General features: G+C 28.5%; 1 protein-coding gene across 2 annotated transcripts; it reads right to left on the bottom strand.

The window, feature by feature from the left end:
* Positions 1-16,512: 16,512 nt before the first annotated feature.
* Positions 16,513-47,644, bottom strand: LOC145841747 (sodium- and chloride-dependent neutral and basic amino acid transporter B(0+)-like). Of its 2 annotated transcripts, XM_082949101.1 has the most exons (16): positions 47,573-47,644; positions 47,159-47,233; positions 46,211-46,328; positions 43,538-43,669; positions 39,270-39,428; positions 36,194-36,371; positions 34,711-34,843; positions 30,668-30,802; positions 27,227-27,330; positions 26,616-26,740; positions 25,545-25,657; positions 22,707-22,835; positions 20,930-21,029; positions 20,361-20,467; positions 18,263-18,442; positions 16,513-17,083 (listed from the first exon to the last, which is right to left on the bottom strand). In XM_082949101.1, the coding sequence occupies exons 1-16, from the start codon at positions 47,597-47,599 to the stop codon at positions 16,880-16,882; spliced, it is 2,019 nt and encodes a 672-aa protein (XP_082805227.1). In that variant the 5' UTR covers positions 47,600-47,644; the 3' UTR covers positions 16,513-16,879. The 2 variants fall into 2 exon arrangements, with proteins under 2 accessions (XP_082805227.1, XP_082805228.1); XM_082949102.1 differs by lacking the exons at positions 46,211-46,328; positions 47,159-47,233; positions 47,573-47,644 and adding an exon at positions 45,455-45,516.
* Between the last annotated feature and the right edge of the window lie 24,445 nt (positions 47,645-72,089).

Here is a 72,089-nt window from a genome sequence, read left to right as displayed (position 1 = left end):
AAGAGAAAAAGACCAAGTGCTTATTTGGAATTGAATTCTTATTAATCTGGGGTCAAATTCATACCGGAAAAAAAATGTCAATGATTTAGAAAAATTATAATTTGAACGCTTCCGGAATTTAATTTAAAACAAACAGAAGAATCATTTATTCTCTTTTTTTTATCGTACAGCTGCGCGAGAAAAAAAAAATAAATTTGTAAAATTGCAAGAACAGATAATTTAATTATTAAATTGTAAACTTGCAGTATTTAGTTTGGTTATTGTGTAAGCGAAAAAAAAATTGTTAGAAAGAGGGAAAAAAAGTGTGTTTTGTTTTAAGTCTCATGTTAGTAAAGAATAAAATTAGTATATACACATGTATACATTACATATATAAATATATAAAATATATAAAAATAAATAGAATGAGTTTATAGCTCGTTATTCACTGATAAAAGAAACTTAAAAAAATGAACGTAGATGTGACAGAATTAAGAAACTATTCCAGTTGACAGAACTTATGTTGTCTTAATATCGTTAAGTGACGAGATGCGTGTAGTCTTTAAGGTCATTTTTTTGTTGGAGATAAAAGTTGTCTCTTGTAATTTTCTTTGTTTCTATTAAACAACTAAGAGATCGATTACTATGTAAAGAAATTACTTTCTGAGTACTGTTCCACTTTTTAGAAAACAAAATTACAGCTTTAGTTAATTTAATTGTTTTGTTTACACACTTTTTGACGGTTGGTAAAAATGATATTGGGAGGTTGTTTTTATCATTATCAATTGTTTTTGGAATGCTTCCTTTTGACAACTTGTTGAAGATGTTTTCTTTTGTTTTTGATATTATTGCAATCGGTGCTATAGCTTTTTTATGACGAGGCAAGACTTCGTTTTTGAGTTTCATATCAAGAACATGGTTATGTTGTGGTTTTTCTCTGTTACTTGATTCTTTTGCGATTACGGGAAAAGTTTCTAAATAATTTTTTACTTCTTTTCTAATGGTTTTTTTACGAGAAGGATCTGACAGTTCGAGTTTAAGTTTAACTCCTGTTTCTGTTTGTGTTATCGTTTTTTCCTTTGCATTGATTGTTAAATTTCTCTTTACTATAAAATTTGAGCCAAGAATAGCAAAAGGGTTGTTTGATTCTATTACATAAAACTTGTGAGGTAAACTTTGTTGTAAACCAATGTTGACCTTTAGAGTTGTATATCCTAGAGCTTTCATATCATTTCCCCAGACGTTCCAAATTTCAGGTACTAAATCATCTTCTTCATATGAACTAATTAATCCCTTAGAAATAATCAAATGTTGTGCATTGATATCAAACAAATAAGGTATTTTATTATATTTATCTGTAATAAATAGTAGTTTGGTACTTATATTTGACTTTGTTTCACAGAGTACTTCATTTTCTCGAAATTTGCTATATTTTCTTTTTGGTTCAATTGACTTTTGTTTAAGTTTTTCGTTAAGTGTTTTATAGGTTGAGCACGAACTTGCTTCTTTGATTCTTATTGATTTATTTTCACATGTGCACTTCAATTTTCCTCTTTTCAACCTTTCTTCGATAAATAGTTCTTTTTTTACCATTGTTGATTTTTGCTTAAAATATTTTATTTTATTTTCTACAAATTTTTTGTACATTTTACATTGCGAGCCTTCACAATTTTTAGCTTTCTCACCAAAACGAACATGATAGCGACATCTGTTAAGTTTTTTATTACTAAAATTACTTTGATGTTGTCTATAGTCTTTTGAGTAGTTGTTTATGTTTTGATTAGGTTGCGAATAATTTTCATTTCGGTTTTGATGAAATGTCCTTTTAGATTTATTATTCAACTTATATTGGTTATTTGATTTTTTACTATAATAACTCATTTTCAAATCAGTTGGGCCTTGTTCGAGAATCCACATAAGACGGTTCTTAAACTTCTTGATAGGAAGTTCAAGGTCTTTTATTAGAATTTTACTCGCCCATTTGGGACTATAACTAATAGTAAGATGTTTGTAGAGGTCATCTGGCGAGCAAGTAAGACTTTTCGATACCAACTGATGAATGTCTTTAAAAGTTGGGGTATGACTCCAAATAGGTGGAGGTTTGTGTATATCCGGTAAGCATGGTGTCATGCTTAAGATTTCTTGTTTGAAACAGACATAGCTAGATGGTTTACCAATTTTTACATAGTAAAGTATATCATTAATTGGCCATATTCTAATTATGATTTCAAACTGAGTTGTATCATCGAAAATGCCCTGGCTTTTACACTGAAGCTCAAACAATTTGAACTCCTCTCTCGGATTTTTTCCTTTAATTTTCCTAAACATTCGCTCTGGAAAACGCCTTGTATTTGTTGCTTTGTGGAAGTTTTGATTCTCGGGCGAAGATTCTTGATTGAAAGAGATATGATTGCCATTAGTCTGATTCGAATCTGTATAACAATTGGGAGTTTTGTTCACTTTATTTTGTAGAATATCGATCTGTCGTTTAAGCTGCTCGATATTTGAACTACTGCCGTAAAAGTGACTTAATTTTTTTTCATTTGATTGATCAAACTTTAGGTTAGAATTTAGTTTTTTTTGATGGGAATATGGTCGTGAAAAACTGTCTAACGATGAATTTGTTGAACTCATTGATGTAGTAGGGAGTGTTTGTGTTACAGCTGTGACTTGATAACTGGATATTTGTGATGTTCTTGTGTTTAGGGAGTCTTGAAGGAACGTAGGATTGTTGGCAGCCGTTGTTTTGGTCATCATATATATACTGGCTGAGGGCGAGTCTGTCAAGTTTATATGTGAATTAAAACAATTAACTGAACTTACCACACTTCTTGCAGGGGTGTTGATTGATTGAGAATTCTGTAAAGAAATTGTTTTTAAAATAGTATTAAATCTATCTTCTATTAGTTTGTTACTATTTTCTACTAGTTTAGTTAATTCGTTTATTTTTTTAGTGTTGTCTTCAGTGGTTGGCAGATGGTTGCTGCGGAGGACGCCATTATTGTTACCCGGACTTGTAGCCTCACTGATTTCCTTCGAAATTGCCTCGGTCTCAGGCTCGACAATCTCATCAGATTCCAGGTTAGCAGTAGTCTCGGAACAACTCATTTCGGTGCACGTTTGTGTGCGTGGCACTTTCAAGACTAATGCCTTTTTTAGGGGTTTTAAGGACATAACTATATAATTTATATAACTAAATATAATAAAACTAAGTAATGTTGTTTTATTATGTACAAATAAACGCAATGACAGCTCACAATAAGTCTAAACACTTAAAGTTAACAATTAGAAGGAAAACGTGCTCTGGATTCCCTCCTTGACGTGTCACTGGAGACGTGTCACTGGTCTCCGGTCGCTCAGTTTCTGGCACTCGACGTTGGTCCGTCTCGTTTACAGAATCTTGATGTACGTGGCTTGATCTTCTTCCGTTTCCTTCCCGTAATCGGAGCGTGGCGATAAAATACAATATAAATAGGCACGATGATATAAATATGTATAAATATTACAATACAAGTACAATAGTAAATAGATACGATAATATAAATATGTATAAATATTACGACAGAATTATTTAAAAGTACGAAAACAACTTGTTCGTAGAAGTGTAGCTAAGGTTGACGCCACAATCTGTGTGGGCTTGCTCAATAAGATGAATGTTCAAGTTTCTTTCTTTGAACGCTGTGGACTCAATCGTGGAATTCAGTGTTCAAATTGATCCAAAGAAGTTGTCTGCTACAGTATGCGTAGGCTTATGATTATGGCACGTTAACAACTCAAATCGAGTTGTTCGCCCCGTCGACGTTGTTGTATAAGAAGGTTTTCTCGGGTGTCATCTAGCTTTTCCAAGATGGCGGCTAACGCTTAAATTTTCGAGCAGCAGAGTGTCGCTTCGTGCTTGTTTCGAGGTAAATGCCCTGCTTCACGCTCTGATTGGGCGTATTTATAGTTTTTCGATTCTTTTTCTAGAATTTTCAATAATCACGCGATCTCTCATTTGATTCTCTCATTTTCCTGGACTTTGAACTGTAGATCACTTGATCTATCATTTGATTCTCTCATTTTCCCTTAGCCACACCCATAAACAAGCTATTTCCAGTTCAATCAAGAAATCAAAGACAAAAATCATTTTAACTAGCACTTATTTTGTTTGTGAAAAATAGTTTTTTTTGGGAATTAGTTTTACTATATTTATTTGTTGTTTTTTTTAAAGGAAAAATATAATATCAAGTGATTAACATTAATTTCTTTAAGTTATCAAAATTTGGACACAAGGCAAAATAAGATATTGCATAAGTGTCCTACACCTTCCCTCCCGTTGAAATCGGCTTTAAAGCCAAGTGATCTCGTTCCGGGTGTCATTGTTATTTTCAGGACCGCACTGTTTTTAGGACAATTGACGACATTATTGTTTACATTTTTTTACAGTTATTCTTAGTGTTATTGCATTGTAGATACGATTGTGATTTCATTTGTTTTGATTTTTCTGCTTGCTGGTGTTTGGATCCTAGTTTTTGGAGTAGATTTTGAGTTCGCTTTTGTGAAATTCCTTCACTTTGTGATTGATATCGTTGGTTTTGTGATGTATATCATTGTTTTAATCCTTGTATTTGTAGTTGTTTCGTTTATGGTTTTGATGTTCTTACTCCTGGTTTTTGTTGATTTTATACTTCTGGTCTCCTTGATTTCCGTTATTTCCAGCTTCCTTCTGCTTCTTTCCCCTGTAGAACGTCCAGTTCTCGTTGATTTCCCTCAGCGTTTGCCTCTTCTTCGGCTTCAGGTAATCGTTTACCACCTTCCAGCTGTCCGAGAACTCATCGAACTTCTGCTGGACGCAATCGATCTCTTGAAAAACTCGAAGACTTTCGCGCCGCTTTGCCTAAGGTTATTAGAGTCGACAAATCCTTTTAGGTCGTAAAACTCCCGTTTCTTCTACCTTCCGACCTTTCTGTCGTTTTAAGGTTTCGTATTTGCCACTGGAAATACCCGGTAGAATTTTGCCGGGTTCGTGAAAAATATTTGTTGAAGTTTGACAAAAAAAAAAGAGTTTAAAAAATTAAGTTGGGCGTTGTTTGCTTGCTGACAAGGCTCGGACTCTCTTTACAACTTGCGGCTTGTTAGGTGTGAGAATGTAAACTTTGTTGAGCTCGAAAGCGAGCCTGCGCTGCAGGGTAATACTAGCAAGTTCAAAAATGGCAAGTTGAAAGCGTCAGGCCGTTTCATTTTGGTCGACTGCAGAGTTTTCTTCGGTTCGCCATCAACGGTGTCATTCTAGTGCTTTCACCATTTTAAAGTATTTTTTTTATAAGTGTGGCTTCTTACATATTTCTGAACTCAAAACTGTCTTTTCACTTGATTTTAATCTCAGTCCAACGAACGGTGAAAAGCGTTTTACAAGTGTTACAGGTTACTTGATTGATTGCAATAAACAGGAAAGTTAAAAAAAATGCTTGGTGAAAAAAAAAAGTGTTATTACTATTAAAGTATTGTATTGTATTTTATAATCGACTTTTAAGTTTATGCACTTTTTTTTAGAAAAAAAAAAAAGTGGTTTAAGTTAATTTTCAGAAAAAATTTAAAGAAAGAGCTAAATAACAAACTTTTATAATCTTTATTTTATTTAATTTCTACGATCTTTAAGGGTATTGAAAATTAACTTGTTTTCTGTAAATACAATTATATTAGTATTAAATGACATTTTAGTTTGTCCATTTTCTTAATCTTTTAATAACAAATAGATGTTCCAAAAATTAATTTTAGATTAATGGTTTTCAAACTTAAATTATAAATTTTTATTTATTTATTCTATTTTAGAAGCCCCTTTGCTAGCTGGTTGCCCATTTACTTTTACGTCTCACTAAGACCCCTAGTGGTGAAAACTGCCATCAAGGGGCTATGTTGCCCACTTTACCCTGCTCTACGCAAACACCCCAGATGTGTCAGGTCAGTCTTAAAAGAATTTTCGTAAGCTGGTCGTAGAATTATATACTAAATGAGCAAAACTTATTTTACAAAAAAAACTCCTTAAAGCGCACTACTGGAGTTGGTTTCACGAAACTTATCAAACGAGCGTAAGTTGCTCTGTAAAGTATAAACGAATGCAAAAGCCGCAAACGACCTTAGATCGATTCAATCAAATCTTGAAACTAAAAAGCTTAAATCATAATTTTTTTTGCTTAAAAAACATGCTTAGGTCTGAATTTTATTTGAAGCATGTTATAATGAAAATAATTTATTGTGATGAACATTTTTTCATTGATCTCATCTGAATTTTTACCATTGATAACAATCCCTTGTTTCGGATTTAACTGATGATTTAAGACGTTAATTTTACTTTTTTTAATATCACCTTAAATGAAGAGCAGAGGCTGCAATGTTTTATTCCTGCAGCATAAACAAATGGTTAAATGAATTGAAAATAATATACAAAAACTTGTCATGGTTGTTTAAAAAAAAAAGAGCTAAATTTTAAAATGGCTGTCGTATATCTATAATAAAAATTACTAATATAAATGATTTTTGTTAAGTAAATTATTTTTTCAATTAAAACATACGTTTATTAAACTGATCAAAAAAAAAAAATTCTGGTATAATGGTTTTCCAGCTTAAAATTTGTAATTTGTCAACTTAAAACGTCAAACGAAACAACATAAACTTTATATTGAATAACTTTTGCACATCTAAAGCTTTGATTTACTTTTTAAATCACACCATGAAACAAAGTTGAAAAATAATAATTTAATTAAAACAAAAAAAAAAAAGTGACAGTTGATAAATCTATCTCGAAGTTATCATAACAAACTGTTATTAAAGAAAAGTTAGTTGATGTTTATATGAAGTTGTAAACAAGGTACCTTATTAACAACAAAAGAAAAATGCTCGCTAAAAGTTTGAATCTGTACGCTAAAAGCACAAAAGTTCTTCTTTGAAAACAGCAGTGTTTGAGTTAAATAAAAACATTTTTACACAGCTTAAAGTCAGCATTATAGTTTGAACTATGCTAAGCTACGACTTACGAAGGGTAGAGTTTGAAACTGATGTTTTTACCATAACAAATATAAACAAAAAAAAATGTTTAATTTTTAAAACATCAAAACAACATCTGTTAGCTACGGGTAGGTATCACGAGCGGACAAAATTGCACGAGGGGACAAAGATGCACGAAGACACTTTTGCACGAAGAGTAACTTTTGCACGTGGGAACATTTTTGCACTGGTTGAAGTTTTTTAATTTTTTTGTTAATTTAATTATATTTATTTTACTTTTACTATCACTGTTACCCTAACCCTTCCCTCGGTTGGTAGCTTTATATATTTATATATTTTTTGTACTTATTTACCATTTAGTTTTTTTCTTTCAAATTTTTATCTTTTTTTTTTCTCTCGTGCAAAAATGACCCTTTTTGCAAAATTGACCCCCCCTGGCAATTTGTCATTGTGCAAAATTGACCTTTCGTACAAGTTTGTCTTCGTGCAGTTTTGACCCGTTCTAGTTAACTTCAACCTTACTTTATATAAAACAAAAAAAAAACAAGATCTAAAAGTTTTAAATTCGCTTTATTGCTGGAGTATACAAAATCACACAAAACTTTGCAGGTAAAATGACATTTGGTGCTTTCACATTAAGGCGGCGTTAATTTTCTGTTATGCTTACACTTATCTCCCCACCTTCGTCATTGCCGTCATTATCGGATTGCACTTCTTGTGTTAGCGCAGGGATGGCTGTATCGAGACCTGCACCTTCGGCGCTTCTGTTCCCGTTGTCGTCTGACAAGCTCCCGAGAACATTTACCTGTTCGATCGTGGTTGCAGCGGTTTCGTTGGCGGTCTCGAGAATTTTTCCAGCATCGTCTCGGCTCTGGCTTCCCGCATTGCCGATCTCATTGCCTCGCATTGCCGACAGCTGTTCTTGTTGTTGTAGTTCTGGTTGTTTTTGTTGTTGTTGTTGTTGTTGTTGTTGTTGTTGTTGTTGTTGTTGTTGTTGTTGTTGTTGTTGTTGTAATCCTGATTGTTGTTGCTGTTGTTGTTGTTGTAATCCTGATTGTTTTTGTTGTTGTAATCCTGATTGTTTTTGTTGTTGTTGTTGTTTTAACGGTTTTTGTTGCTCTTCTGATCCTAGTTTTGGTGGTTGGCCTTGATTTGTTGTTCCTTTTTGTTGTTCAGATGGTCCTTGCTGTTGTTGGTTTGATCCTTGTGTTTGTAGTTGTTGTTGACCCTGGTTGTTATTTGCTGTTGCTCCCGCATTCTTCTTCTGCTCTTTTTCTTTTTCTTTTTTTTCTGCTTTTTCTTTTTCTTTTTTTTCTGCTTTTTCTTTTTCTTTTTCCGCTTCCTTCAGCTTCTCTTCCCTGTAGAACGTCCAGTTCTCGTTGATTTCCCTCAGCGTTTGCCTCTTCTTCGGCTTCAGGTAATCGTTTACCACCTTCCAGCTGTCCGAGAATTCTTCGAACTCCTGCTGGACGCAATCGATCTCGTTCTCGAAAAACTTGAAAACCTTCGCGACACGTTTTTTTTTGTCTTTAATTTTCAGCAATTCTTCAAGGACGTGAAAGTTACTTTGATCAGTTTTATTCCAGTTTTGCAGTTTGGACTTCATCTGTGCTTTTCCACCTGGAGTTTTCATCGCAGGCAAAAACACTGGCTTCAGCCTGCAATTTTAAAAGTGGTTGAAGCAAACTCGATTAAAAAATTTGCTTGCGAAAACTGACGACGGTAAAGAAAAGTTTTTGAAAAAAACTTCAAGTTTTTTGTTTTGTGCCAAGATTTGGTCAAACTTTGTGATTATTAAGCGTTTATGACTACTTCTTAGGTATAAAAATGTATTAAAATAAAGCCTGCACTTATTTAAAACTGCAAGATGAAAGCATACAGCTGCCTCTCATTACAAAGAAAAAAATATTTCAACTATCTAACTCACTGCAGTTTGTCATTGCCGTCTATTTTCTTGAACCTCACGGGCGCTCTGTGCCCTTTCGCGCTATTGTACTCCTCCGATAGTTCCACTTGATCTTTATTTTTTTTTTTATTCTTTCCATTACTTTTTCCTTTTGTTGCTCCTTGCGCGTTGCTACTTCCTTGCTGCGCTGTTGTTGTCACCGTTTTGCTGGTGCTCGCCACATCATTGCCTTCATTTGCTCCTTGCGCGTTGCTACTTCCTTGCTGCGCTGCTGCTGTCACAGTTTTGCTGGTGCTCGCCACATCATTGCCTTCATTTGCTCCTTGCGCGTTGCTACTTCCTTGCTGCGCTGCTGCTGTCACAGTTTTGCTGGTGCTCGCCACATCATTGCCTTCATTTGCTCCTTGCGCGTTGCTACTTCCTTGCTGCGCTGTTGTTGTCACCGTTTTGCTGGTGCTCGCCACATCATTGCCTTCATTTGCTCCTTGCGCGTTGCTACTTCCTTGCTGCGCTGCTCTTGGCACAGTTTTGCTGGTGCTCGCCACATCATTGCCTTCATTTGCTCCTTGCGCGTTGCTACTTCCTTGCTGCGCTTCTCTTGTCACAGTTTTGCTGGTGCTCGCCACATCATTGCCTTCATTTGCTCCTTGCGCGTTGCTACTTCCTTGCTGCGCTTCTCTTGTCACAGTTTTGCTGGTGCTCGCCACATCATTGCCTTCATTTGCTCCTTGCGCGTTGCTACTTCCTTGCTGCGCTTCTGCTGACACAGTTTTGCTGGTGCTCGCCACACCATTGCCTTCATTTGCTCCTTGCGCGTTGCTACTTCCTTGCTGCGCTGCTGCTGTCACACTTTTGCTTCCTCCCCTACCACCTCCGCTCGAGCCCGCCCCGCCCTCCTTCTTTTTCTTTTTGTTCAGGTAGAGGTTGAGAGTGGACCTGGTCACCTCACCCTCGAACAGAAGCCTCACGTCCGCCGTCTCCACGAACCTCAGGCTCTTCGTCACCTCCGCGTAGATCCTCATCTGCGCCTTTTTTTTTTCTCGCTCTTTTCGTCTTACCTCACTTTCGGTTTTACCGTTAACATTTTTGCCGACAACGGCGGTTTGTATTGTACTTGCACCGTTCCCGCCTCTACCGCTACCACCATCGTCACTGTCGTCATCATTGCCATTCCCGCCTTTGCGGTCTCTCCCGCCATCATTGCCTTTCCTGCTATTACTGCTTTCCGCGCCATCATTGCCATTCCCGCCGTTATTTTCGTCGTTCCCGCCTCCATTACCATTTTTCTCGTACATTTCAAAAAACCTATTCTCCCGCAAGTGTCGAACAAAGCTGTGCAATACGTAGAAGCAAGCGGTTTTCAGTTCGCTTTTCGTCCTAAACGTTTTGTAAAAATTTTGCTTTAACAATTAGACAATTAGAAAGTAGGAAAGAGTGTCGGAAACAACGGGATGGTACAGAAGTTTGAACGACAAAAAAAGATGTTCTAACTTTTATTTTTAAGTTATAAATAGAAAACAAAATGTAAACAAATTAAAATATAAAACAAATTACGAAAACACTACAATAAAAAAAAAGCAGTAATATACAACGTAAAAATATATTTAAATAAAATAAATCATATATATTTACATATCTAAATTCCAACCTGTCAGTTGCGCTGTGGAGAATTTTGTTTCTCACATCCTTTACCATCTTCACCCAGAAGTTAAAAGTCTTCTCTTCTGGCTTGTCCGTCTTCTTCGGATCGGCCGACTCCTGCAGAGTCTTGTACTTGTCGTTGAAAAGGAAATCCTTGCGCACGGACACCGCCATCTTCGCCAACGGGGTCATGTCGTAACAACCGACACTGTCGCCTCTGAACTTGACGTACTCCTGGCCCCAGCCCATGAAAACTATGGCGACCCTGAGCTTGTAGCCCGTGCTGCCGCTGTCCGCCTCTAACCCTTCCTGGTTGCCTGCGCCTTTTCTTTTCCAGTTCTCGCAGTTTAAAAACCGGAACACGGACAAGGCGATGAGAAAGTATTCTTCTCTGGTGGTATCTGCATTTATTTCTTTTTTCTCGTGAGTGGACGTTTTGTCCAGCCTTTTTAAAAACCACCTCAGAATTTGAGTGACATTTTTATATTTGTTTATAAAATCATCTCCTAACATTGGTTTTGTTTTTTTGGTAACAGTTTTACCGCTTCTTTTTAAATCTTCTCGTTGTTGTTCAGTGTACTCAAATTCGAATCTATTGTTATTCAAGGAACCCTCTAACTTTTCAGATACGTTATCAATGAAAAATTCCTTGCATGCGTTTTTGGCGTCTGTTCTATTTCTCTTCGCTCTTCTGTACTCGTTGTATATGCCGTCGATGAGTTCTATTTCGTCGCCATCGAGGCTGTCAAAAGCATTCGTGCAACATATAACCTCATTTGCTTTTTTTCCACCACTTCCGCCTGCACTTCCACCACCCTTCACGTTCGCACCAACTTTTGCCACAGCTCCTCCATCGTTCGCGTTCGCGTCTTTTTTTCTCGCGAACTCCTCGTACAGCCGGTCGGCGGCCTTTTGCAGGTTCCTCCGCAGCAGATCCAGCACCACCTCCAGCCCGAGCAGCACTCTGAGCCAGCTGTGAAAGCCGTGGTCCTTCAGGGAGTCGAAGAGCGCGTTGTCGTTCTTGTCACACTCCAGCCTCCCCGCGAGCTCCTCGAACTTGCGTTTGGCTTGTTCTTCGGTCGGTTCGGCTTCGTTTTCCAGCTTGAGCTCGCTGAAGTACGTCTTGTAGCTCCTCATCAGCTCCTCCCAGTTGTCCACGGAGCACGTCCTTTCGATGATCTCGGAATCGTTGCCACCGTTCGCAGGATTATTGGCATTAACAGTAGCATTTTCACTGGCAGAAACATTTTCACTAGCATTAACATTGTCATTCTCATTGTTATTAATAGCAGGCACGTCTTCGTTATTACCGTGAGCGTTGTTATTACTAGCAGGAACTATGACATCACCAGCATTGTCACTGCTATTTTGAGCTCGATCCGACATTATTTTTGATGTTGGACAAAAAAAAACAAAAACGGAAAACGAAAAGTATTGGTTTGGTTTTCTTTGGTTTTTTATGAAAAGCATCCAAAAACAGAAGCCTACGTCATAATTAAAAGTTTTTGGAAAAATTTTGTTTAATGTTTTGATTTTGTGACATTTTTGCACAGTTTAGAATTTTTTACTTGTTTTTTTTTTGTTTGGTGGTTAGGATAGCAGAAATAAAATTATACCGGTTTGCTAAAGCAAGTCCTGGACAAGACCTTAAAAGGTACCCGTGGTGTGCGACTCGATAACCGAAGGTTCTTCATGCGTAAGGTCCTAGAACCAAATATTTTGAGCGTCTTTTTTTGTCGTTCAATAAACTATAACACCTGAGCATATTATGGGTGCGAGTTAAAAACTTTTAAAAAGGAAAGCAATGATTAAAAGTCGACAAAGTTTAAAATTTTTAAGAATAGATATGAACAAAAATTAAAAAAAGCTGTTCATAACTTTAAACCTAACCTATGGTGTTTATTTTATGCATTAATCTAAACTACTTTTATTTGAGAGAGTTCTATTTGTACTTTTAAAGTGAACAGTTTACTATCAAAAAAACGCAAGTAAAAAAGTGTAACTTTGACCTTGAAATTGGTAATTTTAAAACAAATTTTAATTTTCTTTTATAACAGAAACCTTTGAAACTTCATAAAGTATAAAAAATAAAGTCTTAAAGTTAAGTTTAAAATGCACCTGCTTGTTAGCATAACATAAGATAATAGATAAATTATAATACTTTTTAATGTTGATATAGCAATATTTACAAAAAACATATTTACAAACAAGTTTTTAATGCTTCTAAGATCATAGTGCGTGAATCAAATAAATATGGTTAAAACTAGTGATCTACCGAGTCCAAAAATTTCGGATTCGGCCGAATCCGAGTACGAGTCCAAATATTTTGGTAATTTTTATAAACCTTAATTGCTTTTAAATCCTTAATGTCCCAGAGTTTCATAGATCTATAATCATCAAGGCTAGTTTGCTTGATAATTTCAAGCTTTCTTTTCTTCGTAGGTTCGGGTGCAGTACAACTTCTATCTTTGTCTAAAGATTAACTTTGAGACTTTTGTAACTCTCGATGTGTTGAGTTTTCAAATGCTCGTGCATGGAAAAGGTAGTATAGACTTAGGCTTGCTACTTCCTCTTTTTATCTTAGCTCCGCAGATATTGCACATTGCGATGGAGCTATCTTCCTAACTTATAGTAAAATATTGCCAGACTATTGAAGACATTACTAATAAAAAAAACAATAGAATGATAACATGATAGTATTACAAAATTAAAATGCACTAAATCTTAATTCCAAATAGCAATTTAACTTCTACGTTGTGTAAACTATACTTTGCTAAAGCTGTTAACATAGGTCGTAATAGTTTTGTTCTTAAATTTTGTTTTCATTTAAATAAAACATTTTGTGAATACAAAAAAACTGTATTTCAAACTACTATGCAAAACATGATAATACAAAATTCAAACCAACATATCTTCAAATATTTATTAAGCTTATGCTATTAAAAAGCTCAAGCTTTATTTATACTGACCTAGTGAGTCAAACTTATTTCATGAAATTAACAATTTAATTACATTGTATTTTAGCGTTTGTGTGAATTTACAATCCTAACACAATAAATATATAAATAAATATAAGCATAATAATATAGAGCTAAAATTTTGCAAACATCTGCTTCAATATACATACTTTTATTATTTTAACGATTAAATTTATTTAGTTTTCTTGGCATAAATGTTTGAGTTAGGGCCTGAGTGACCTTAAACTGTTCTGAGTCACCTCGAGATTTTTCAAATCCTTAGTACAAAAAAACAATTTTTCGACATCAATAGAAATCAAGTTTTAAACAAAATTGGTTATAAAACAAAGTATTCAAACTAATTCAATTAAATCTCATTCAATATATATGAATACTAACCTAAAATTTTGAAAGTCTTAAAACTATCCTAATATATTTATTGAAAATAAAACTACCCTGAGTTTCCCAGAGCCTCTAAGAGATTTTCTAAACTTTTAGAATACCCTATGTTTCTCTGAGTACCCTGAGTGTTTGACAACCTTTGATTGCTATAATTAATAAAATATAACAAACAAATTATTTGAAAATATATAGTTTTTGTGAACTATACTTCTGCACTAAAAACAGTTTAAAATTAGCCAAATCATTTATTTAAAGCTGTTGTCTTTAAAGATATATAACAAATAAAGGTCACCACTTGTTGCTAAAGACAGGGTTGCTAAATGTTTTAAGCAAATTTTCTCCAAGTTTTCAAAAATTTCTGCAGGTTTTTAAAATTACGCATTTTTGGGTCTATTTTTAGTTTAAAGTTTATTATGAGTTAAAAACTGTGTTGTATTGTATGAAAAACATTCAAAAGATACTGTAAAGCTCCTTTAGAACTGTAATTTTTAGAAAAAAAAAATTTGATGATGCTAGAGAAAAAAAGAGAACGGGTCTAAATTGCACGAGGGAACTAAATTGCACGAGTGCGCAAAATTGCACGAGTGCACAAAATTGCACGAAAACGATTTTGCACAAATGGCCAATTTTGCACGAAAGTAAAAAAACACAGAAAAATATTAAAATAAAAAGAACAAAAAAATGAAAAATGATTAAGTTAAAAAAACAAAAAATAAATACTGACCGAGGGTAAGGGGCAGGGGTAACAGTAATAGTAAAATAAAAATACAAATAATAACTAATAAAAACTATTATAAAAAAAAAGTTACCTACCAACAAGTAGGGTTAGGGGTTACAGTGACAGTTAAAATAAATAATAACTAATAAAAAAATTGATAAATAAGTCATCAACCGAGGGAAGGGTTAGGGTAACAGTGATAGTAAAATAAATATGTATTTCAAATTAAAAAAAAATAGATTAACAAAATAATTTAAAAACTTCAACTTGTGCAAAATTGTCACTTGATCAAAAATGACCCTTTGTGCAAAAATGTCCCCACGAGCAAAAGTGTCTTCGTGCAATTTTGTCCCTTTATGCAATTTTGTCCGCTCGTAACACCTACCCGTAGCTAACTGATGTTGTTTTGATCTTTTTATTATTAACCAGTTCTTTTTGTTTATATTTGTTATGGCAAAAACATCAGTTTCAAACTCTACCCTTCGTAAGTCGTAGCTTAGCATAGTGCAAACTATAATGCTGACTTTAAGCTGTGTAAAAATGTTTTTAATTAACTCAAACACTGCTGTTTTCAAAGAAGAACTTTTGTGCTTTTAGCGTACAGATTCAAAATATTAGCAAGCATTTTTCTTTTGTTGTTAATAAGGTACCTTGTTTACAATTTCATATAAACATCAACTTTTCTTTAATAACAGTTTGTTATGATTAATTTCGAGATAGATTTATCAACTGTCACGTTTTTGTTTTGGTTAAATTATTTTTTTTCAACTGTATTTCAGGGTGTAATTTCAAAAGTATATCAAAGCTTAAGATGTGCAAAAGTTGTTCTAACTTTATGATGTTTCGTTAGACGTTTTAAGTTGACAAATTACAAATTTTAAGCTTTGAAAACCATTATACCAGAGAAATTCTTATTTTGATCAGTTTAATAAACGTATGTTTCAATTAAAAAGTAATTTACTTAACAACAAAAACTTATTTTAGTAATTTTTATTTTAGATATACGACAGCCATTTTAAATTTTTTTCTTAAACAACCACGACAAGATTTTGTATATTATTTTTCATTCATTTAATCATTTGTTTATGCGGCAGGATTAAAACATTGCAACCTCTGCTCTTCATTTAAGGTGGTTTTAAAAAAAGTAAAGTTAACGTCTTAAATCATCATTAAAATCCAAAACAAGGGATTGTTATCAATGGTAAAAATTCAGATGAGATCAATGAAAAAAGTGTTTATCACACTAAATTGTTTTTCAAAAATTAGTTGAGGACGAGCTATTCTCAGCTTTGCAGTCATCTGTTGATTGAAACTGACATTTTTTGGGATTAGTTTCTCGGATTGAGCTGTTGTACAGTTTGGTGGTGGCGTGGAGCAGAGTTCCCTAAAGTAGGCAACATCGCCCCTTGATGGAAATTTTCACCGCTAGGGGTAATAGTGAGACGTAAAAATAAATGGGTAACTAGCTAACAAAGGGGCGGTATGTAAATAATGGTGGCGATTTTATTTAAATTTTTGCGAAGCGAGCGTTTGCGAAACACTAGCATGGTGAGTAACACCGAAAGTTTACTTTTTTTTCTTACTATTTAAGTTTAAAATAATACACAAATTATATTTTCACGCATGTGGTCGTTTGATTAGATAGCTCTTGTGCTTTGCCGTTGCAATAAAAATCTGGATTTTTTTTATATGAATGTTTAGTTCGCTACAGGTTTTATAGTAACCAAACTTAGAAAAATCAAAAAAAAATATTTAGATCCATTTTTATCTTTTCTCAAAGCCAATTTAGGTAGTACTAATAAAAATTTACTTAAGCAAAAATAAAAGATTAACTACCGTCATACTTAAAATTGATAAAAAAATTTATTTTACATATTAATTTTAAAAAAATTTGAAAATGAGAAAAAATATATAAAAACAACAAACGGAATCCAATAATTTATCTAGAAATTCTTTTGACACAATGATAAAAAAGAAGACTTAATTTTTTGAAGAAACTTTATAGTATGAGAAATAAAACTGAAATGTACTTGACAAAAATCGACTTAAATAACGTAAAAATGTTATGCTTTTAATAAAAATTTGGGTTTTTCAAACTAAAAATATTATTTTTTTTCTTTTGAGAGGTTAAACAAAAAATTTCAAGCCGAAACGAAAAACTATTTGTTCAAACCTTGCAACTCTATAAGAACCGCTTTCAAAATAATAACCTAGAAAAAAAAGTTACCAACAAACTCTTTTTTTTCGCAAAACGGGAAAAATCATAAAAAAAATAAACAATAATTCCTTCAGCTACCGGTAGAGGGGCGGGCTGGAATTTCCGGACCCCACACTCTCCCCCGCCCTGGGGCAGCACAGGTTGCCATGGGAACCGACCTTTTTGGCGGGAAGCATCTCCAGCTTCTCCCCGTTGTCGCCATGGCGACGGTACTTGTAGTCGATTTCCGGGTCGGTGGGGCCCCATGACGGGTCGCACCTGAGAAGTTCGCGCACCCTCTGGTAAAAAATATAATTTTTTATTTATAAGTTATTTTTAATATATTTTCTATTTATTAATTGGTTTTTGAAAAGTATATATTTAGGCTGAGTTTATGGGCCTTCTGATTGAAATAATATACAAATTTAATTTTTCAACTCTGTTATGTTTGTTGAAGTGCTACAAAGAATCTAAACTTGAACTGAAGTTCCCTATACTAAAAAAATATATTTATGTTATTTTTATTGTTTTTTAATTAGATTTAGATAAGCTTATCAGTTTTCTAATAAAATTTATGAACAAGCTAATTTTTTGTCAACTGTGTTTGTCAGAGTATTATAAAGAATAGAAACTTGGGTAGTAAAAAATAGACTTTTTCAGTTTAAAGCTTAACATTATGGGACAATATGTTCTCTAAATTCGAGTCTGTGTACAAATGTCGTAATTATCAGTAAAAGTTAATGGACCTACAAGCCATTTTTTATTATTTGCAGAATTTTAAATATTAAAAAAAAAAATTTAAAATTACTAAAATAACTGTATTTTATAACATATTTTAGCCATACCTCAAAAGATAATAAATGGCTTGTAGTTTTTAATAACACCTACACACCTATTTTTATTTTTTTTAAATAAATTTTTTGAGATAATGTCCCTCAAACATTTTTCTATGAATATAAATTGTCTATACCTGAATTGCCGTGCACCCGGCACATAATGCGATGCCTAAAAAAATATTCAAAAACTTTTTTTTTGCACATTGACTTAAGTTATTTTTAAAGTAAAGAAAAAGTTGAATAAATACGAAAAGCATACAGGCTGAACCTTGCCTTAAACTACTAATTGAAAAACCTTATTTTTAAGCTTAGGCAACAGCTCACTAATTTCAACTAATAGCTTTATTTAAACTTCAAGCTCGATGTAAAGGCAGCTAAAGCAAGTGTAAGGAGAATGTAACAGATAATCGACTATACAGGAAGTTCTAGCTTATTGTACACACACACATAGCTCTGTTTTATTGTTTTATATAAAGTGGTTTGCCCACGGTTAGTACATTGTGTGAAGCCTTGTGGCTTCTGGTTTAAAATATAATGTAGTTTGCATTGATTAGCTGTTTAACTTTTTCAGTCCCTTAAAAAAGTTTTTACAAGTTTTTATTGAAAACAAATCAAACATGAAAATAACATGCGGTTACGAACCTGTGCGAACGATAACCCTTGCGCCCTCTCGTGGTAGTAAACCTGGTAGAAGGCGGTGGCGGGTATGAGGACGATGGAGCTGAAACAGGACATCCACCCAATCACTTCAGCCCACGACGGGTAGATCACGCCGTCGTACACCACTGGCGTGTAAAACGCCATGTAGCAGATGACCAGGCCCTGTGACGTAATAATTAGTTTGGACTGTGACAAAATAATTAGTTTGTATTGTGACGAAATGATAATAAGTTGTGCACCACTGGCGTGTAAAACACCATGTAGCAGATCACCAGGCCCTGTGACGTAATAATTAGTTTGTATTGTGAATTTTATATTAATATAACATATTGTAGTAAAATATGCAGTACTACAAACAACACGGTCACATGGCAAAAAGTTTTTTTGAAATATTGTTTAACTGTTTTTGTCTTTTGACTAGAACCTGCGATATGCAAAATTTTGTTACATAATTCTTTTTAAACTCTAACTTGATTAAGCAAGTTAGTATTAACTAGTATTTGTTGATTGAAAACTCTGGTTGTATTTTGTTTTATTCTAAATGTTTTCACTCGCCCCTATATTATTACGTCATAGTAGTAAGTGGTTGCGTGTGATGGAGAAGTTGTCGTGAACTATTGTGTTCACATGAAACTTTCAATTACCCTTGAACAGTTGTTGTACAAACTTTGTTAGCATACAAGTATTTAGTTTTATCAAATATTGATTAAATTTATCTGACATTCAGCAACTTAACTTTAACATTAGCATACAGTTGTGAAAAAATAAAAAGATAAAAAAGAGTGTTGTTAAATCGGAATATAAAAGTAAGAACCTTAAAAATATGTTATATTAAGCGATTAAGTATGCTTATTTTTTTAGAAAAGAAGACCTTAACATGTAAGTACTCAACTTATTAGGCAAGTGGTATATCAAACTAAAACTTTTTGCCTTAAATCTCACCATTTTTTATACATTTTAAGTTTTTATAGTAATTAAATAGTTTTTATACAAACAAAAAGAAAATTGACGATACTTTAAAAGATAAAATTGTTGTTATACTTTTTATCACTAACAAAAATTAAAACTACTCGAAAAAACTGTTTGTAAAAATATTTTCAAAGCTACATAAACATTTTATACTGTCAGAAAGACATTGTGGAGATAAATACTCCCTACATAAGTATGTTTAGGTCTACTCAACAAAACTTTGTACAAAAGCTCAACTTAAAAACTAATAATGGCGTTAGTACCATTTAAGAAAACATGTAACATTCTGAAGTCTTGTTTTGTGCTGCAAGACAGATTATAAACCTTATAGACCAACATTCAATAAACAATTCTAATATTGCTACGAAGCACAATCTCTAATCGCTGGGAACGTGTGTATTGAGCTTATCTGGTTGTGACGGCAACTGTTTGAACAACGATATCAAGTTTGTAGCATACAAGTGATATCAAACTCATGTGACCGCATACATTGCAACATGTGCAGATTACAGCGGATTTGTAACATATTAAAAACATCCGGGTTTCGTTACATGTTGTTTTATCAATTGCTAGTATAATATGTTTGAATACATATAAAGCGTAAATTGGTGACATTGTTTCACCGAGGTATAAATACAACTTAAATAAACCAAGTTTGCTATTTCATAAGTTGATATATTATCATGATTTAAAATAGGAGAGAAAAAAAGTCAGCTGTTGAAAATAAAACTGTTGATAAGATAAACGTGTAGATTTTTTTTTTCAACTTAGCTGGTAGATAAGCTTTTGTCAAAAAAGCTTTTATGTTGAAAATATCTGCTAAAGGATAAATGAATAAAATTATTTATGCTCTTTATATAAAAATTTCTTAATACTGTTTTATTACAAAAATATAAGTAGTTCTTCTTTTATTTTTTTGTTTAAAAACTTTGATAACAATCATGATCGTGGTAAATAAAGTTAATTAGCATACTAAAGTACTTGTAACTATTATTTTTACTAAGCGAATACTCGGTATGATATACGACCACACAATTCTCCACCAGGGGGCAGTATTAGGGTGTAACGAAATGTAACCAGTTAACCAATAATATTGTTACAAATTACTAACCACAATGATGCTCGGTGTAATGTACAGCCACGCGATTCTCCACCAGGGGGCAGTGTTTGGGGTGTAACCGATCATAACTTTCAAGTCGTACATGAACCTGTCAACTCCTGTTTGAAATGTATTAAATATAATATTAATTCAAAACTACCTACAACAAATTTATGAAAACTCCGGGAACAATAAATGTACAAGTGGTTGTGAAATGTAAACGGCGTTTCATTACAATGCAAAACTCTTGTGAGGTAAAAATAAACTAAAGTTTGTGCTGTTTAATAAGTATGTTCAAAGTGGAACTAATAAAAAAATATTGCAATGACGCTTTGAATTGCAGCTTTTTTTTTTGTTAGTTTGGTTTACAAATTCGGTAACGAACAGATCTTTTGCATTAGATTTTATCATTGTTTTTTGTACACAGTACGACTATATAAACACTTTACAGAAACTCCTGCTTCTGTAGGAGTTTTTAGGAGTATTGGTTCAATAGAAAAAAAAGGGTTTAAGTCTTAAAGAACGCTAACAAAATAAATAAATATTTACCGTACTTTCTGAAATAAATTAATATTATTTACCGTAGATCCAGGCAATGCAGAATATTTCACACCCGGCGGCCACCATCAGAGGCAGTCCGGAGCAGTACCAATCCACAAGTGTTACCCAGTAAATTCCACTCTGAAAAGTACAATAGTTTATATTAAATTCTACACCCATTTAGCTACACTCTGTATAATAATATACATTTGTTGCTTTAACAACTCTTAAAAAAAAACTGTTTATTTTTAAACACTTTTACGGTTTTATTTCGTTCCAACACTGATAAAAAAATAAAGTACGAGTTCGATGTCTTCGATACAAAATGATGAAGAAAAATATTTTTTACTATATATACGTACATTATAGTGCAAAAAGTAAATGTTGTAAAATATCTATCTAATTTTAAAACTTGAACAAAATCAAGAAATTCACAATTAAAATGTAAATACAAGCTTAAAAAAAAAGATTAAAATCTGCATTACATTTCAACTAATGCAGCAGTAAACCAATAAAACAAAGCAATCGGGTTTAAAATCTTGCGCAACCTTTGAAATCTCATTTCACGCTTGAGTTAACATCTGGGGTGACGATTGATTGTCTTAAAACAACTGGATCGTTTGAAGCGGTTTGATTGGTTTAAATACTACACATTGTCAGTGGAAATATTTAACTGGTGAGTAGAATTTAAGATTGTTGAGTTTAAAAGTGTTTGCTAATTTTATTCCATAAAGGTCACCGCAAAGGACTGGTAAGGTCGTACTTAATATACAAGCAGTTTGACTGGACACTTTTAATAGTTAAGCAATACAATAGAAAGTTTACAGGATAAAATTTTACACAATTAAACTATGTTTCAGTTTTTTTTTTTAACTGCTTAAACACTGAAAAATTTGTTTTGGTCAGCATTGTAGTTGGTAAGCGAAAACAATTAAAAAAGAAAATATTTGTTGCTAAAGTAAATTGTAAAAGATTGAAGTACTGCTGGAGCAGGTAAGTTTTTGAAATGATACAAAAAAAAAACTTGAAAAATGTTAAAGCTTAAAAGTTAAAACACCGATTGTATTTGGGTTAATGCAATCAGTCAGCTAATATTAAAATACAAATTAACTTAATACTTTAGGCGTTAAACTTTGCACGAAACTTAAAAGTTTTACTAGAATTTCATTTCCACCAAGCATTATTTGGGCAAGACGGTTGAAGGCTTACAACAAACATTTTAGTAGGGCAAATTTTTAAAATTAACTACCAACTTTAAGGAGTCTACTGAAATATAGGTGTAGTACAGATGAGCTGTACTACCATTAAACACACTTTAACAAAACAGTGCACACAGGCGTGAACTAAAGTACCCGTACTTTTTGTAATTAACTCGACTTTTTGATAATTTATGAGGTTGTAAACGACATAACTCCCTCTACTTGAACCGTCGTTCTTCTGATATTAAGGGCTTAAATACAACAAACAATGTAATTTTAATAAGGCCTTGATAAAGGTTCATTCGCAGGGGCTAGACTTTGAAAACAAACTTCATTTGGCCACAAAACTGGGGCTAAAATAACAACTATTAAAAAATGGCCTATTACCGATAATTTCTCCTAAAACCATTTAATTCCATTTAATTGCATAAGAGCTTACAGGTACAACTGCTAAAACAGATTCAAAAATGAGAATTTCCCAAAACGAACCCGCATAATCATATTGGGATAACGAATAAAAACTGAGCCAAGCACAACTTAAAATAACTAACCCTTGGTATACACTAATACAACTTCAAAACTACTAAAACAATTTAAAAACTGGAAGTTTCCCTCTAACCTGCATTACCATGGGGAGGGCGCACAGGAACTGGACGAGGCACAACCCGATGAGGAACTTCACCTTGTTCCTCCTCAGCCACGGGAACTGCTCCTTCAACCCGGCGCTCACGCACTCGATCATCCCGAACTGAATGTTGGGGTGTTGTTAAACGGGGTTCGAAACGGGTTGTCGTGGCAACGCCGCGCCCCCTCGCAAATTTTTTCAGCGCTCGAGCGCGCTTCAAAGGGGCGCAGCGTCACGTGTTTAATTACTACATATATATATAAATTATTTACTTAATATGATTGCTTTAAACTGGCAGTTTTAGTTTGTGACGTCAGCATGCGTCAGTTTGTTGAGTAATTAAAAGTAACGGTTTGGTACTGAAGAAACAAACGTTTACTTTTAGAAATTAATTTTTTGAATTTATTTTGTTTTGTAAATAAATAAAGCTGTAAAAAGCCCAGTAAAAGGTTATAATAGTTTTGCTAATGCACGCTAACAAAACAAACTAAAACTAACTTAAATTAGTACTTAAGATATTAAAATTTTCTTAAGTTTAACCTGCAATGTTTTAGTTAATGGGGAAATAAAGCAAAGTTTGCAGCAGTTGAAAAAACGTTTTTTTCATAAAACAATTATTTAAATTGTTTGGCATTAAATTTAATAGTTTATTAAAAGTTCAGTTGCAGAAAAAGTTATAAAAGTTCGTACAATGTATACTTACTTCTAATTTATACAAAGTAGGTGTTAGAAGAAACTAAAACAATAACTTCAACTGCCACAACAAGCTGTACAAGTTTACTCTAAATATATATTATGTTAACTGGCTCTTTTTAGAAGGTGGCAAAACAACCTTGAAATGAAAACTGCAAAACAAAAGGGTACTTTTAAAATTTTTAAAGTTTATTTAATTGAAACACATACAAAACATTCAAGATTTTATTTTACCACACCTCATCTGCTGCGTTAGACCAGTTTTGTGTTCGAAAAAAAAAACTTTCTGAAAAGAAAGCCTCAGCTTTTGCAGGGGTGCGGCAATCAAAAACACCTAAAATCAGACTTTTGTAAAAAAATAAAACTATTTGAAAAACAAATTTTTTTTAGCAATTAAAAAATAAAACCGTCTCCCAGCAAAAGCTAAAATAAAAAGGACAGAAAAAAAAAACGCAAAAACCGGCCTTAAAAGCAGCAGGCCCTAAAGTACGGACCCTTAAAAATAATAAATAATAAAAAGATAACGTAATGTACTGTTACGTCATATTACCACGAGTTACTGCTGGTTGCTACAGTGACGATCTGGTTGCTACTGACGACCGACGGTTGCCAAGCACAAAGTTCCCCGCCCCTAGTTGCCCTTTGCTCAGGACTTTCAGGTGGCGGGAGTCTAGGCCCTTTACATGGGAAAAAGAAAGAAAAATTCCGTTAATATTTGTCAGTTTTTTTTTTTGTTAATTATTTTATATACAAACAGTTATAACAAAACATAAAGTACAAGCACAGTTTTCATGTAGTTTTTTTTTTGAAAAAAAAAATTCTTCACAGCTGCAAAGGCTTTAAAAATAAAAAATTAAAATCAATTCAGTTCTAGAAAAAAATTTAAAAAGGTGTAAAAGTAAATTATTTTAATTTTTTTAATTACGGTTCGTAATTTAAGCTAAGTGCTAAAAAATTTAACTATGCAGCATTTTAAATTTTAACTAATTACAATAGTAAAAACCTTGTTATCAAAAACATTAAAACACTTAATTTCGTTATGAAAATTTTAAATTCACTTTACTTTAATTTAAAACTTTATTTTCTTTTTAAAATCAAACTGTTATGTAAAAATTTTGAAAAAAAGGTTTAAGCGCACTTTACATGCTTAAAACAAATGTAAGCTTTTAAATATTTTTTTTCAAGTCTCTACTTGCTTTATAAAATTAAACTAAAAAACCTTTAAATCGATTTAAAACAGATTTGTTTTGAATTGAGATCTCTTTTAAAGTGAAGCTCAAGTAAAAGTTTATTGATTATTTGAACTCTTGTGTTTTAGTTTCGTTTTGTTTTTGGAACAATCATTACAATATATATGTGTATTCAAAAACAGTTTTAGTAAATAAAAATTAAACAAACTTTGTTTTTAATTTCAACGCCTGTTGATTAATTAAAGGTTATAATTGTTAGCACAAAATATAAACTTCTAATTGCTATTTCATTTAAATAAAATTAAAACTACTAGATTGTTTTTTCAAAAGAACATTTTTAAACATAAAAATAATTAGTTTTGATTAAACTTTAAACAAATTTGTCAACTACTGTAAAAACTACAAAACGTTGTTCTTTTAAATTCTTAAAAAAACATTTTCTAAATTAAAAAAAAGTATCTTGTCTTTTTTATGATAAGTTTTATAAATAAAAACTTTATGCTTATCAGTAAAAAAACTTTAAAAGATTTTGTTGTTATACAAGCTTTTCTTACATTGGAAGCCTTTCAAAGCAGAGAGCTTCATACAAACAATCTTATCTTTATAATGCCATAGAAGGGAGTAAAATTGGCAACAAGTTATGAAAGCAAATCGCTTTGTTCTGACCTATTTTTAGCTTCACAAAAAGACTCCTTGACGTGTTTAAAAGTGCGATTTTTATCAAGAATTTTTAGTATACTTTAAATAAAAATAATGTTATTCCAAACATTCCTTTTTGTAAAAACCAAAAAAGTTTAACAAAAAACATTTTGTTAAACATTCCGCTTCTAACAAACAAAAAAAAACTCTACAAAAAAAAAACACAACTAAACGCCTATTTCACCCCCTTCAACCCAACAAAGCCCCCATAAAACCTAATTATGACGTCATAACAAACAACAACTGTTACCTGGCTGTCCAATCCTAAGCTCAACAGCATGAGAAAGAACATGCACGCGAAGACTGGCGCGTAAGGGAGCTGGGCCACGGCAGCAGGATACGCGACAAAAGCCAGTCCTGGACCTGTGAGTGTGACGTCATAGTATGAATTAAAACAAGTTTAAATTTTTTTTGTTTTTAGTCATTTGTAGTAGTTTCAGAAGTTTTTAAAATCAAAAAAGTAATTTTTTCAGGAAGCACTTAACTTTCATGGAAAATGTAAAATCTGACTTCGAAAATAAATATTATGGTATTGTGCATATGAAATAAAATATCAACTTAATATTAAGCAAAAACGACTTTGATATTTTACCTCATTAAGTTTGATAATAAATTTTTTTGTGTAAAATTTAATCTACTTTCGAACACACCTTTAGAAAAAATAAAAACTTAATTAAATCCTGCATAAAACTTTTATATATTTAAACCATACGCTACTTCCCAGCTTATAACATATGGTCTCTATATCTTATGCAAATGACTTCTACTTTAAAGCGATTTATATCAAAACTAACTTTTAGCTAAACCTTACTTTAGGTTCAACTCAAAAAAATTAAAAAACAATTAAGTGTAACTGTATAAACTATAAAAACTACTAAAAGCTTATTTGCTTTAGTAATTTAAAACGGTAGCTTCTTTTCTAACAAAAAAAAAATACTTGTTTGATGTAAAATTATAGGTAGTATAAACTTTTTTTTATTCAAACTTCTGTAAAAAAAATTTTCCAACTACCTATATCAACTCTAATAAAGTGTTTTTACTAAACAGTCTTTGTTACTAATAATCATTAAAAAAACACAATTGTTGAACGTTCTCCTTGATGGAGCGTTATGAATTATATTGAAATAATAATTAACAACAATAACTATGGTAGCAAATGTTAATAGTCATTAATATTTTACGCTAACAACCAACATTAAAACCTTGTGTGATGAATATCATATTAGTACTAATAAAAATATTTTACAGTAAAAGTTATAAACAACTACTTATAAATAAATAATCAAAAAATAAAATAATCAAAAAATAAAATAATAAAAACCTTGTGCAACGACGTCTTTAACTTCGCTTCCTGTCTGGTGGGCCAGTGCGCCAAGGACTGAAAACACGACGAAACCGGCCAGGACGGAGGTCAAGCAGTTGACAAAAGTTACTGTTATGGCGTCTCTGTGATAATGAAATAAAATTAAAACGTTGTATTAGTACTGAGGTCAAGCAGTTGACAAAAGTTACTGTTATGGCGTCTCTGTGATAATGAAATAAAATATCAACAGAATTAAAATCAATTTTTTTTTGTACAAAAGTTAATGTTATGGCGTCTCTGTGATATTAAAATAAAATTAAAACGTTGTATTAGTACTGAGGTCAAACAGTTGACAAAATTTACTGTTATGGCGTCTCTGTAATTATGAAATAAATTATTAACAGAATCAAATTTTATTTGTACTGACAAAAGTAACTGTTGTGGCGTCTCTGTGATAACAAAGTAAAAAGTTTTTCAGAAAATTAAAAAAACAAATTTCAGTACTGAAGCTAAGCAGTTAACGATTGTTACTGTATTAGCGTCTCTTTTTAAAAAGTTTGGTTTGTTTATAGTCAAAAAAAAACATAAACTCACAGACTCAATTTAAACTACATTTTATTTATACTTACCTGTAAACATTGTTATTGAACTTGTTGAGCGATGAATAGTTCAACAGAACACCCCACGCAGCTCCCAGTGAGTAGAATATTTGAACCGCAGCGTCCGACCATACCTTTTAAATATGTATAAAAATATTGAAAAAATATTAAAAAAAAATAACAAAAAATCAATAATATGTATAAAAGTATTTTAAAAAATAAATAACAAAGCAGAAATTTTTCATAAAACAACATCTGTACTTGATGGTTAAACGGGGAGCAAGTAAATATGAAAACAATAAAAAAATTAAAAACTAAAAAGTGTTTAAACTGAAAAATGAAGTCTCGAGTAAAGCATAAAGTTTATTTTCAACTGCAAAAAATTTCTATCTGCATTTCTTGTTTATTTAATTTCGTTAACTATTTACAAACTATTTTATATTGAAAAATGTTATTTAAATTTTTTTTATACATGTTTAATTTATTATTATACATTAGAAAAATAACATTACAAAATAACAAAAAATAACGTTTAATCTAAACAACTAACTCTAATTTCGCCGAGTTCGGAACGATGTAGAACTCGATAAATTAACTTTTAATATTCAAACAAAAATCATAAAACTAACTCTAATTTCGCCGAGTTTGGTGACATTTGGAACGATGTAGAACTCGATAAATAAACTTTTAATATTCAAACAAAAATCATAAAACTAACCCTAATTTCGCCGAGTTTGGTGACGTTTGGAACGATGTAGAACTCGATAAATAAACTTTTAATATTCAAACAAAAATCATAAAACTTACTCTAATTTCGCCGAGTTTCGTGACGTTTGGAACGATGTAGAAATCGATAAATTAACTTTTAATAAACAAACAAAAAATCATAAAACTAACTCTAATTTCGCCGAGTTTGGTGACGTTCGGGACGATGTAGAACTCGATAAACTAACTTTTATAAACAAACAAAAATCATAAAACTAACCCTAATTTCGCCGAGTTTGGTGACGTTTGGGACGATGTAGAAATCGATAAATTAACTTTTAATATTCAAACAAAAATCATAAAACTAACTCTAATTTCGCCGAGTTTCGTGACGTTTGGAACGATGAACAACTTGATAAATTAACTTTTAATAAACAAACAAAAATCATAAAACTCACTCTAATTTCGCCGAGTTTCGTGACGTTTGGAACGATGTAGAACTTGATAAATTAACTTTTAATAAACAAACAAAAATCATAAAACTCACTCTAATTTCGCCGAGTTTCGTGACGTTTGGAACGATGTAGAACTCGATAAATTAACTTTTAATATACAAATAAAAATCATAAAACTAACTCTAATTTCGCCGAGTTTGGTGACGTTTGGAACGATGTAGAACTCGATAAATTAACTTTTAATATACAAACAAAAACCATAAAACTCACCCTAATTTCGCCGAGTTTTGTTACGTTTGGAACGATGTAGAACTCGATAAACTAACTTTTAATATTCTAACAAAAATCATAAAACTAACTCTAATTTCGCCGAGTTTGGTGACGTTTGGGACGATGTAGAACTCAATAAATTAACTTTTAATATTCAAACAAAAATCATAAAACTCACTCTAATTTCGCCGAGTTTGGTGACGTTTGGGACGATGTAGAACTCAATAAATTAACTTTTAATATTCAAACAAAAATCATAAAACTCACTCTAATTTCGCCGAGTTTGGTGACGTTTGGAACGATGTAGAACTCGATAAATTAACTTTTAATATTCAAACAAAAATCATAAAACTCACTCTAATTTCGCCGAGTTTCGTGACGTTTGTAACGATATCAAACCCAATGAATTAACTTTTAATATTCAAACAAAAATCATAAAACTCACCCTAATTTCGCCGAGTTTAGTGACGTTTGGAACGATATCAAACTCGATAAATTAACTTTTAATATTCAAACAAAAATCATAAAACCCACTCTAATTTCGCCGAGTTTGGTGACAAATTATCGATGTAGAACTCGATAAATTAATTTTTAATATACACAAAATCATAAAACTAACTCTAATTTCGCCCAGTTTGGTGACGTTTGGAACGATGTAGAACTCGATAAATTAACTTTTGATATTTAAACAAAAATCATAAAACTCACTCTAATTTCGCCGAGTTTGGTGACGTTTGGAACGATGTAGAACTCAATAAATTAACTTTTAATATTCAAACAAAAATCATACAACTAACCCTAATTTCGCCGAGTTTCGTGACATTTGGAACGATGTAGAACTCGATAAATTAACTTTTGATATTTAAACAAAAATCATAAAACTAACTCTAATTTCGCCGAGTTTGGTGACGTTTGGAACGATGTAGAACTCGATAAATTAACTTTTAATAAACAAAAAAAATCATAAAACTAACCCTAATTTCGCCGAGTTTTGTGACATTTGGAACGATGTAGAACTCGATAAATAAACTTTTAATATTCAAACAAAAATCATAAACTAACTCTAATTTCGCCGAGTTTGGTGACGTTTGGAACGATGTAGAACTCGATAAATTAATTTTTAATATACAAACAAAAATCATAAAACTCACCCTAATTTCGCCGAGTTTCGTGACATTTGGAACGATGTAGAACTCGATAAATTAACTTTTAATATTCAAACAAAAATCATAAAACTCACCCTAATTTCGCCGAGTTTGGTGACGTTTGGAACGATGTAGAACTCGATAAATAAACTTTTAATATTCAAACAAAAATCATAAAACTCACTCTAATTTCGCCGAGTTTGGTGACGTTTGGAACGATGTAGAACTCGATAAATTAATTTTTAATAATCAAACAAAAATCATAAAACTCACCCTAATTTCGCCGAGTTTCGTGACGTTTGGAACGATGTAGAACTCGATAAACTAACTTTTAATATTCAAACAAAAATCATAAAACCCACTCTAATTTCGCCGAGTTTGGTGACGTTTGGGACGATGTAGAACTCGATAAATTAACTTTTAATATTCAAAAAAAAATCATAAAACCCACTCTAATTTCGCCGAGTTTGGTGACGTTTGGGACGATGTAGAACTCGATAAATTAACTTTTAATATTCAAACAAAAATCATAAAACTCACCCTAATTTCGCCGAGTTTGGTGACATTTGGAACGATGTAGAACTCGACAAATTAACTTTTAATATTCAAATAAAAATCATAAAACTAACTCTAATTTCGCCGAGTTTGGTGACGTTTGGAACGATGTAGAACTCGATAAATAAACTTTTAATATTCAAACAAAAATCATAAAACTCACTCTAATTTCGCCGAGTTTGGTGACGTTTGGAACGATGTAGAACTCGATAAATTAATTTTTAATAATCAAACAAAAATCATAAAACTCACCCTAATTTCGCCGAGTTTCGTGACGTTTGGAACGATGTAGAACTCGATAAACTAACTTTTAATATTCAAACAAAAATCATAAAACTCACCCTAATTTCGCCGAGTTTGGTGACGTTTGGAACGATGTAGAACTCAATACCCTTCATGCTTCCTTCCTGCTGGCATCCCACTATGAGCAGGACGAACAAGACCAAATAAGGAAATGTTGCTGTGACGTATACGACCTGGGGAAAAAATAAATTAATTTCTATTGTCTTACATGTATTTAATTTTTTTTAATAATAATACTAATATTAGCAGGACGAACAACACCATATAAGGAAATGTTGCTGTGACGTATACAACCTAGGGAAATAATGAAATAATTTTTGTAGTTTTTCAGATATAGTTTTTTTTATAATGATACTAATATTAGCAGGACGATCAACACCAAATAAGGAAATGTCGCTGTGACGTATACGACCTGGGGAAACAATGAATCAACTTTTATTGTTTTTCAGATATAGTTTTTTTAGTAATAGTACTAATATTAGCAGGACGAACAACACCAAATAAGGAAATGTTGCTGTGACGTATACAACCTGGGGAAATAATGAATCAATTTTTATTGTTTTTCAGATATAGTTTTTTTAGTAATAGTACTAATATTAGCAGGACGAACAGCACCAAATAAGGAAATGTTGCTGTGACGTATACGACCTGGGGAAATAATGAATCAATTTTTATTGTTTTTCAGATATAGTTTTTTAGTAATAGTACTAATATTAGCAAGAAGATCAACACCAAATAAGGAAATGTTGCTGTAACGTATACGACCTGGGGAAATAATGAATTAATTTTTATTGTTTTTCAGATATAATACTTATTTTAATAATGATACTAATATTAGCAAGAAGATCAACACCAAATAAGGAAATGTTGCTGTGACGTATACGACCTGGGGAAATAATGAATCAATTTTTATTGTTTTTCAGATATAATACTTATTTTAATAATGATACTAATATTAGCAAGAAGATCAACACCAAATAAGGAAATGTTGCTGTGACGTATACGACCTGGGGAAATAATGAAATAACTTTTATTGTTTTTCAGATATAATACTTATTTTAATAATGATACTAATATTAGCAAGAAGATCAACACCAAATAAGGAAATATTGCTGTGACGTATACGACCTGGGGAAATAATGAATTATTTTTTTTTTGTTTTTCAGATATAATACAATTTTGGGAGTTGTTGTTATTAGTATTATTATTTTTTTAATTTGTCAATAAAGTTCAATTAATTTTTGTATTACTTTAGTTTTTAGTAGCGGGTAGTATAGTGCACATTACTGTTAAAGGAATTTATAAGTTTAAAAGTTGTGTTGCAAAGCAATAAACTGTAGACTAAACAAAGAAATTTCTTCTAGTAACACATACGTGTAAAAGGCTGGTAAGATTTCAACAGCTTAATTATTCTTAACACAAATCTCTTTATTTATTGTTAACAACTTTGACCTACTTTATAACTTTTTGAGCCTATTCAGCTAATTTAACTTTATTTTAAATCAACTTAATTTGCTTGAAACTTTAAAAAAATTAAACTAGTTTTGAAAACAAATAATTAAATAGAGTGAAAGTAAAGTCCAAAAATTGTAGAAATTTAATAGCTTAATTGTATTTAAAAGCAAACAACTTTGACCTAGTTCAGTATTCTTTGAGTCAGCTAATTTAATTTCACAGAATATTTAAAACTCTAAACTATGCAACTCCTTTCAAACCCGAAGATTGATTGTTTTTGATTTCAGTCGTAAAGATAATAAAGGGGAGGGGGGGTTCATTGTTTGTTAAAGATTAATGAAAAAATAAATATTTTGCAGCTGACTCATACTTTAATAATCTTAAAAACAAACAAAGAGTCATTCCTTAGTAAGAAGGTTGCAATCTGCTAAATTGACTTAACTTTAAAGTACTTGATTCTTATCAAAAGTATTTTCATATATATAAATAACATTTTTTTTAACTTAACAAAATGTTTTATTTAATTTTTGTTTGCAGCTGTAAAACAAATTAACAGCTGCTTAAAATTAAATCAAGGCTTTTCATAATGTGAAAATGTTATGCAAGTTTTTTTCAGTAGCTTAAAAATATTACTAAATCAAATAATAGTTTTCTTTTAGTCAGAGTAGTGCAATGTGCCAACTTATACTGCAGTTAACTTTAATTAATATTTACTTTTTGCTAAAAACTTACAAATAAGGTGTAGATGTTAAGACAATTAAACTATAAGGCTCAAAACTGACTAAAAGTTTTATCTTAAACAGTTGTGAGAACCTTATCTCAAATGAAATATATTTTAAATTTCCAATCAGCCTATATTTTTACGGATAAAGTTATCAGATAACTTTATCTTAAACAACCCAAAGTAAACTTCATACTTGTTAATTGATAAAACAATGTAAACTTTTGGAACGAAATCAAAAAAATAAATTGTTTAAATCCTCATGTAATTGCAAGGGAACAGTTAATCTATTTAAACTGATTGATCATTTTCTTAACAGAAGTCTTTAGACAAGTTATTTTTCCTAACAGTTTTTCTTAACGAATTAGTATCTTTTTTTTTGATCTTTAAAAGACTTGTAATTTTACTTTATTTACCATTTAAAACCAAATATTGAGTACATACAGTAATTTTTGAAAATTATCATTTATGTTTTGAATACACAATTTAGTAAAAAAAATTCTAAATTATTATTAAAAAGCAAAAAAAAATTATTTTCTAGTTCTACTGTAGTAAGTTTTCTTTAAAATACTAGTAAAATTAACTCTAAACTAAAGTACTTAAATTCTCCAAAATCAGTAATTCCAGTTTGGCTCAATTGTAAAAGGCCAACACAAATCTTGCAATAATTTAAACTTAAACGATTTTGAAGAACATTAATAGCTGTTAGTGTTTGAAATAGATACTTATTTTTTCGAACACCTAAGTTTGTCTTAAAAGTGTAAAAGAAGAAGTTTAGTTAATTTATACTAACACACACTTATAACTTGAATTTTTTAATTCAACTCCTGCATGTAATTTATACTTTTTTTTTAGAAATTTTAAACAAATTCAATCAAGTGTAGATAAAATCAAGCATATATTAAACCGCATATAATCTTACTTGATTTTGAAAATCAGTAAATAAACTTCTTAATGACTGACAGGAACAATAGTATAATATTTAAGTTTTTCTCAAATCGTCCTTAAAAAAGTCAACTATTCTTTATGACTTTATATTAATACTATATATAAAAACAATTATATTTCAAGAAAATTGACAATTTTTTTTACTTTATGATCAAATAAGAACATATTTAGTTTAAATACTAGGAAAAATTGTACGTTTTATTTTTCTTAAGTAGCAATATAACTCGGCCGAAGGCTTTTATTTTTAGGTATTAGTAACTATTTATGAACAAAAAAAGAGGCCTTAAAGTGACATAGAGTTTATGGGACATACACACTTATCACAAAATTATTTGTAAAAACATAACCTGTAATATTTTGTTACCTATCTTACATTTGTTTCGTAATTAATTGGACTATGTTAAGTTATAATAAGTTTAACTTTCCAAAACCACTTTAACCTCTTTAGATGTGTTTTCTGTTACGCAACTTTTTCTTAGTAAATTACACTCCATGAAAAAAGTTAATGTCAAACCTTCTCAGACCACTTTAACCACTACAAAAATTAATTAATTATATCTTAGATAACTTAGTTGTGTTTTTAATTGTGCAATCTTTTTATTATAAGTTAAACTACATGAAAAAGTAAGTATTTATCTTTCCATGCAACTAAATAGTCTAATTAAAGAAAAAGTTTAAAAATATATGACCTGTTTTACACCATAAATAGTAGCCTAAACTCAAAATAAATAGAGCAACACTGTACAGTTGTATGTCGTACAAAATTAGTTATTTTTACCTCTCCCGACCATTTTACTCCCTCGAACAGGCACAAGTATACAAGTTTATAACCCAGGCCACAAAAATTCCCATTATTAAAACACTTCATAGTTAATTACTTGTTACTTATATTACGTATATCAAGCAGTTTAAATATTTGCATAATTAGTTAGTAGTAGTTATCAAAACTTTCTTTACCTTTCCGGACCACTTGACTCCCTTGAAAAGGCACAAGAACACGATGACCCAGGCGACCAGTAGAGCCAGCGTAAGTTGCATGTTCATGCTTCCAGTGTCCTCGATGCCAGATGATATTTGCAAAACTTTGTTGCTGTTTTAAAAAACAAATAAAATTACAATTTAATATCAATAAAGTATTCAAACTAATAGAGTCCTCAATACCAGTTGATATTTGCAACACTCTGTTGCTGTTTAATAAAACAAATAAAATTAAATTACAATATATGTTAAATAAGATTTTCAAGCTATTAGTGTCTTCAGTTTCAGGTGATACTTGCAATACCTTGTTGCTGTTTAATAAAATAAATAAAATTACAATATATGATATCAACAAAACATTAAAACTAATAGTGTATTCAGTTCCAGATGAAACTTGCAGTACTTTGTTACTGAGTAGAAAAATATTTAACATAATATATAAGTTTAATTAAATATTTCATACTACCAGTATCCTCTGATAAATATTTTCTACTTCTTAAAAATTCATAAATGCTACATTCTTATCAAGTGTTTTTTTATTTGGTTATTATTTTAAAAAATCGACCTATTTCCTTTTACGCCGATTTTTCAAGTGAGCTGTGAGAAAAGATCACTGTTTTATTACGTATTAATAAAAAAATATGCAAAACTAAACTTTTGAATGGGAACAATGAAATTTCCTAGTTCACTAAAACTCTTTTAACTTAATAAAGTTAAAAAAGGCCCTAGGGTGTGTTGTTTTATCATAAAAAAACTATTCATTTGTTATTTTCACGATGAGCTAACGTGCTTTTCAAAAAATAAATTCTATAAATTCAAATTACGTAATTTGTTCATTGAAAATGTACATGTTTTCTAAAATGTTATAAGCTTCAGTGAAAAATTACACGTCAGAAAAAAAAAAAAACGGAAATTGCTAATAAAATTAAATCTCAATATACTTGTAGCTCATATTTAGTGTACATTATTGTATATTTTCAAGTTAATTGAAGAAACAAACATAATCAAAACCGATTTAGTTTTTTTATAACCTGAAGCCCTCAATATTATAGATAAAATAACTAACAATACCAACAATGTCTTCAAAAAATAATCAAGTAAATTATTTTTAGTGCTTAATGTACCAACAAACAACTGTTAGTTTTCAAAAACAAAATAAAGAAACTAACAAGAAGTATTTCACATTTTATTGGTATACATCTTAGAATTATTTTTAAAATCAAAGAAAAAGATTAAGCATCTATTTCTTATTAACAATCTAGAACTTTTAACCTTATAAACAACAATCAGTATTTTTTTGGGTTTTTAGTTTACTTTACCAACAACTTCTTTAAACACTTATTTTAAATACAAAATAAAGAAACCAACAAAAAGTTTAAATAATTTTTTCCTGTTAAAACAATCTAACTATCACTCACAATGTAAAAATCACTTATTTAATTTGATAAACAAAAAAGCTAACGAGAAATACTCCTGGGCGGAGGTGTTGTAGTTAACGCACGACCCGTTGTAAGATACTTCTGACGTGACATTCAATTGTGACGTCACGTTCTTAACAGTGGTACCGACGCTGGCGAACCAGCCTTGGCCCTTGGAGCAATTGAAAGGGTACGAAGTTGGGGGCTGGGATTGCGGGGTTTCTGTAAAAGTGTAAACAAAATAAGTTATTGAAAAAAAATGTAAAGTAAATGTTCAAAAGAACACATTGCAAATAACTTAAAGTATGACTTTTTAAATTATTTCATATTATATCTGTAGAGTAAAAGTGTAACCAAAATAAGTTACTAAAAAATTGGAAAGTAAAAAATTTCAAAAAAACACATTGCAAATAACTTTAAATATGACTTTTTTTTAATATTTTGTTAGTTGGTAAAATATATTGCTAATTGGTTGTAAATGTTTATAAGGGTTATCTGGTGTGTTGATCAGCTTTTATTTGCTTTTTTTGATGACTAATGTCGGTTTACTATTCTTATGTTAAGGGTTTTTGAAAATAAATTAAAAAATGCTAAAAGGTCATTTAGAAAGGTTAAAGTTCAAATGTGCTCTAAATATTAAAAAACATAATAAGCATTTTTTAAGCTAATCTCAAGTTTTTTTTTCGTTTTTAAAAAGCAAACAAGTTATGCACCTTATTAAAAGTGTTATTTAAAATTGTTTTTAAGTGTTTAAGAATTTAAGATATTTGAAGTAATGAGTGCAATAGTACAAGTATAAACTTCAAAAAAAAAACTTTTTAGGTTGTCATAAGTAATTTATTATCACTCGAAACATTTAATTTTAAAAGCGTAAAAATGAAAGTATTTAGTTTAAAAACAGCGTATACAAGTTGTCAAAACCATACTACTTCACACTCGAGTGTTATGTTTACTACTAAAATAATATTATTGTAAAGTTTTTCTCTCACAGCGTTATTGTCATAACGAAACTGTTATGAAACTTAATCATTTTAAAGCTTTTCTAGTATTTAGTTCCTAGTAACGATAATAACAAACCAAGAACTGTTTTATAATGATTTAATAAATTCTTTAGCGTTTTAAAACAAACAGTTCAAGTGAAATATATCAAATGATTTTATTTTATGCATTCGTCCTTAAGACGTTTTTTAATGAAAAAAAAATATTTGATTTTTTTTTATATGTAAAGGCTTTCAAGCTAACTTAACTTTTAAATGGCTGTGAATTATAAGTAAAACTAGACACATTAAGTTCAACTTTGTAAAAGACTAAAACGTGGGCTGGTAGCATATAGAAAGCAACAGGCTAGATATACTTAAACATTTTATTAGATAGATATTAAATTGTATAACATGATTACAGTTTTCAACCAACTAGAAGCCATAAATTAATAAAATTTACATATAACAAAACAACTATCTCTTTTATTTTTAACTGTTATGATCACTCAGCTTATGTTTTGTTGGCTTTATTCTAAAAAACCCCTACAAACTCATTTGTCCCTGAGCCAGTAGCCTGTATGTCATATGTTATGAAATAGACATAACAGTTTGGCTGCCAGCCATCATGATATCTCTGCTAATTAGCAATATTGTAAGACATATGATTATGATTAATCAAAGCAGTATGTATTTAAAACATCTATATACAGATAACTTGGTAAATTTACATAGTTTACAAAACTGCTTATTTGAAACAGAATTTTTCGAACAACTTTTGTTAATACTGTTGAGTAAGGTTGTTCAACAAATATTAACTTGTAGATTTGCCTTAAACTTTTTAAACCTGCTATAGATAACATCTTATTACTATTATTAGTTTTAGTTATAGTACAACACAGCAACTTTTGCGTTTTCAAGTAGTTTCATATTACCACCCACTCGAAGATATACGTGCATTAATTTCTCCACAAAGCATAACTTATAAAAGAAAAAACAAATTAGTAATGTTGACTATAGTTGAAATGATGTATAATTGATAATAAAGCATTGTTAGTGTATTTGAATGTTTTTTTTTCATCGAATGTGGAAAAATTTGTGTTAAAATTGTTGAAAAAAAGTACCCAAAATTTCATGAGTTTACATAGTGCTTTATTAATCTATATTTTATCAATTTAATTTTTAATAACTTTTTATGGTTACTATTAACTTTAGCAACAAAATGATCCAATTATAATCAATCTAAATAAAGTAAAACGATTGAGATAGTAATGCATCAGTGTTAAACTGACCGTTATAATCCTTTAGATTTAGGTTTTGTAAAAAAATTATAAATGTTTTTTTTAAGGCAACTAAAAACCGAAACAAGTCAATTTGTTTACTTTTATATTCTGAGTAAGCATGCTAAGTTTAACCAGCACAATTTGCTTTAAGGCGGGGGGAAAAAATAACTTTAAAGTTTAATATTTTTTGTCAGTATTATTCTGAGTCAATTTAAATATAAAAATTATACAATAATCTTTGTAAGCATATACATATTTTTTGTGAGTATTATTCTAAGTTAATTTAAATAAAAAAGTTATATAATAATCTTTATAAGCATATATTTTTTGTCAGTATTATGCTGATTCAATTTAAATATAAAAGTTATACAATAATCTTTGTAAGCATATACATATTTTTTGTGAGTATTATTCTAAGTTAATTTGAATATAAAAGTTATATAATAATCTTTATAAGCATATATTTTTTGTCAGTATTATTCTGGTTCAATTTAAATATAAAAGTTAATCAATAATCCTTATAAGCAAAAAATTTTTTTTTTTTGTAAGTACTATTATGAGTTGATTTAAATATAAAAGTTATATAATAATCCTTATAAGCATATATATTTTTGTGAGTATTATCCTGAGTTGAATTGTACATAAAAGTTATATAATAATATTTACAAGCATATAAAAAAATTGATTTGGAGACAAGGAGAGCTCAATAATAAAATTTATTATAATTTTTATTATTAATTGATGTTTACTGACATCCTTTCAAAACTCCGCGTTCCAGTCCGCAGTCGGTAACTATAATCTTTATATTATTGCTCGAATAAACGAAAACAATAAAATATTGAAAATTATTCAAAACTAACTGGAGTCCCTGCAGAAGTCCGTGTTCCAATCGTGCCCACAGTCGGCCCACGGTAACTGTGACGTCACAGAGTTGACGATGAAGTGCAGGCTGTAGGCTATTATGACGTTGTAGTAGATGCACACCAGGAACGAGATCATCAGCATGCAAAATCCAACTCCTGCGTGAAATTTATCAATTTGTTTAATAATGTAACATTTTTCCATATGATATTTACATTAACTTATATGAAAACTAAAAAATTTAAGCAGTATAAAGTTATTGTCAATACCTAAAAAGTAGGAGTTACTATAAGATTTCTCTTTAGATAGTTTAAGCTGTTTAAAAAATATATATACATAATATAGTGTATATTAGTAAAGAAGTTAAACAAATAACAGTATTAGAATTTCATTTAAAAAAACTACAATCTAAAATACTAGTTAGTTTTGCACTGTCATAGCGGTGAAGGAATAGCAATTAAGTTAAAATAAATGACAAAACATATGTTGGAGAATGTGTGTGAGACTGAACAGACTTTTGTCTAAATACAGATCATTATAATTATGAAGCAGCTTTTATGTATGGATAAGTTTTTGAAGAAAGATTGTAGTCACAAAATAGTTTAGACGTTTGTTGTATTTTTTGTTTCATATTGTTGTTTTAAATGTAACTGTTTTAATGTTTACGCTAATTTATTTACACTTATTTTAAAACTAAAATAATACTTTGAGCAGTTTATTCCTTTGTCAAGCATAAAAGTAATATACTTACTAGATAGATTAGAATATAGCGAACGACAGAGATTTATTTGGTTTGTATTACAAATACAAGCATAGACTAACAGTTAAAATTTTTAACTTTTGTTCCAAGTAAATTTGCCTTAAAACTAAAAACTTTATTTCAAAACATGCGGCTGAACTAACAGTTAAGTTAGCACGCTACTAATAGTAAAACGATCCGTAATCAAACGCTTTCAAAATTTATTTCCTTTCTCACGCTGTAACTTGATATATTTTTGTTAAAAAATCGCTAACTATTTGTTAAAAGATTGCAAAATTTTTTGCAACGTTAAAAAAGCAGTAGTGGCTATAAAAATTAACTGAACCATAAAAGTTTGGGAAAAAATTGGAACAAAAACCTGAACATTTTGGAAATTTAGACGTGTTGAAACCTTTGAGTTAACAACAAACCGCCAACTAATTAATAAAGCTTTCACAACTATTGCGCAAACTTAAAAAGTAGCAATGATTGTGAACAGAATTGACCTAAAATATTTTTTTTGGGAAAATTCCAAAAAAAAGACCAGAATATTTTTTTTTAATTTGGATGCGTTTGAGCACCCGATTTAACACAATTAAAAATTTTCACTTTTATCTATTTAAAACATTATTTTAAAAGAATGACAAACTGGAAGAAAGAGCTAAACACATGGAAACATTTAATTATGTTAAGAACAAGGCCAAAAAGAGTTTTAAATCTTTATAAAAAAATAGCAATGACTATGAAAAGTTAAACTTTTTTTTGGAAAAACTTCAAAACAAAGTCTGGATATTTTGGAAGTTTGCACCAATTTGAACTTTTAAATTTTTTTATTTTGAACTATTTTACTTTTTACCAAAAGTTGTGCAGTTTTTGTACAATCTTAAAAATAACAGCAGTGGATATTGAAATCAAGTAACTCAAAAATTATTAAAAAATCCTGAATTTTGCTCGATCCTCGAGTCAGGTACATTTAATAGTTTGCACTACTTGAAAATATTTTAAATGGACCAAAAATTAAAAAAAAAAAAAGTTTTTTAATCAGTTAAACTCGTGCAAACTTTTAAAGTTTTAACCATAAAAGGTTGATCAGAGTTTATTTCACTTCCAATTAATTGGCAGAAAAATATTAAAATTTTTGTAAAAAACAAAACATTATTAAAAGATTAAAGGAATTATACAGTTAAAAATTTATAAGATTTTACGAAAACAAACAAACTTAATTCAATTAAAGTAACGTGGCTATTTTGGACTTTTTTTTTCAGCCGAGCCGGTACTTTTAAGAAATTTTTACTTTTACCTGCATTCTTAAATTTATAGTTTTACCTCGTGCAAAAATGGGCTCATGAAAAATATTAGGTTGACTTTAATTTTGACAATAAAAAACTATAAAAAGAGACTTAAAAATAAATTTGAACTTGTTTTATTTTTAAACATTAAATAGTTTATTTTTAAAATTTAACCTTGATGGGAAATAAAAACGTTTTATATATCGTAAAGCGACCATATCAACAATAAAATACTTCAAGCTAACTACAAAGCTAGAAGTGAGTTTTTTTAACCGCTTGCCCAGTTTAACTGTATACCGACATTTTAAAATAGTTTTTTATAAAAAAATTGACTTGTTCTGCACAAGTTCTTTTAACTTGAAAAATATTTGAAGCTCTGCATATTGACCACCCCTACTGCAAGCCAATAAAAAAGCAACTACAAAGTCAAACAAAGAAAATAAGCAATGAAACAATTTACCCCTTGAACAACTTCTATGGAGCTTGAGGTATTTATTTTTTTACCCACTTTGCCAACAAACAAGGTCATGTGTGTTTCAATAAATCACAAGACAAGTTCAATTGGGGATATTTTACCAATAAAAAAGGTCAACAGAAGTAAGTGCTTTGATTTTTAAACTAAAGTTTTTAAATTTTATAAGTCTCTGTTTTAGTTTTAGATAACTTATAATTTTGTTGTTTGCAATTTTATTTGTAAGTTGAGTTTATTGTAACTGAGGATATCATTAATCTTATTGGTTAACAGAGTAAAACATTGTATTATGAACAAGTTCATGTAATAATAAATTATAAGTTGCTTTCAGCAACAAAAGATTATGTAATTATAAGGATTAGCATATTTTTGTCAAGCTGTACAAAAAAACAACAACAGAACATATTGCTTAAAAGAAAACAAAATAACATTTCAATATACTAAGGTATTAAATGAACATTATAAATAATAAGACTAATTGTTATTCTTATGACTGGTTGTTATTATAATGACTTTTTTTTATTCCTATGACTAGATGTCTGATGCGGTTTTATTTGCAATACACGTATAATAATTTTTACGCATACAAATCAATAGAACTACTTTTACAAGCGTATTTGGATTTCCAGTAAACATTTTTTAAGATTAAAAACTGCGTGTAAAACTTTTACTTAGTTTAGGACTGTTTAAACTAAGAAATACTTAAAATGGTATTAGTCAATTAGTTTGTCGATCAAAGTTTTGTATTAAATTTATATATTTTTCTAAAGTAGAACAGTTTATTTTAAATATTGAATGTGATTAACAAATCAAACTTAAAATTACAGAATTTAAGTTTGAAAACTCTTTTTAACATATTAAGACAATTGCTACTCACAAAAAATTGGGGCGTATTTAGAACTTATAAACATATTCTTCAACACATTAAAATATTAGCATTAACACTAGAAACTAATTCAATAAAAGTAATCATATTTTGCTTTTTATTTAATCTAATAAAATTACTGTAAGATCTAACTTTTAAACTTAATATCGATGTTTTAAATCAAGTCATTGAGTTTCTACATAAACAAATTATAGTACATCAAAGACTTATAAGGAGTTTGCTCTTATTGTTGAAAGCAAAGTTGCTTTTATAACTAAACTTTTCAAGCATAAACACTCATTCTCTTTTTTAAATTTTTTCAAGTTAATTTTCACAAGAAAGCTGCTTGTATCGTTTAAAAAACTTGTTGTTTTATTTATATTTTAACTGGCGTAGCTAAAAAACGTTTTCTTTTTTTTAAATATTTTGTTTATTAAAGCTATTAGCGTTTAAGTTTTTGTGTTTTTAATTTTTTAAATCAAAATCAACCTGCTTTTGATTTTTTGAATTTTTATATGAAACTCGAAATAAAAAAAGAACTATAACACGAAAATTAAACAATGTTTTTTTTGTTAACGTTATAAATCATCAAAATACTGAACGCAAGAAAATTTGGGCAATATACTGAGTAAACACTTTAACATTAATCTAAACAGTATATTTACTTTAAAGTATGTATCTATACTTACTAATTAATTTAAACTGCTTACAGACTTTTTGTAAAGCTGTAAGCAAAATTATCTAATTTATTTTTATCATTTACGTTATAAATCATCAAAATACTGAGCACAAGAAAACTGGGGCAATTATACTTAACATAACACTTTAACACTACACTTAATAGTATTTCTAATAAACAAGTATTCTTTTTAAATACACAAATAACTTTTTTGCAAACCGACCTTTGAAAATGGGGGCGATTTTCCAGATTGCCACGGGTCCCAGGGCGCCGAACTGTCCGAAGGTCAACTCGAGAAAAAACAGGGGAATCCCGCAAAGTATGAGAAAAATGAAGTAGGGAACCATGAACGCGCCTGTATGAAATTTTCGTAATTGATATTAGAGAATAACCATAAGTATTACCAAATTGTATTATGTAAATATAAAAAGTTAAATTTGTTGGTTTTTACCTTAACACGTTTAGAAACTTGATCTAATATTTTAGTTTACAGCTAATGAAGTCTTCAACCAGAAAGGATTTAAGTTTTCAATTTTTTTTTGTGATTTAAAAAAAAATATACTGCATAATTTCTAATTGTCTAAATATCATAAACTAAATTATTATGTTATCTTACCCGCAACTAATTAGTAAAAACTACATTTGATATTAACAACAACTTAAAAGCTAAATTTGTATTTAGTTAAACAGATTCCTAAAAAGAAAAAAACATTTTTCATACTTGAAAGAAGAATCTATCGTTCGTTTATAATTTAAGGACTCAAGACAAAGATGTTATTTATTTTTTCCATTGAGATTTTAAAACCAGTTAAATATTTGCTTTTGTTACAATATACTAATAACGGCTATAAGAGGTCGGTTAAGTTTTTATTTGTATATTTAAATCAAACAAGCATGTGAAAAAAATTAGCAAGGCATGTTGAAATGTAAATAAAAAAATGTGATTTCAAGGAGTTCAAATATTTGTTTTATCAAATTTAAATATTAATCTTATCGTGTTTGACGATAAAGTGCAAATAAAAAGATTGTATAAATTTTGCACACGTACACTTTACTTGCTTACTTGCATTTAACTAATTTTAATAAAGTTTTGTTGCATCTGCTGTAAATTATGTTTGTTTTGTGCACTGCATTTGTACACATTTCTTTACATCGAAACACTTGTTTTTTGTATTTGCTTCAACATTAGTTTGTCGTTTTAAACTTTTTATTAATAAGTAGTTAATAAATCGAATCACTGCTTAAGTTTATAAAACTTAGTTAAATTTTAAATTAACAATTTACTTCCCCATTCCTATAGCAAAGATACGGGAACCTCCAAATATTACCTAAACCAAAATTAAAAATTATAATAAACCAACAAATAATATTTACCTCCATTATTCCTGTAACACAGATATGGAAACCTCCAGATGTTACCCAGCCCAACATTAAAAAATATAATAAACAAACAAACCTCCCCCATTCCTGTAACACAGATACGGAAACCTCCAAATATTACCCAACCCAACATTAAAAATTGTAATAAACAAACAAACAAACCTCCAATATTCCTGTAGCACAGATACGGGAACCTCCAAATATTACCCAGCCCAACATTAAAAAATATAATAAACAAACAAACCTCCCCCATTCCTGTAACACAGATACGGAAACCTCCAAATATTACCAAGCCCAACAATAAAAATTATAATAAACAAACAAACAATGTTTACCTCCCCCATTCCTGTATCACAGATACGGGGACCTACAAATGTTACCATACCAAAATTAAAATTAAAATAAACAAACAAACAAACCTCCACCATTCCTGTATCACAGATACGGGAACCTACAAACATTACCCAACCCAACATTAAAAATTATAATAAACAAACAAACCTCCACCATTCCTGTAGCACAGATACGGAAACATCCAAATATTACCAAACCCAACAATAAAAATTATAATAAACAAACAAACAAACCTCCCCCATTCCTGTAACACAGATACGGCAAACTCCAAATATTACCCAACCCAACATTAAAAATTATAATAAACAAACAAACCTCCCCCATTCCTGTAACACAGATACGGAAACCTCCAAATATTACCAAGCCCAACAATAAAAATTAAAATAAACAAACAAACAATGTTTACCTCCACCATTCCTGTAACACAGATACGGGAACCTCCAAATATTACCAACCCAACATTAAAAATTATAATAAACAAACAATCAATATTTAACTCCCCCATTCCTGTAACAAAGATACGGGAACCTCCAAATATTACCAAGCCCAACATTAAAAATTATAATAAACAAACAAACCTCCCCCATTCCTGTAACACAGATACGGCAAACTCTAAATATTACCCAGCCCCACATTAAAAACTATAACAAACAAACAAACCTCCCCCATTCCTGTAACACAGATACGGGAACCTCCAAATATTACCAAGCCCAACATTAAAAATCAAAACAAATAAACAAACAAACCTCAACCATTCCTGTAACACAGATACGGGAACCTCCAAATATTACCAACCCAACATTAAAAATTATAATAAACAAACAATCAATATTTAACTCCCCCATTCCTGTAACAAAGATACGGGAACCTCCAAATATTACCAAGCCCAACATTAAAAATTATAATAAACAAACAAACCTCCCCCATTCCTGTAACACAGATACGGCAAACTCTAAATATTACCCAGCCCCACATTAAAAACTATAACAAACAAACAAACCTCCCCCATTCCTGTAACACAGATACGGCAAACTCTAAATATTACCCAGCCCAACATTAAAATTATAATAAACAAACAAACCTCCCCCATTCCTGTAACACAGATACGGCAAACTCCAAATATTACCCAGCCCAACATTAAAATTATAATAAACAAACAAACCTCCACCATTCCTGTAACACAGATACGGGAACCTCCAAATATTGCCAAGCCCCACAGCGTACCCGATACAGGACAGCATGAAGTCCAACTTCTTGTCCCACGTTTCACGGCCTTCCGTCTGTGGGTAAGAAGAAATGTTAGATTAAAAAAAATGAAAAATAATAAACGGAATGCATTAAACTGTTCCGTCTGTAAAAATAATTTGAAAAATGAAATGCACAAAATGCAAGAAAGTTGTTGATCTAACAGTGTTTGTTTTGTTAGACAAAGTCATTTCGTCTGAAAAAATATTAAAGTACAAAAATGATCGTAATAGTTTTAAAATAATTTTCAATTAACCAGTTTTTTAAAGAAGAGTAAAATTTAGAGCTTTTCTAAACTTATAAAACTTTGACGGATTTCAAAACCTTTAGGATATAGTTTTAATAAAGATTTGTTACACTGTATCATTAAACTTTTAGAAATTTTATTCATTTTAATCAACCATTGGACAAATATTTCCAGCCGACTATTAAATACAGTGCACTAGCATTAATAATATAAACATTAACAACATAAACTACCCACGTATACAACATAAAAACTCATTTTTATCACTTATTAAATAAACATTTTGTATTATAACATTGATAATATTCAATAAAAACTACATACACACATGCATCTTAGTTTTAATTATAATTTTGTATTGTTTGGTAGATTTGTATTGACAACATAACTTTTTTACTGCTTTATTATTTTGAAAAGTCTTTTCAGCCTACAGAAATAAGATAAAAAATAAAACATTATCAATTACCCATTACTACATTATCATATTTACAAACAACTTACAGAAACTGATTATGTTTTTTAATTTTTCCACGATACTAACAACAACTCCAATAATTTTAAACACTTTAATATTAACAAACAGAAAATAAACAAATAATATCTTGATAAAAAACTCACAGATACTGATGATGCGTCTTCGCTTTCAAGAAGGGCCTCTTTCCTTTTCATGTCTTCATAGTCAGCAGGAGTTACCTTTATATGTTTATTTTATTTAGTCACAAACCTAATAGTTTTATCATATCTTCATAATAGGGAGAATTAATATTGAAATATTTATTTAATTTAAAATGAGTATAGTCTAAAAATAGTCTTTACTTTGCTCAAAAAGAGTTAGATAGATGTTATCGTTGTGATTCATTGCGCAACGTTTGAAAAAGGCATCAATTACTGAGTCACTTAAACAATAGAGTCAAAAAAGAAAAACTTAAATATAAAACAGGCACATAAATCTTGTTAAAATTTAGCATGTTAAATAAAAGATATGTAACAAATATTTTAACGAATATGCAACAAATAAAGCGTATAACTCACCTCTTTAGACGATGGTTTTTCATCCATGATTGTATCTTTTGAATTTTATAGTTAAGTTATTAAACTAAATCTGAAAATATAATTACAATTATCAGTATGAAGTTATTTGTATAAAACTTAAACTGCCTGTTCTGCAAGTTTTGCTAATGAAAAACTTTAGGAATAAAAAATTCTCAAACATACTTTATTGTTACGTCATATTAAAATTGTAAAAAAAAATTCGTGAACTTACTAGGTTGTAAACACTTACTTATCTTAACTTAAGCTTGGTAATATAGTATAAATTGTAAAAAGGTTAACATTGGTTTGTCTAACTTGATTTACGTTTAATTTAGACGCAATGTTCGAGCTATATTTTATCACATTACTGTAGTTATTTGACAGCAATGTAAATTAAATTTCATGCTAAACTTGAAATGATTTCTAACTCACACATAAACATACATAAAACCAGATAAAACAGGATAATAAAAGATATAATGTATCGATTAAGTTTGTTCTTAAAGTAACCTTACGGTATTAGAACAAAAGAAATTTCGTTTTGCTCTGATTGTTTTAAATGCTCCAATCAATCTTATAAAACCACGAACTAAAACAATAAACTCAAAATTAATCGAACTTTAAAATAATTTTCTAACTGTTTTATTGCATTTGATATAGTACATAATAACAGGCAAAAGTTTACATATTTATATTTGCTGAAGGTTAAGTAATTAAACTAAAAATCTCAAACTATCAGTGGAAAATAATTATATTATAAAGGAAAATTGCTACTTCTCACTTATAAACTGGTAAACCTCAACAACCTCAAAAAACAAGAGTCTTTTTAACGTTTTTTTTAATTTTAGTTTTGAAAATGCTTCAAATTTTTTTAAACAATAATTCAATAATTAGTTAGCAGAACTCATAACATTTTTAGTACTAAACATAATAAGTCTGCTATGCTTTACTGCTTCTACTACGCTCACTTAAAGGCAGAACTAATTAATGCTCTTTTATTTATAACAAGTAGAATTAAAAAGTAAATGCAAGTATTTAATACCTCCTTAAAGATTCACAGTATTTTTTATAAAATATTGTACTAAACATATCAGTTTTAAAATTCATACACTTACTAGTAAACCAATAAAAATAATTTAACAATAGGTTTAATTAATGAGAAGAAAAAATTTAGCATAATTACAAAATACGGTGAAAAATTATTTAAACTGATTTGAAATATGTTGATTTACCTGGTTTTACTAGTAATAAAAGTGTTCAATCGTATGTTTTATCGTAATGAAATAAATACAAGCTTAACGCTAAAAGCTCAATCAAAATTACAAACAAACATAGAGAAAGTGAAACTGAAAAGTCTTATGCAAATTCTGTTTAAAAACAAAGCAATGAATCAATAATATCAATATAATATTGCTTTTATCCACGTTTTTTTAATGTTTTTTGAGAAACACACACCACGTAGTATAAAAATATAACAACATTTGATTGTTTATAATGATAAAATTAAACAATCAAATGGAAAGGTTTTATGCAAATTATCTTTAAAATACAATTAAACACAAAATCAACAGAAAAACTTGACTAAACTTTATTCATCTTTTATTAGCAATATTTCTGAATGAACACGTATATTTAACATACAAGCTAGTAACTGTTATCACGGGTGCTTCACATTAATATCAACCAATCAAGTTGCTCCATTTCTTTCAAGCACCAATCAAAACTATTTATTTGTTTCGAGTGCTTACCACGCCTAAAAGCTGCGGTTTTTGGATTTGTTTTAAATTAAACTTTGAACTTGAGAACTGTTGTTTCAGTGTTGCAAATCAATTAACGTTGAGAGTACATAGTAAATAGGTTTGTTTCAGGTCAGGGTATTTTGTTGGTATACGCTTTCAAAGTGTTGTTTTAAACTTGAAAAGTTACTTAAAACTTTTTTAATGCTTGGGAAAATCTTACCAGCTGTCATAAGTTACAAATTCAATTTATAATCAAACACGGGGTTCAAGGTTCATTGTTACGTCAGGATTTTGAAATGGTACCAAAACTGAGTGAATTGGACAGGTTTCAAACCGTTACCTGAGATTTGAAATTGAAGAAACTTTTTGAGAATATCGTATTTTCAATTGTATTAAAAGTGCATACAAAATCGTACCAAGGTTTATAAAAAAATTTGTTAGTTATTTTAATCAGGTTGGTTTTTAAATATTTTACAACTCGATTTTAAATGTTGTTCAGCATTTTTCTATAATTAACTTCAAAAGAGTAATCTTAATAGTAAAAATAGTTGTTTTAAGAGCATACATACTTGAAACAAGCAGAAGTGCCTCTAATTTTAGATGGTCTTACTTGATGTTTAGCATAAAACTACTTATTAAAACTTTTTGAAGACTTTTATACTTTTTTTAATGACTTTAGATGAAATTCAATTTTACCTGGTTAAAAAGTTTAAATGTTATAACAAAAACGACGAAATTATCTTTTTCGAATGTATTTGTACATTTAAGTAACGCTTTAATAAAAACATTCTTAGCTTATCACACAAAGTATTTTTTAGTATTTCAAAAGTAGTACATTCAGCAGTCATTAATTTTCATCATGTCAAAACTTGTTTTCAAAACACAATAGAAAACAGGAAGCTATCAAGTATCGATGAAAAAAAGTTTTTACAAGCTAGCTAACAAAAAAAACACCGAAAACAAACTTTAGGCCAAAACTTAATATCCTCTTATAGTTCTTATAGTTTCAAGATGCTCACTTGCTTTGTTAAGAAAAATTTCTTGACAACTTTACAAATTTAACTGTTTATCATAAAAACAAACTTTTTTAAGTAACAAAATTAAGGCTGATGTTCGCTTAACTTTAAATAAATAATATTTTTCACAAAGTTTTCAGGAATAAATACTTACTACTTAAAAAACAGTTCATTGTGTAATTGTAGTAGTTTAACCTTTTCATTTTTTTCACCCTTAAAAAAAAAACAATTTTCTCTACACACTAAAGCTTAAACAGTTTTTTTCATGTAGTATTGGAAAATTTGAAATATTTTGATTAATTTTGTTCACCGAAATGACAAAAGAAACTCGAGTGCTTTGCGCCCGGCAAGCCAGCTTTTGATGTTAGTTTTTACAACGTAGGAATAAAACTTGTGGTTTTTGGCACTGAATTCTGGTAAAGCGCTGTACAAGGCAAACAAATCAACTCCAGTTTGAAGTGTTGAAACACTTGTTGAAATTGTTTTATAGTTTAAAGAGATAATACTGCAATGAAACATATATCGTTTATATACTTATTTTTAAAGAATTTCTAAAATTACAGGCTCAATCAAAAAAAACAAAGAACACTAGATCAATTAACGTTAAGTAAACATTACTACATTTTCCCCAACAAAGTAGAAAACTAACTCAAAAACAAAACTTGTGTTTTATTTTTTGGTAGCACACTTAACAACTAATGGTCTTTTCAAACAGCAATCAAAGCGACATTAGTGTTGACCACGAATACAATTGCAAAATTAATTAACTATAATAAAGCTGCTTTTGTAGTCTTCTTTACACAATAAAGTTTTACGATGCCAGCTTTTCAAATCTGAACACAAAAAAGCTGTGGTTTCTGACAGTAAATTCTAGTAACTAACGGTAATTCTACACATTAAATTTTTTTATACTAGTAAAAAGTTTATAGAGAAAAAAATGAGCGGTTATTCGCCGAAAGTTTGTATTGTGAAGGCAATAAAGAGGGAAAAACCGTATATTGATTGGTTTCGGTCACAATCGAGTGATTTTGTGCAGTATTTAGTTTTGATTGGTTTAAAAATAAATCAATTAGTAGTGGCAGGCTTAATGGTTTGTAATTTTGAAAACTTTACAATACTTGAATAAAATAATTAATTTTGCTTTAAGAATTTAACTTTGTATGAGACAAACATAAACTAAGCTAAGGTAGAACTTTTTTAGTATTGTTATTGCAATGCAAATATTTTGATAAGTCAAAACAAATGTTAGGGGACCAAATTTTTCAGTTGAGATTTCAAGTATTCATATCCATTAGCGTAAAGATTTTTTGAAGATAAAACAACAAATTGCGTCTTAAACAAACAAAAATTTAGTCAGCACTCAATTAAAATAAACTTCACTAGCCATATATTACAATAAAGAAATAACTAGAATGATCGTTTTAAAATTTTTGACTTACAAAGCTGTGGAACGAAAAAATGTTGTAAATATTGAAATATGGTTAATGCGTGATAAGGTATCAGACATTGTTGAGGGTCTAAAAGTTAAACTTGTAAAATTGATTATAATCACCATAGACACTATTCTATTGAAAGTTTTTTTTTCAACAAGATCTTCAAATAAAATACTATTGAAGTTGTTACAACTAGTTTATAAGTAATACAAAGTATAATGAAGATTGTGAACGATTGATGACTTCAAACTACAGTCAAATTAAAAAAAAAACCAACAAAACATAAAGAAGTTAGTTAACAACTAATAATTTCCAATCTGAGATCGTATGATGTTGTTTATGAACTTTAAAAACGTAAACACAAAAGTTTGCATTCAAAAACTAATTGCACTGGTCTTTAAGTTTGAACGAAAACGCTTTATAGCTGTCTGCGCGCCATTCTTTATCCAAAATCCATCGTCAGTTCGAGAGAGGTAGAGAAGAAAAAAATTCTCTCAAATTACAGACTCAAAATCTCAAAACTGTTCGAAAAAGCTTTAAATTTATCAATGGAAATTTACAAGTAAGTTTTCTATTGTGCTACACCCACATTGGTGATAACAAGTATAAAAAAACAAAGGAAAAAGCTGACTAATCCGTACATAAAGTAAATAATGATACTTTTGTGACTAATTTTTGTCAACGCGTTGAAATAACTTGTTCTTTTCTTTTACAACTAAAAAATCGTTGTTTAAATTTTTTTCACCCATATACATTTTTTTATTTTTAAGGTCTCAGATGTTATACAAACATGGCTAAACTACTACAATTAGCACATTTTTCAGTCTTTAAATTAGTACAGTAGTCAAGTTGATAAAACTAAATCTATCAATGGAACATTACAATAAATTTTCTTTTGTAATAAAATCATATTAATAAAACTGATTATAATAAAAGAACGTAAAAATTTGAAAGTATGTATAAACTCATTACTAAGCTGAACGTACACGAAGTTAAAAGTAATACTTTTTTCTGGTTGTAGTCAATATATTGACATGGTTTTTTATATCAAGTTACAATGGAAAAAATTATGCTTAAACTTTATTTAGCAAAATATACAATTCTTTTACATGTATAATTTAATAACAAATACTGCTATAAATTTATAAGCTACAAAAAGATTTTTTAATTTGAAGCATTTTAAGCTTTTTTTCTAGTGCAGCTGAAAAAACACGTAGGCTGTAATTAAAAGGGTTAGAAGCTGAGTATATATTAACATTTTAAATGAGTTAGAATAAATTTCTAATGCACAATCAAATATTCAGCTACCAAAAACTTTATGTCTGAAGTATATTAGTGAATAATGAATTAAAAGTTTTAGTATTCGTTGTAACTAAAGCCCACTTTCTTTTGTAAAAAACACATTAAAAGTGTATTAAAGTCTTTTAAAGAAAAATTATTCCTATTAACCTAGAAAATATTTTGTCATTACAATGTTTTCATAATTCTTTTGAGAGCTAAAGCCATTGAGCCATTGTACTTTATAACAACACAGTATTATCAAAGCTACCAAAAATATATTGATAAAAGCTTTCTTTTAAACTAAGCCAGCAAAATAAAAAAATTCTCTTTAACCTATTTAGTTGAAACTTAGAAACAAATATTTTTATGTTTAGACTTTTCTAGCTTGTGTTAGTTTGAAAACGCAGCTAATTTTGATTTTTTTATACAGATTTTATTTAATACGTTAATATAATTGTACATTTCATTAAATTTCTTAAGTGTATAATTTTTAAGTAAGTTATAGAACCAAACGGCTACTTGCATAAGCTATAAAGTTTTACTTAAACGTTAACTTATGCCCCAAATGTTGTTACAAGCTCTCAAATTTTAGCAAAACAGTTGCAAATTAACCACTAAACAGACATTAAATACACATAAACAATATAAAAACACACCCGAACAGACAACTAATACAGATAAACTGTTAAATAGTTCATAATAAATGAGTATAGATATTTTGAAGTATTACATTTTCAAGTTTAAGCATAAAGAGGTGGCTATTGTTGTGAATTAAAATAGGTAATTTTTTTTATGTAACTTACTTACCTAAATACATTTACTAGCTATACCAGTATAAAACTGAGCCAGTTAACAGTATTTGCATATAACTTGCGTATATAAGTACTAAATTAGATAAATAAAATATATATTTGCATAAAGTTCGATTCATTAAAGTAAATGATAAATTTAAGGCAACTTATATACTAATACTAAAAAGCTATTAATTTAACGCAAATTTCTTTTTATAGCACTTTACTAGATAGTTCCGGCTTTGAGTACTCTAAACACTACTTAATTTTTAGTTTATCCATAATGAATAAATTATTATATTAAAGCGGATGCAAATACATATTTATTGAGCTTACTTTTGTGATTAAGTTGTCAGACCACAAAATATTTTAACACTTATTGTATTTTTCAATCAAACATTGTACTTTTTGTTTATTCATAAAACAAAAATTAGCATAAATTGAAAGTTTAAAGCGAACCTTGCAGTATAGTATGCTAAGTGATATAAAAAAAATATTTTACAAGCAAAATACATTACATTTAGAATAGAAACAAAGTATATATATGCAAACAATGTTCAACTGTTGTCTGACTTATTTTACATCATTTAAAGTAAATCAATATGTTTAAGTAAAAGTTTTGTACAAACTTCGCGAAAAATCTATACGTATGCAATTTAAACTGAAGTGCACAAGCAAGCACATTTTACTCTGTACAAAAATCAAAGTTGTTTTCGAATGAAATCAATACGCAAATATTGTCAGAGTAAGTATTTTTGCTTTCAAAGTCAATAAATTGTACAACTTAGAGTTTAAAAAATATACATGTGAGATACTGTACAGGCCTAAACTAGGCCACAGAATAGATTTTTTGCAGCTTAAACAATGGAATATTTTTCAAAAAACTACAGTATTACGCATAAACATAAACAAATTACCCGTAAGTACAGTATGTTATTTGTTTTAAATTATACGCGTTTCTTATATTTGTTTGAACAGACTGTTTTCTTTTTGTTTTCAATAAACTTTTTAGTGTATAAAGAAAACAAATGAGTCAACTGTTATCGTATTTTGTTTATTTCAAAATATATGTGTTTCTTTTCTGTGTTTTTTAAGACAAACTGTTTTTATTTTGTATCCAATAATGACTAGAATATAAACAAAAACAAATGATTCAAACATTTTATCAACTCAGCACGAAAAACAAATAATTTTATGATATAGAACAGCACTTAATGAGTAACAAGGAAAATATTTATAATGACGGTGGTTTTCCATGAGCTAAAGTTTAATGATTGTTACACAATACAAAATTTTGTTTACTAAATTTTCTTAGTAACTCTAATGTCATTTTAATTACTGTTAGAAACTGGTATTTTCTAGTAAATCTGAAAAAACAAGCTGCTGTTTGAAAAGTTTAACTTTAAACTAAATACTTTTCTATTTAGTTACAAAAAATTGATTATTTTTCACAAAACCTCAAATTCTCATTGGTTTTTCAAAGTCTAGTGTCAAATGTTTTAAAATACAAAATTTAACTAAACCTAGCAATGAAAGTTTGTTGAATATCTTTTTAAAAAATTACTAATACTAAAAAATATCAATTGAAATTTATAAATACTTGCTTTTAACTTTTGTAACATCATTTTTGTAATGATCAAAAAAGTGTTTAAACCTCAAACTTTTTATTGATCTACACACTCTACAGCTTACATTAGTAATTATTTTTCAAACAAATCGCTCTTTATATAAAAGTTTTTTGGATTAGAACAAATTAAAACTCATTGAAAATCGATTATGAAACAAATTTCGCAATAAAGACATTTAATCTTAATGTTTTTTTTTGTAATTACAGTGACTTATGTTATCTTTTTGTTTTCTTTTGAGTGCAAGTAAACTCACTTCTATATATTATGCGTATAATGTAGAAAGATAAAACGTTTTTATTGTTTCACTAAGAAATACACTGAAATTAGTATACACATTGTTATGTAAAGTTATGATTGTAATCTAATAATCGATACCATAATCTAATATTCAATAAAAGACTGAAACATAAGAACGTAATTAGTCGTATATCTTAGCAATTAGATAAAAGTAAACTAAAAGCAACTTTTGAAGGAATGACAGCCTTATAGACAGTATATTTGAAGTATATCTAATTTGCCAATTTTACTTTTAAACTCATACCTATACAAAAGCAAAAATAGAAAAAAAATAGTATGAAAAGCTTAAGAATCAAGTTAAATTTTAAATAAGTAAAAAAAAAGTTACTATTATTCATCTCTTTTGTATTTATTTTTCAGCATGCAGTTATTGCTGCTATTTTTAATTTATGTATAGTTAAACATAACTAACTAACTATTTAATAACAGATGGTTTATCTTTGTTAAGTTTATGTTATAGTTATTTGTTTTAAATAAAAGTTTTTAAGTTATATACTAATTTTACAATGAAAAATTGTGTAACATTTATTATATAATCTATAGAATCTTTGTTTTGCAAATTTTTAGTAGCATACATTTAGAATGCAAAATTAAATTTTTTGAATATTGATTTAAGTCAAAAGCATATAAAGTTTAACTAAAGCTTAAGTGTTACTGACTGTACTGTATAAAAATAAATATTATAATAAAATAGTAAAAATAAAAAGTATTAATACAGTTACTTGATTATGTTGTAAGTATTATATAAGCACAGTTTTTAAAAAGTTGGTTTTCAAAGTAAACATATTTGTGTTTGTTAGATGTATGCTGACACCCGCGTACAATCTAACGAAAAGTTTGATAAAGAATTTAATTTAAGCAAACAAAAAGAAGATTTAAACGGTGTACGACTTCATTGTAAGTTCAAACTGAATAAATGATCAACTGCTAACAAAATTAGTTAAACTTATTTTACGAGAAACTAGCTTGAAACTTTTGTTTACAATGAATAACAAAACAAATACAGTCTACATGTATTGTTTTGTAAATAGTTTTATTTAATTTGATAAACCATATAACTAGATATAGTATTTAATTTAATAGTATTGTTATTGTTCAAGGTACTCATAAATCTTGAATGTTTTGAAACTTTGTTTTAGTTAGATCAAAATAGATACATGTTTTGTTTTTAGACAATCAAACAATATTTTTTTTTTCGGTAATAAAACAAAATATATTTTAAAAATAGTTTGTTGACTTTTATCTGTTATTTAAAATTCTTCTAAAAATAGAAAATTTATCTTAATTTTGGCACTAATTCTTAATTACCTTTTGAAAATTACTAAAATTGATTTTTATAATGGGCAATTTGATATTATAATTTAATTGCTTCTTTTATAAACAAAAGTTTTTTGTTACTATACGACGTAATTGTATTTATTCGATCAAAACAAAATTGTTGTACAAAACTTAATGTCTAAAAGTCATAATAGAGCTTTTCAAAGCTTATTTATGTTGTAAAAGGGTATTTATAATAAATAAATATATTATTAAAGTTATAAAAATAAAATAATTTCAAGTTAGTTTTAAGAAATGATTTCCAATACTTTTTTTTCTTTTTCTTTAAAGACATTAAGTAGTGAAAAAAAAAACTAGTTTCAAAAACTAAAAAAATGAAATGTTTGTTTCCTTTTGACTGTTTTCGCTACTAGTTGAAAATTTTGTGCACACTTTTGTTTGAATTTTTGTGCACAATGGTAAATTAAATTCAGTACACACTTTGAGGTACTCTTAATTGAAGATGAGCTTTGAAATTTTTAGAATAATAAAAGAAAGTTTTAAAGTATATTAACTAAAAGGATATCTTTTTAAAATATTTAGTTCTTCAATTAAGTGTCTTTTTTTTGTAATACATGTGTAGTAGGTTTTCATTACATAATATTTTAATTATCATAGAAATTCAAAACTGTCGATTAACTATATTTTAAGATTCTTAAAGATAACTTCTAAATCCAGTAACCATAAAAGCAGTTTTACAGATGTTAACTACTATATACTTTTCGGAACAAATTACAACTCATGTTTAGCTAGTTTCAATCATAATTAAATTCGATAAATCACAGTTTAAGATCGTAAAATCGTTATGCTCTCATTGTTTTATTCTAACTCGTTTAACTTATTTCACTTATGTAACACTACAATAGTCCAATTCTAGCATTTTCGTCATTTTATGCTAAATGATTTAACTCGTAAATTTTTTTTGACCTATTTAAAATACTTTTATTTAGTATTAAATCAATTGTCTCATTTAGCAAATTCTATTTTTTTATTGTTTTCTAAACTACTTTTAGCTTCAATAAACTTTAAATTAATCGAGTTTAAAAATAATTTTTAATAATAAGTTCTTCTATTATTAAAAAAAATACTACTATAAATTTAAAACACTTAGCCGTATTTAAATAGTTTATTTAATTAGGGAAAGTTATAGCTACTACGGTAATTTTTGCATAGAAGTTTTGTTGTATAAAAAAAGATGGTAGACAATAACTTCTTGTTTTTTAACTAAAGATGTAAAGTATAATAGTTTTTTATAACTGTAACAATAAACCAAATAAAAGTAATGTCTTCAAAACAAATAGTTTAAGAATATTATACACCTCCCCTAAATAAGAAAATTAAGAATTAAAAAAAAAACATAACTTAGAAGGGATTTCTGTACTGTACATTAATCTGAAACTAAAGAAAATCTTGATCTTTAATAGTGTGACTTACAAAAACACATTACACTTTTATATTGTTCGAATTTTTTTTAATTTATTTTACTTTCTTAAGTGTTTGACTTTGTACAAAAAAATGTTGAAATACATAAAAACATTCTTTTAGTTTTATCTAAATTTATTTAAACATTAAATTAAAGGTAAACGTGTATTACAATCTGTTTAGAATATAACTCAATAAACTGGTTCATAAGCTTTATAACTTGTAGTAAGCCCAATGTTACAAAATACATTTTTTTTTTAATTTTCTCTATAAGTTTTGTTTTAGTTAAAAGTTTTGAAGTGATTTTAATTTAAACTTTTCGACGACATAAAAGTAATATAAGACTTTTTTTTATCTTGGCAATTTTTTTTAATAATTATCATAGTGAAACAACAGCGTTTTTAAGAAATTTAATTTATTTTTATTTATTTTCTAGACACACCACACGTCTGTATACATCAAATAAAATCTAAGTTTTTAATGTTAAAAGTCTTACATACACTTACAGTCAATAGCAAACAAATCTCTTAATGCAAATTGAAATATACTTACTATAGAAATAAATAATTGTGTTTTGCAAAATGTAATATTAATGATTTATCTTATTGTATAGTTACTGGCGAGTTATGTTTTAATATTGAAGTCTAATAAGTCATGTATAACCATTAAATAATGTGACTCTAGAAAAAAACAAAAGCTTAAAAAGTTATTTTTCAATCAAAACATTAAAAGTCCTAAAGTTCAATAATATAAGATAACCATTTATATAGTATGTTTATATACATTTAGAAGGCTCTTAATTAAGACTGAAGACTTCGCTGGCTTGTTTATGTTCTGAGGATGGGTGAAGAGCTTAAACATAAGAACTGGTCAGTGGGAGCTGCTTGGAAATAACCGTGCCAAATGTAGAACTACCGTACACAAAAGACTGAAAGGAAAAAGAAAAGAATACCTTAATAAACCGAAACAGACTAACTTTTTCAACATCATTTAGTAATTAAGCCTTTTTTTAAAACAAAAAATTAATAAAAATATTTTTAGACTTTTACCTGTTATTTATACTTTTAACAGAAAACAAAAACTATTTAATTCACCAACATTTTTCTAAACTTCACTTAGTTACATCAAAATATGTTGACCTAGTTCAATTATGCATATGATAACAAAAATGTTTTCTTATGAATTCTAATAATATGTATTTAAATTTTGAAACAAAACTCTTTAGCATTAGTCTAAACAAAACTATACCGTTTAGTAGAATTATATTTGGAAGCTATTTATTTTTAACTGTTTAAAGTAAAAGGGTTTGTTTTATCAAGTCATAACGTAAACTTTCTCATATTAAAACTTTAATAATTAAGGTATGTTTTTACTTCTTATCAATCGCAGCGTTAATTTAATAACTAATTTCTTTATTCTTATTTATTAATAAACTTAAACTTTTTCAGCTTTTTATTTACGCCACTCTTGGTTTAAAGTTAAAAGAAAATTATACTTTGATCAGAGGTTTAAACGAAAATATGTTCAAAAGCTTAAGCAAACATACAAAGTATCAAATTATTTTTTTGATATTTATTTACTTAATGATTCAAAATATTTGATTTAACTGGACCATAAATTTAAAATAATAATTCTGAAATCATGCTTAGATATGACTCGATAACCGAAAGGTTTTTTCGTACACCAGGTCCTTTTACCAAACGTTTTGAGCGCTTTTTTATTGTTAAATAAACAATGCACATTACCATTTTTTTACTCTATCGATAGTTTTTATATGTCTTAAAAGTTTTTTGCTATTTTGGAACAAGTAAATAAACTTTTTGCTTAGAAAGCATCCAGTTAGTACAAGAGAACTTTATTAATTAGATAACAAATTATCCTATGTAGTAATAAAGTTTTAATTAAATTTATTAGTAAACTGCTATGTCGCAAATGTTTGTTAGCAACAACTTGTAGTAACATTTAAGTAATCATATAACAACAGAAGTTTTAGAGATTTTTTTAAATGTAATAAGTTAAACAAATATTAACTAAAAATAAATATTAACTTAACACTGTTGACTTTATGTTTTCTATCTAAGGTTGAAGTGACTACTTCTTCAAACTGCTGGGCAGCAAATGCTTATTAAAGTGCATATTTTAATAAATAACTTTTAGTGACCATACCTTTTATGGGAACGGGTCAAAACTGCACGAAGACAAAAATTAACCAAGGGTGAATTTTGCACGAGACTTAAAAAAAAAGAAAAAACATATAAAAAACAGAAAAAAAAATTAAAAGATAATTTTTTAAAAAACAAGAAGAGAAAAAAGTTACTGACTGAGGATAAGGGTTAGGGGTAAAAATGATAGTAAAATTATTAATATAAAAATAACTGATAAAAATTATTAAAAAACACTACCGACCGAGAGTAAGGGTTAAGGATAACAGTGATAGTAAAAAGTAAAAACAAATTCTAAATTAAAAAAAAAAATTATATTTAAATGAAAACTTTAAAAATTTCAACCCGTGCAAAATTGTCTGCTCGTGCAAAAGTATCTTCGTCGAATTTTTTTATCCTCGTGCAACTTTGTACGCTTGTGCAAATTTTACAGCTACCCACCTTCTATAGTTCTGGATAAGACATTGAACTGTATATGTAGTGTGTAACTCGATAAAATAAAAGTGTGTCCGTATACTAGGTCCTTAAACCAAACTTTTTGAGCGCTTATTTTTGTCGTTAAATAATCAATAGTACCATTTTAATTATTGAAATGTACTCACACCTGCTAACAACTGATTAAAAGCTATAAGTCTTACAAATAAAAAGTTCAATACTGCTTTAGTTTTTCATAAACGATATTTTAAACATCTTGGAGACATTCTTCAAGGTTAGATAAGTTTTAATATACTGACCTTATATTAAAACTTTTTTTTTCAAGTTGCATAAATTTGTAAAAAAACATAAATAAACAAATTAATGCCTTTATATCGTTTTCATTTTAATGTAGTAACTGTTTGTAGATTGAGTATTTTAAATTGGATAATGTCGTTATTAAACTTTTTTTTCAGAACAGTCTATTTCCGATTATGTTTTTCCTAATTGTTTCTAATTTTTATATGTTGTGCAGTGGTGTTTTGTTTGTATTGTAAAAGTCTTAAATATATTAATTTTAAGGAAAAATTGCTTTAATCTTTGATCAGTATCAGCTTTTATATCTTTTCTAAATAAACTCTGTGTGAAAACACTGATAAGCACAATCTGTTGACCGCGCGCTCAAATTGTTGCCTTGCATCAATTTCATTCAACAACCTTGGTTTGAAAGTTGTTTTGGTAGAAGTAAAGTAGAAATAATCTACTAGAATAAAGTGTAAATACTGTTTTTACTTGAGTAAAAAAACCATTGCATAGCATTTTATTGATTGTAAAGCTGATTAAAAACTAGCATAAAAACTGTACTAAACTCTGCAATTTGACCTTGCAAAAAGCACACGGCTTCAAATATTTTGTTTTAGATAAAATTATAAACATGAGTTGAAATGATAAAAAAATTGTTCAGGGAACTAGTATGTTAAATAGGGAATAAAACTTGGATGAGTGTTAACTGAATAGTAACTATTAAAGGTTAAAAAATACCTGTTACAAAGTAGGCTAGCCGAAAAAATCGCAAGTTTAATCATTTAGATTACTATATAGAGAAGGGGTCATCATATGTATATATCAAAAAGTCTTCGCGGGCCGCAGTTTTCTAAAACAGTTGTTATATTAAGTATGAAAATACAACTTTTAATCGAAAATGAGACAAATAGAAGAGCATTGGTAATGAGTGATTACTAAATTAAGAACATATTTGTGAGTTCTTTTCCACAAACAACGTTCTTTGTTTTGTTTCAGCAGAAAAATACATTAGGACCGCACACTCTGGCCTTGCCCACTGTTTCCTGAACTTGCCCACAGTTTCCTGAACTTGCCCACAGTTTCCTGGCCTTTCCCACAGTTTCTTGAACTTGCCCACAGTTTCCTGAACTTGCCCACAGTTTCCTGAACTTGCCCACAGTTTCCTGTTGGACTTGCCCACAGTTTCCTGAACTTGCCCACAGTTTCCTGAACTTGCCCACAGTTTCCTGGCCTTTCCCACAGTTTCTTGAACTTGCCCACAGTTTCCTGAACTTGCCCACAGTTTTCTTGCCCACAGTTTCCTGTTGGACTTGCCCACAGCTTGCGATCCCTGACCTAGAAAAATGCTAAAGTTTTTTTCTTAATAAATGAGCAATGATATATTGAGTTTAATGATATAAAATCTGAGCATGTAAGAATTTCAACAAAAATATTAAACACTTGACTAATCAAGAAATTTTTGAATAAAATGTTGCAGATACTTTGCCGGTGAAAAAACATTAAACCTTTTTAAAGTTGTATGTCTGAAATATATGTTTGAATATAAAGTAATGGTTAGTTAAAAGTTATCAAAACAACAAAACAGAGCTTTGATATGTCAAAATAAGTTCTCGTCTTTCATAAAAGGTAAAAAAGTATTTCGGATTTTGAAATAAAATACATTTCTTTGATTAAGGTGCGTAAAAAAAATTTACTTAAACTAGAACATATTCATAGTTTGTAGAACAAATACTTTTTGAAAGTCAAGTGTTTTATTTGTCTTAAAGAAGATAGTAAAACCTAATCATAGTTAGAAGTAATACTTTTTATAAACTACTGTAAATTACTATAAATTTTCAATTGCAAAAACAGTACTTAGCTTTACAATCAGCTTAGTAAGATTTGCTGTTAAAACAAATAAAATATTACAAACAAATTATGTGTGACCAAATAGATTTTGTATAAAAATATGGAAAACAAATTTAAACTTTTTGTTGATATACACATTTTGTTGATCAAAAACAAATCTAAAAAATTAGCACAGATGCTTGTGTTGATCATATTTTAAAGGAAATAATATCAATTTTAATCTATAAAGTTATGACTTGATTTAATAGACCTACTACACATTCTTTTAATAAATAAAAACAATGCAGAAGCAAAAGTGTGTTTAAGATAGAGAAGTAAAATAGACTAATTAATTCCTTTGGTTTTCTAGGAAATTAGACGCAATAAACATCAATTTTGACAAAAAATTACTGCACAGTTTACGAAGCTTTTTAAAATTTAATGTTTTAACTAAGAAAATAGACGCAATTAAAAATAAATTTGGAGAAAACAATTACGTTACGCATTACGTTGCATCAACATGATGTTTTTGACTTAATGATGCTTAACAGCTGTGCAAAAACACCAAATTCGCATTTGCTTGAAACTTTTAAGCGAAACAAAACCATTGGTGAATTTTGATTATTCAAGACAGTATTTAAAACCTTTTGAAGTTGGGCTTAAACGTATGCTTTGAAAAGTTTTTGAAAAATTTAAGTACTTGAGAGAAAACTTTACTGATGTTCACAACTTAAACTTATACTGAAAAAACTGCTTTTTTTTTATTATTTGATTTTTTAAAAGTTTCTTAAGTTTTATACATGTATATAGAGATTATATATTCATATAACTGTGAACTAACATGATGTAACTAAATTTTTTTAAGTTTTCCTAACTAGAATACGCTTCTAAAAATTTACAAAATTACTTAATTTCCAATCATTCATGTGGTAAATATTAATAAAATATCATTTATAAAACTGCAAAATTTTTCTTTTAACATATTGAACAACTACCCTTTACTTGAACAAGCAATTTTTGTATCCCTTTTTAATATTGATGAGTTTAGCATTTATGTTAGGAAATGCTAAAATGTTGTTTCTTTTTTCAGACAAGTTGTGTTTATGAATTAGAAAATACAAGTGTTTTGCTGATAGAGCTGTTTATTGCAAATACATCAATCATACACAGATGGTTCAAGTGATGTAATGAAAGTTTGATGATTAAATTCAGCAAAAAACTGTTGTTTTAACCTGTATTAAAATTAGATTCAAAGCTTTATATAGTTTGAAGTTTTTGATTATGTATTTTAGAATAAGTTTAATTTAAGAGTTAGATTTAGAAAAGTCAGGAAAATTTTGGTAAAAAGTCAGGAAATTTTTCTCAGCTTGATCAGTGGCAACCATGTCTTCATTTGATAATAAAACTTAATTGAATAAGATCTCGTTTAAGTGAAACATTGCTTTGTAATAAAATTTAATAGTTTGAAGTCAAACAATTAATTTGGCAAAGTAGGTTTTCGAAGTTTTATAATGAGTAGGGTGACCTCTCATCCTAGAAAAAACTTTAGTTCTGAAGAAAAGTCACTGAAAAACCTGGATATACCTGGAATTTTAAACAATTTATACAACTTTAAGTAGTAAATTTTTGATTTGACACTTTAAATCTATCATATAGATTAAAATAATTTCGATCATCATCAAATTATTCTTTATTAGAACACAACTAAAGTAGCTTTACATTAATCATTAATTACTGATATAATATTTAACACAGTTTTAACCTCGAGTTTAATTTCCAACTAAAAGTAGACTCAAAAACACGTATTTTCTAAAACCTGGAAGAAAATTTGCCAAAAACCAGTGGCAACCCTAAATAAGGCTAAACAAGTAAAAATATTTGATTGTATACTTAGTATTAATTTGACTGGAGTTTGGTATTTTTGACTATTTAAAAAATATATGCTACACATTTTTTAAGAGTTTTGAGAAATATTTCCTAGAAATTAGATAAATAACTCTACGACTTAGGAAGAGATGGATTTTTAGTAATTTAATTTATTTTTATATTTACTCCCATTAGCAACCTATTGAACTCTCTGACTTTAACCTGCTATATTTTGAAAAGTTATTTGAATATTAAAATTGTGTAAATATTAAGCTTAATTAAAACTCGAAAAAATAAGACCAACTTGTATAAAAAATAGTTTTACCCCTTATATGCCCTTAATAAAAACTAAATGGTTTCAGAAAACAATAATTAATTATCTTTTTTCTTTAAAATTCAGTATGATTTCAATAAAGAGATGGATTTTTATTTTAACATTTAAATTTAATTAGAATTGTAAAACTTCAATACATATCAAAATTCTTCTTTATGAAACTGGCAGAAAAAATAAACTTTCTTTCATTTCTGTTTGATACATGTCAAAACATTTTTCCACATTCTTTTTCGGCTTGATGTACAGAAATTATAATTTAATTAATTTACTTAAGAATTTTTAGAAAAACTTATTATAATAGCATCCAGAAAAAAAAGTTCTAAGATCTTAAATATTTATTTTAGTGTAATTTAAAAATTATCTCTTTTTTAATAACTAACACTGAAAAAAATTGTCATGTTTTCATAATCTTTACAATTTACACATTTAATTTAAACCTAAACATAAGTTAATTATTAATTGATACAAAATTAAAAGATTAAAATTTTGTTTAAATTAAGTAAAAACAAGTTATGATTTTTGGTGTTTCTTACATTATACTTTATTAATTAAATTATGAGAAGTTACTTGAACAATTACAAAAATAATTCAAATCAAAAATTCCTGTTCACAAGTTATTTAAGTATGATATCTACAAATATATCACAAATACTAATAACTAAAATTGAATACAGTTTTTAAGTAACAATCAAATATCTATTTTTAATGAAGATTTTATTAATTTTTTTACTCGAATATTCAATTACAGGAAAACTTGGACATCTGAGCTCATTGATGACGCAATTATGATGTAATCATTTCGTTATGACGTCATAAAAAGGTTTATTTAGTGTGTAGTTGCTAGGTTATTTATTTCACCTCAAAAACAGTTTTATGTTGAGAAACAAATGTTTTTTTTACACTGGATTCAAATTTTGTTTTACTTTTCAGCACAGCTGCTTTTTTATTTAATAAAATAATAATTAATTTTGTCACTTGAAAATAAATTAATATCGTATATAAAATATTCACATTTTTACGGGCAAAATAGTTTAGTTTATAATCTGCCGAATATGTTATGTTGAACTTTTATTTTTTTATTTTGTTTCGTTGTTTCGTCTCAATTATATGTCAATTTATTTTTGTTTTATTTTTTTTCAGTGCGCTCAAATTTTTTCTTACTTTTTTCTGCTTAGAATAAAAAAACCTGACTCTTTTAAAAGTTACACAAGTCTTTGATACCTGATTTAAAAAATATTGAATTTTAAATCTAAAACAAATTAGTATAAATTTATTTACAAACATTAATTATAATTTGATAATCTCAGTGATTTTTTTTGATTTATGTGACTTGATTTATAATTTTGATGTCACAAATATACCATGTTGTCTTATGAAAATAAAAAATATTTCATCAAACGTTCTTTTGTTTGATTATTAATTACATAGCATACAATTTGATAATATAGTGTTTATTCAAGTTTAAAAAAGTGAGAATACTTTGATTTGTTGTAAAACAAAAAGAAATCACTTTGAGTAGTAAATAAAAAACAAATAAAATTGACATCTTATATTATAAGAGGCAAATAACTTGGATTTAAAAAATATTTTTGTTTGTTGTAATATAAGCAGATAAAAATTAGATAAAATTTAAACTAACAAAATGTTGCTTGTTTAACTTTAAAGAAATATAAAATTAGTTTTTGAATTACTATGTAACACAATAGGATAATAAAATTAACATCTTAAATTATAAGAGGCAAACAACTTTGATAAGAAAATATTACTGTTTGTTTTTGTAAGAAGAGAAAACTTGAAGCATTTGAAAATAAAATTTATTAATAAAAATTTTTTGAATTAATTTCATTCAACGTAGTCTTTAATGTTTTGTAAAATTTTTAATTTATATTTAGTAAATGGTTTTTGTGTTTGAAAAATGAAAAGTTTGGATCAAACAAATTTAGTATTCACAAATAAAGTAATATGAGTAATCAATTTTGTTCCAAAGGGTATTTTTGTCTGAGTCATTGGCGATGTACCAGTACAAAAAATCATAACCATTAGAGCTACGAGGAAACCCATTAGAATGCCATCCCTCTAAACTAACCTGAACTCCGTCGCTGATTCTCCTCCAGATGTTGGTGTTCTTCTCATCTCTCTTGATTCCCGTGTGGTAGCTATTAGACGTCAATCCTAATTCTTCATCAATTTCACTAAAAAATTTAACTAATTATTTGAAATAAACTAATATAATTACCCTTATTATTTTGTGTTATAATATAACTAAGTTGACTGAAATTTATTTTACTCATACTCTGTTTGGTTTTCTAACCGTACTAAAAAAGTTAATGCGAGATTTTTTTTTATTAGACTGGATGAAAAAGTTAATAACTAATTTAAAAAAATAATAAAACTACTTAACTATTTTATGTTATGAAAGTTTTCAAATTATATTGACTATTTTTACAAACCTAAACGTCTATCAAGACTTTAAACGTAAACATAATTGAATTAATTTAAATTTTAAGCAACTAACTTTCTTCCACTTCGAGTCAACAATCTTGGGTCGTGTTGTATGAGGTCTCCAGATCTGTTCTGACAATAACTTCTCGCTGCCTCCCATTTCATAGGTTGCTTGACAGCTTCGTGTCTATACACTGTTGATTATTTGTTTCTTAGTTAGTATTTCATTTTTTATTTATTTAGTATTAATTAAAACTTATTTACTGACAGACAACGAGTTTTAAAATTCTCTCAACTAAACACTTAACTTGTAACTTTTTTAGTTTTCTCAATTTGAAAGCCAAAACCTCATTCTTAGTTTAAACAGTTTGCTTGTAACGATTGTTATTTTAAGAAAAAACTACATCAATGAAACTTTAAAATAATTTGAACCTTAGTTAGGTACTTAAATTTAAACATAAAGTTTTAGATATGTTTTAGTATGTATTTTAAAAACTTTTAATTACATTACACAGTAATGAACTACTTTATTAAAGTTAAAGTAATATATCTGAATAAAAGTATTTTTACTAGTTTTAATAAATTTCACTGGTAATCATTTCTTACACAAGATTTAAAAAAGGTAAGCAATATTTTTTTCTATTTCATTAAAACACTGTCTGCTTCAAGTTAGTAGTTTTTCTTAACAATTTATTTTTTTTAGTTTTAAATATTCACTTGTATTGACCGTTTTACGTAAATGTCTTTTTTTTAAAACCTCTACTCAGATATCAAGTTCTCAAAAACTTTCTTTTAAGTTTTTAGATTAAAACCAAGATTTTAAGTTAATTCCATTTTGTTGGTGTATTGGCTGCTTAGAAGTACTATTTAACTTTGTACAAATTTTGAAACATTTAAAAGTTTACTAACTCGAAGTCTGTTCAGTCGTTGCAGATGTTTGCGCGTTTGTAGTCATTGCTGTTGTAGAAATCTCAGATGTTTCCACAGTAGTTGCTGATGTTTCTGCAGTAGTACTGTTAGTTGAACGTACTGTTGTAGCTGCTTCTGTGTTGAGACGTGTCGAACGTTGAACATCACATCGAGTCTTTAATTCTGAAAAAATAAATTCTCAATGCATTGGAGTACAGTAAAGTGCTTAAAAAAAGCGACCTATGAGCTTTCAACCGGAAAAAAATTACTGTTGGCAAATATCACAAAAACACTAAGTGTAAAATTTAAGATTACTTAAAGAAACTTTATTAGTGCCAGAATCCATTTTCTGAAGCAACTTAATGAAAAAATGAAATTACACCCAAAAACTTAAAAAGGATATAACAAAAATATATAACTTTTCTCTTTTTATAGGCAGGTCGATATTTAAGTACATTTTGGAAAGGTTAAAAGTCAAAAAAAAAATTGTACACGCATTTACTGTATTTTGTCACATTATTAATTCTTTTAAACAGTATTTTTTTAGTAACACAACATATATTAAAGTTTTTACTCTGTAGTTCTTCTTTGCGTTAAGATGTATTTAAGTTTAATACAATTAACCGCTTTATTTTTTTCTTATGCTCCGAATATATATGTACTAATACCATAAAAGGTTATTTTAAAGCTATATTAAATTAAAAAATCATTGAGGTAGTTTAAATTCAATTGTTTAATGTGAACACCATTAGCTTTAAAAATTGCATAGTATTTTGGGTTTAACTTTACTCTAGGTAGTTTCCGCTGTTATGACTTCATAATTGTACAAAAAGATCTTGGGGTCTAAGCTTTACAAAATACTCTTAACATAGATCTGCATACAAAAAGACAAAATTTTTTAATTTATCATTTTTTTATACATTAAACTGAAATTTACAGTATAAACTTTTCTATAATTTTAAGTTGTTTTAATAAGTTTAAGATTTATGCACAATAAAAAATTCTTTAAATCATTTTTTTGCGCACGGTATTTTTGTGATATTTACTAACTGTAAAATTTTTCAAGTCAAAAAATCAAAGGTCATTTTATTTTTTTTTATAAACACCCTAATGCACAAGCACGTTGTTAAAATAAAAAGTTTTTGTGTAGTTTTAATTTTTTTGTATAATAAAAAAACAATGTTAACCCCTAATTTTATTTTTAGTAAAATAAAAAGTTTGTATATACTTTAAATTTTTTTCTATAAAAAGTTTGTATTTACCTCTAATTTTTTTTAATCAAATTTTTTTATTTACCTTCAATTGTTTTCTCCTGCTCGTTAATTTCCTCCTGCATGACCTATCATAAAAAATATAATTAAATTTCGTTAAATAAAGATATTAATTAAAAAAAAAAACTCTTTTTGTTTCCTCGGCTACAGAAAGAGTACCTAAACCGATTGAAATGGCCAAAGTCAGAATTATCACTAAGAGTATTAGATTTAAAACCAAACTAGTTTTTAATTTTTTATCCATTTTCTAAGAAAAATATTTGTTGATATGTATTTTCAATTTCTTATTTATAATTTAAAGTTTTTTGAATTTGAAAATAACTTAATATATTTTGTTAAGTATAAAAATAAATTAAACTTTGTTACACTTTCATTTTTATTTTCCTTTTTTATTATTTCAAAACAAAATTTAACAAAATCCAAAATTGTTGATGCACATGATTTTTTATTTACAAATTTTTTATAAAAGCATTCCTAAACCTTTCAAATTTAGTAATTGAGAACTAATTTTGTAAATAAACTTTAATTTAAATGTATAACTTTATAAAACTTTGGTTTTATTATTTTCGTTTTTTTTTTAATACAAATTTACACAAAATAAAAAGTTGTTTGATTAATTGAATACAAAAAGTTCATTGATGATTCATAAAACATTTTCGTCATATAACATTGTATTAAGCGTATCTTAAATCTTTTGACTTTTTATGTAAACCTTTAAATTAATATTTTATAATATCTTTAAATATTATTAAAACTAGTTGCTTAGTAGTTAAGAGGTTTAAATTTAAGCCTAACTATTTGTAACATACTCTTGTAACTGTAGCTTGATATTAAACTATTGTGTTTTTATAAACAAAAAACTTAAGCTTTTTTGGTTTGGTGAAAAGGCTAATATAAGAAGTTTTTGTATAGAAAACCTAACACTTACTTAAAGCTTTTGTAATAAATTTAATTGAAAATAAACACGTTTTTGTTAGTACTGCATCAACTAAGTTAATCTAAAACGAAGTACTAGTAACAAAATTTATGTTGGTTTTATCTGCTACTGAACAAATAAAAGTTAAACTAAACTAATTGTGTATTAGAGTTTGTATAAACTGTAGATGAGTGATACATAGCTAACACCTACACGGAAATTAAACGCGTTTGAAACAAGTAATATAAACATAATAATATGATAACTGTAAACAAGTAATATAATAACTTTAATTTAAAAAAAAATTAATTTGGTCAGTAGATACATAAGATTTCGTAAACTTATAAGTTGTAAGGTTATAAAGAAAAGAATACAAATGTTCGATTGAAAGTTAACAAACTTTAAATTTTATGTTCTAAAGTTTAAATTGAACATATGTTTAAAAGATATTAAGCAAAGAAACCAATTTAAATGAATATTATTGTATTGAAAAATATTTATTACGAATTCAGACAGTTACTAAGTCTCACCGCTGAACTGAATATCAAACTGAAATTCTGTTATAAATTACTATCAGAATATATTGCACAAATTAATAAAACTTTTGTTAATTACATGAAGTATAGACTAATTATAGTCAAATGCATGAAGTATGGACTGGACACAATTACTTTTTATATATAATTCAACATCGTAGTTTTACTATAAAGTTTTAGTCAATAGTGCTCGATATTAATTGAAGCTAAATATTAAAGTAGTTAAATGATAAAAAGCGGTTTGTACATCTGTTTTTTCTTTCAAATTTTTTATTTAATCCTCACAATACAAACAAAAAAGATGTTTGTATATTATATATGAAACATAAGTAAAAACTGTGCTTTTATTTAACTTATAAATAAAAATATATACATGATGAAAAAAAAATCTGTATAAATTTTGAATACAATATAATGGTTAATAAGACTATTTCACCAAACTAAAAATAAGACAGATAAAGTTTGAATTTTTTTGAAGTCGTATAAATAATGTAAAATTTATTATACAGCGTTTACGAATTGAATCAAACTTTGTTGTACAATATAATACTGAAGATAGGTATTAAAAGCATTAAACATGTTTGTAAAATAATCATTAATAAAAAGTCTTCTA

This window comes from Thalia democratica, chromosome 7 (genome assembly GCF_965202585.1).
Source record: "Thalia democratica chromosome 7, ktThaDemo2.hap1.1, whole genome shotgun sequence".
Classification (NCBI taxonomy): domain Eukaryota; kingdom Metazoa; phylum Chordata; class Thaliacea; order Salpida; family Salpidae; genus Thalia; species Thalia democratica.
This window is presented reverse-complemented; position numbering and strand designations above follow the sequence as displayed.

Excerpts from the sequence above, each read along its gene's own strand:
- LOC145841747 (XM_082949101.1), bottom strand. The coding sequence starts at position 47,599 with ATGGATGAAAAACCATCGTCTAAAGAG. Across the intron at positions 26,741-27,226 it reads TTCAATAACAATGTTTACAG|AGACGCCATAACAGTAACTT; the intron begins GTAAGTATAAAT and ends TCATTATCACAG. Across the intron at positions 22,836-25,544 it reads GCTTAGGATTGGACAGCCAG|TTCGGGATGATCGAGTGCGT; the intron begins GTAACAGTTGTT and ends CCCAACATTCAG.